Source organism: Salvia splendens, chromosome 20 (assembly GCF_004379255.2).
Source record: "Salvia splendens isolate huo1 chromosome 20, SspV2, whole genome shotgun sequence".
NCBI classification, from domain to species: domain Eukaryota; kingdom Viridiplantae; phylum Streptophyta; class Magnoliopsida; order Lamiales; family Lamiaceae; genus Salvia; species Salvia splendens.
In genome coordinates this window covers 17,456,945-17,517,892 of record NC_056051.1, presented here as the reverse complement: position 1 = coordinate 17,517,892, position 60,948 = coordinate 17,456,945, and the positions used below count along the sequence as shown (strand labels likewise).

Below are 60,948 nucleotides of genomic sequence, written 5' to 3'. Positions count from 1 at the left end.
TGTCAAGCAGTCATTAACTCAGGCAGGATAGTGGACCCATGCAAGGTCGCCACGATCTCCACGACATCCACTACCTAATAAATGCTGCATACCACGATCTTGGTTAAAAATATAAATAGAACCTAGGTCAGATAGATAGGGGATCTTCTGTTAACTTCTAAAAAGCTCTCTAGAGATAAAACACCATATAGCGAATAGCAAGTTTGTAATTGTAAGCTGTAGAAAACAGATCAAGCAATACAATCTTGCTCTCCCTTCTTCCCGTGGACGTAGATTTACCTCAGTAAATCGAACCACGTAAATTCTCTGTGTCGTGATCTGCATTTTCATTCTCTACCAGCATTTTACAAAAATCAGAAATTCGCGGATTCATCAGGCGGCGAGGCAGGTTGGTGGGCGTGGCGGCGGCGAGGCAGGTTGCCGCCGATTGAGAGGGGGAAAAGAGGGTGAGGCGGAGAGGGGGCAGGGAGGGAGAGAGATGCTGGTGGTTTTGTATCATGTAGGGTTTGTAGGGATTATTATTTTATATAGGAGTAGATATTACTTAGGTTTAATTTGACTATTTATAGAATTTTAATATTGTAAAATTTTAAAATAATTTTTTATAATTAAGTAATTATATTTATATATTAATTTCCTTTTATTTATATAAAAGTTGGAATTATGCTAGAGAGGTTAATTTGTCTTCTATTTTGATTAAAACTAAATTTTATTCATTATTGCAATCTTTTTCCTCCGAATTACTTTACAAGCTAAACGACAACACAAATATGTAATCTTTTCAATTTTCATCCTACGTTTACTCGATTAAAATATTTAAAATATTTTAATTAGTCTTCAATTTAATATTTTAATTAGGCTCCAATTAATTAAATATACTACTAAGTTTATATAATAAATTATGGAATTTGATGAAATTGTAAATATTTTAAATGAATCTAAACTTATAGAGTTCATATATATTCTTAAGAATAAAGTACTGAACTGTGACTATTTGGTAATCAAAAATTTCTATCTTCGCTTCTCAAATAAGTTTTAAACTTCTATGATCTAATTTATTCATATGTCTAAATTACTTTCACTTATTATTTAGTTTGATTAAATGTTTTTAAAAATTGTTGATTAGTACTATAATTTATTGACATGAATTTATTGTAAGTTTTATTATGCTTAAAAAATTTAAAACAATAATACTTATAAAATAATAAATTATACGATACATTAAAAGATTGATAAAAGCATGATAAAAAATTACATAACTAAAATGTTTGTATTAAATATGATACTACTAACCAAGTTTAGGTATCAAAACTAATAGTACTAGGAATCATTTTTTTTATAAAGAATGTGTAATGATATTTTTAAAATGTTTACCATTTGTATTTGTTATAATTGAGTGGATTTTGATTTATTTTTACATAATGTTTTTTATGACTTTGAGTTATATTTCCTTTTTTATGCTTTTCAACTATTATGTTTATGAAAATGATCATGTATGGAATTTAATTTTGATGAAAGTCTATTATGTTTATGAAAATGATCATGTATGGAATTTAATTTTGATGAAAGTGAATTTAGAAGGAACATCTTTTTTAATACACCAACTATCCCAAATAAGTAAATTTGGTTTGTAACATTTCATAATATCTTTTAATGTCCATCAACTATAAGTTAATATCAATTCAACTACTTTTTGGCTATTTCCAATATATTCATGACCAAAGTACCCTTAAGGCAATTAAGGGCAATTCAATCTATTTATTCATCCACTTTTTTCTTTCTTATAATTTATTTGGGATTAAGTTTAATAGATCTTATACTATTATTACTAATAGTATAATAGTATTATACTATTATTACTAATAGTATAAGATCTATTAAGTTTAATAGATCACTTCATCAGTTACATTTATGTAAATATGTCTAAAGTACATTTCTATTTTTTTATATCTTTACATTGCTTCTTTGAATTCTTATTTTCTATATATTTACTATATTTTGAATTCATTATGTGAAACTCTTATGTCCCGTGCATAGCTCGGGTGTAAATACTAGTTTTCTTTTAATATTTGAACTTCGTATATTTATTTTATGTTATTTATTTCATTACTTTTGTTAATTCAAACCAACTCGTACAACCAGTGGCCTAGATAAGTTAGATATTTTATTACAATACTTTGGTTACAGCCATTCAGAGATGCGATACCCGTATTAGTTATGCTATAGTAGTGTGTGTTGTACACTTGCTATTATTTTGTTCTTAAAGAAATTTATTTTTTGCTGTATGTTGTCTTTAATTTACACCAACAACTAAAACTGAAATATATAACTACAAAATCTGAACTCTGGCAAAGTAAATGTATATAAATAATTCATTTGAGAAAAACGCAATAATTGTAGAAGCTTACAATAAAACCAAACACAACCTTTATAGTAATAAATTGTTGGAGTATATAAATAAATATTCTACTCTCGATATGACTAACTCTAGGTGAAGTTATTTTGTATACTTGTATTTATATTCCAGTAACTATTAGAACTATATTCAAGTAAAAAGTATAAATTTTTTATGCACGTCCAAATTTTACATTTAATTAATTGGATCATTCTATGTGCAAATAAATATAGTACAATCTAGTTAGTTTATTTGTGTAGACTATAACTTTCTACAGTTGATTTCGTGTCGATAATCTCTGAGAGGCATTCATCATATTTTATCTACTAATATATCATAGTAGTTGAAAAGTTCAAATGTAGTTATGATAAAATTGTAAAGCTTGACAATACAAATTGTTTAAAATTATTGGTTCACAAATGTTTATACTCCCCCTTCCCTTCTCAAGTGGTTGACTGTTTTCGATACATATTTGGGAAAAATAATAATAAATAGTTAAATTGGAGAGAAAATAAAGTAAGTAAGAGAATAATGTATACACGACTCTCTTCTATATTATTCTCTCTTACTTTACTTTCTCCACTTTAACTATCTATTATCATTTTTGCAAAATAAAAAATCAATAATTACATGATCCGGGATGGAGGGAGTAATATTTTAGAAATAATTTAATGCTGATGAGTGACCTTGCATTGCAGTGCCACTATTTTAAAAAATTGTATGGGGAGGGCATGCATACAAACACACACACAAGGTGTTCAACTGTTGATTGATCCATTGACTAGAGTTTAGAGCCATGGGTCACTAATATTTATGATATTTTGGACATAAAATACAAATGTTGATTATTGACAAAGCATTGCAGTGCCTCCCATTTAAAGAATCATAAAATTGTTTATTGATGAATTGGGAGGATTACATACGTACATAGAGGGACGAAGGCAGCATTTTATTATTGGGGTCCTAAATTACTGTTAATAACTGTGATGTATTTTCGATGTCGTGTTCGCCAAAAACTGTTGCGACCTAAGCCGTAGGAATTGCGAGAAAGATAACAAGTGAAAATTAATTATTTTTTTCATCTATCAATAACTACTAAATCTTACTCCTATAATATTGTTTCACTATTTTTTCTTATTATTTTTCATCATAGACAAATAGATTTTTTAAAAAATAAAAATGCAAATATTGCAGAAATAGTATAACAAAAGGAACTGATAATATTATTTTACTATTTGTACTAATTATTTTTCACCATATGCAATAGACGGATTTAAAAAAGTAAAAATGAACATATAGTAGGAATATATAAGTTATACTCCTTCCGTCCCATTTTAGGAGTCTCATTTGAGTCAGATACGTGTTTTAAGAAAGTGTTTGAGTGCATAATAAGGGCATCCACAATGGCTTTCGCCCAGCCATAGCTCAACCATAAACTCCTTCTGCCACATCATCAGCACTAAAAATCCTCCTACTATATCATCAGGACAAACAAATAGCTCAGCAATAGCCTAGCCACATCACTCCTAATTATATAAAACAAATAATTGACAATCACACAAAATATGGAATTAAATTTACGATACAGATACGGAAAAATTCAATAATATTATTTAAATTAAAAAAAGTACATTAAAAAAATTACATTATTTAAAAAAAAAAACTGACCTCCGCCTCACTCCTCACCCCCGTCGCCTCTGCCAGAACCCCCCGTGCCCCCCCGGTCTTCAAATCGTCACGCATGCTCACGAGCAATGCGCGAAGAATTTGAGATCCTCTGTCGACTGGCCAAGGGGGATGCCGACTGGACCTCCTGCGACCCCCCGACTCCCTCCACCTCCCATTGCGCCCGCCTTTGACCAACCGGGCGAGTTCGGCTAGCGAATGATGGAGGGAACGGGAGCTCCTGCCACTGGGAACCGCCGCTGCTGCCGCTGTAATCACCGGTATAGTTCAGTCGTTGCTTCTTCGGCCGGCCAGCGTCGACACCTGCCCGGAACTTCTCGGAGTCGTTCAACACTTCATAGAAGTTCCAGTAGGTGAACTCCTTATACAAACCGGGCTGGGGGGAATGCTTTCTCCGCTATCCTCCTGCAGTCATCCTCTGTTTGGCCACTGCTCTGCATACGGAGGGCGTTGGCGTAAAAGCCCGCAAATCGGGAGACCGCAACCCTGATTCGGTCCCACCCCTTCCGGCACTCCTCCCCGTTGCGCGGCCTCCCCTCCGGGCAAAATGCCTTGTAGGTTGCTGCTATTTTGGCCCACATGTTGACGATCCTCTGATTGTTCGAAGTGAGGGGATCATCGCAAATACTCACCCACTCCTGGGACAGCGCGACGTTCTCCGCATCCGTCCACTTCCTCCGTACCGAGCATTCGTCCTCAACCGGCTGCAACGACTCGCCGACCCTCTTGCCCTTCTTCTTTGGGGGCCCCGACCCCGCCCTACTCCCCCCATTTGAACGGGAGTTTCCGGAACACCGAGAAGATCAAACCCCAACTCCTCAAAGGAGAAAGTTTCATATTGCGTGAACTGCGCCTCCGCTGGGGTCGATGTGTGCAAAGAAGTAGTCGAAAAATCAAAACTGGGGCGATAGACGTTTCCCCCCCCTCCCGGCGTCCCCTGCGTCGCCGGTACCCCCCACGGCGTCTCCTGCGTAATCGGTCCGCCTCCCGGCATCATCTGCATCCCGGGTGCCCACCCCGGCATACCCCCCCGGCATACTCCCTCCCGCCATACTCCCCCCGACTGCCTTCCCGGGCATCATCTGCTGCCATGGTTATATGTTGTAGTACACGGGCATCGGACCCCATCCACCTCCCATGGGTACCGGGGGAGTTTGAGACCCCCTCGTTATTGGAGTACCTTCGTTGTTGTTCTCCATTTTACGTTGTTGATCTTGTACAGAAGTTAAGATAGAGAGAGTACTCGTTAAAACAAGTGGTGCGAATGAAAATGACGTGCAAAGCGCGTATATATAGGGTTTCAAAAATAAGAAAAATATCGCTAGCCGATTGATCGCCGGTCCGGAGCCTGCAATGGCGGCGAGCGAACCGGCGAGTGCTGGATATCGGCTAGCTGGTCCACTCGCCGCCGTTGTGGATGCTCTAAGTAAACCTTGTAGTGGACATTGTGACCCACTTTTAGTTGAGCGTGTAATAAATATATGTTGTAGTGGATGTTGGGATCCACTTTTAACACTTTTTTACTTACTTTGTAAGCATTTTCTATTAGTTTATCTCAACTGGGACTTCTAAAGTGGGACGCCCGAAATTGATCAACCGGGATTCCTAAAGCGGGACGGAGGGAGTAACAAAAAAAACTTGATTGCAGCTAGGTTCGAACACTGGCCTTCTATACAAAACACGAAGAGAATTAAAATGTATGTAAAAGATACAAAAGCAAGTAAAAGAAGATAATAAGATTAACGATATTAGGTATGCTCTAAATAAAACAAGTAAATCCAAACCCACCAAATAAATTAATTTCCTCCTAGTAGCCTGCAGCACCAAAGCCTCAATTCCTTCAATATACCATGAAATATTTTGGATTTAATATCTCCTCTTTTAGGGAGAACTACTCGAGTTTTCCCCTTTCCCTTTTTCATTGGTGATTTTTGCTCGAGTTGCTAATTAATTTACTAGTGTTTGAGCATCTAAACAAACAATAAATGTTGGGCTTAATTTTCTAGATGAAGATTTAGTAACCTATTTATAAGGGTTGGGCCAAGGTGTGTGATTGACTTTTCAGCTTACAACTATTCCTAGTCAAATAGTTTCACACACAATTTATAACTCTTATTGTCTGTTTTGGTCGAATGGAGTTGTCACAATTTGTCAAAGGCATGAATTGGGAATGAGTAGAGGTGGACTTTTGTGTGAATAAATTAATAGTTAAACACGATGTATAAATATAGCATTGTCAATTAGTAGTACAAGCCAATAACACAAAAGATTAAACATACTAATTTGATAGTGAATTAAATACATGAATATAGACATATAGTAATTCAAATTCATGTCTAGTGTAGGAGTGCTCAAGCTTAAGTCATGATACTAGCTAATATGGAAAAGATAATAAATTAGGGCTGTTTTATTTGGTGAAAAATTGTCATGTTTGAAATAGTTGATAATTTTTTCGAATCAAAATGATTTTTCCTCATTTTCTTTCTATTTGTGAATGGTCCCATGGATGTGACAGTATTAAAGAATTGTTGTCATTTTTAATGTGATAAATTTTCTCTCTTTTCTATGGAGTATGATAAACTTATAACAAAAAAGAACGTCGCCTTACGATTATTTTCAATAAGGTTGACTTTATCTATGTATGTGTATTAATTGGTAGGGTCAATTTGCTTTTTCTAATAGTGTTCTTCATTTGGATTAATACGATATAAACATGGGGTTGGATCCCCTGCTGTGGAGGGGATGCTGCCCCTCACATTCCATTTTTTTATTTAAATTTTTTTTATTATATTTTATTAATATAAAATTAGAATGTGAGGGGCAGCATCCCTGACGTGATTCCTCCACAGCAAGGGATCCAACCCCTATAAACATGCACCTTTTGCATTTGCATTAATAGGATAGTCAATACTACCTCTCCTCCATCCAGGGGCGGAGGGAGGGTGGGGTCAGGGGGCCCATGGTCCCCCCACTAATTCTTAAAAAACTTAGGGGTATTTTAGTAATTTTACAATAATTATAATTTATAATAAATATACTATTAGAGATATGTTTCAGCAAAATATATATGAATCGTGCCTCTTCATTTAGCGTATTCATTCTGCCGTTCCAATCCAAGTCTGAATTTAGCGTATTCATTCTATCGTTCCAAGTCTGAAATCTGGTAAACTAGAACTAGGTATATTCAAAACTCAAATATAATTCAATTAATTTTTCTACATAGGTTGTTTTTTTGTTTGGCTGCAATAATAATTCAAAGGGGGAGAAAGAAGATAACTTATGTAATTCAATGGCTACGGTGGTTCTGTAGTTGGAATTTTATAACTCCAATTCTTTATTTGATGTGTGTGTTAATAGTTTTGCATACAGAAAATATCAAATATTTTGAACTTAATCAGTGTTGACTATTTTTGTAGGTATATGGATCGTTATTTCAAGAAACTTTCTTCCGTTGATTCTTCATCAGTTGAACCTTCACTTCTTCAACCTCAAGAATTATCGAATGAAGATAAAAGTAAGGTTGATTTAGAGAATCTTCCAAGTGATCCAGGAGAACGACCTGATATAATGAGTTATCCACCAAATTTAATAGAACAAGTTCGCAGAGCTTACTTACTTAAAGGTCCGTGTCAACCACGTAATCATGATTTTCGTTCTACAGTAGATGGAAATCGAAAACGTAAATTTGTCTCACATTGGTTTGATGAATATTTGATATTTCTAAGTTTTGTAGCAAATATGAACTGGATGTGCTTGACATGGAAGATGAGTTTGTAGCTCGAAAAAAAGGAAGACGTAGAGCTGAGAAAATGAAGAATCTCCACTATTATTGAGTTGAGCTCTTTTGTTCTGTTATTGACTTGCAAGCTCAAGAGTTGAATCAACGTTTTGATGAAGTCAACACAGACTTAGTTTTATGCATGTCATGTTTTGATCCTAGAGATTTATTTTCTGCATTTGATTTGGAGAAGCTGCTTCGTCTTGCACGGTATTATCCTTCTGAATTTTCTGAAGTTGCTTTGTCCGAGCTTAAAAGTCAACTTGAGAACTTTATTTTCGATGTGCGCATAGATGAAAAGTTTTCACAAATATCAGGAATCAATGGTCTTGCTCAAAAGATGGTTTCTACAAGGAAACATGAAGTTTTTCCAATGGTTTATTCATTAGTTAAGTTGTCATTGATCTTACCAGTTGCCACTGCATCAGTAGAAAGAGCCTTTTCAGCAATGAAGATCATCAAGACTTCTCTACGTAATAGCATGGGAGACCAACTATTGAATGATTGCTTAGTTCCTTACATCGAAAAGGATGTGTTTGTTAAAGTTACCAATGAAACTATTATACAGCAGTTTCAGAAGATGAAGAATAGAAGACAAATGTTATGATGTGATTGCATTTGACTTTTACATTTTGAACCTTATAATTTAATTTATGTAATTTTTTTTGAAGTTTAATTTTGGACCCCCATTATGAAATCTCTGGCTCCGCCACTGCCTCCATCCAACAAAAAATTGTCTTAGTTATAATGATATAAATTTAATACAAAATTAATAAATAAGAGATAAAAAAATGATTAAAGTGATGTTACATCCAATGCATTATTAAAAAAAATACTATAAATAAAATTAGACTAATGTGCTCCAAAATAGAAAATTAATAAATTTTCACTGATATGGATAATATTAAAACTTCGTAATAAATTTACGAAAATAAGGTAGAGCTACTTAGTATAAAACTATTTACAATTATAAACATCAGTGAGACGCACATATCTTTTGCTAGTTATATTAAAAAAACACATGCCATAATTATAAAAACAAAAACTGTATTTAGGATTTCTTTTACTGACTCACTATAAACTCGTGACCTCAAACAAATCGATCACAATGATACACTTAAGAATATTAATATAGCCTAAAATTGTTGTCCTAGTTTAAAGGGTTAAACTTAAAAATTTCCAGTCTAATAAAATTTTAACCTGATAAGCTACAACCCCATAAACTGACTAGAAATGTTAAAGATTGGCACGATGGGTTGATCATAGATGCAACTATTGCCTATTATTCCGTGTTGTTTTAAAAACTGACGCAACACTTTAATGATATATAATTTTAATTTGCCTATTATTTCGTGTTGTTTAAAAAACTGATGCAACACTTTAATGATATAAATTTTAATAAAAACAAACACCTGTATACTAAAAGCATATTGATACGGTATTATTATTATTATTATTATTATTATTATTATTATTATTATTATTAGTATTATTATTACTATTATTATTATTATTATTATTATTATTATTATTATTATTATTATTATTATTATATCTCTATTATTTAGTCTACTAATGATTTACCATATCTTCTATTTGGATTAATACTGATTTACCATATCTTTATATTTTCTTGTTCCTTAAGTTCTCTTTAGCATTATAAATAGGACCTATTGTTATTCTATTCAATTGATGAAATCAAAATTATTTGTCTTTTATTTTTATTTAGTTTTTCGTCTAAAATTTCTGAATGTCGACAGAACACAGTTTCTCTGCGACTTTCTTTATCTTTTTCACTTGATAAGGATTTTTGCAGTTGATACAATCGGCAATTCTAGACGGAAAACTAAATAAAAATAAAATTAAAAAAAATAACTATGATTTTGATTGAAGATAGGAGAATAAAAATCGATCCTATAGCGCCTAGCGCACCGCCTAGCCTAGCGTCGGCGCTAGGCGGTCTATTGCAACCGCCAGCAATTTTCGCGAAAAAAAACCCGCCTAGTGCTCGGCGGTTCCGTGGCGCTAGGCGCTATTGCAGCGTCCGGATCGCCTAGCGGGAATATTTAATTTTATTTTTCCGAAACACTATATATACGCGACTTGCACGTCATTTTCATTCGCACCACTTGTATTAACGAGTACTCTCTCTATCTAAATTTCTGTACAAGATCAACAACGGTAAATGGATCTCAACAACGAGCCTACTTTCGAGAGTAGCGGGTCTCAAACTCCCCCGATCCCCGTGGGAGGTGGATGGAGTTAGATGCCCCATACTACAACATGTACCCGTGGCAGGAGATGATGCCCGGGATGCCAGCGGGGGGGAGTCCGCTGGGGGCGTTTCCGGCGATGTCGGGGTGGGCACCCAGTGTCCAGATGATGCCGGGGTGGGCACCCGGGATGCAGATGATGCCCGGGGGGGTACCGGCGATGCAAGGGACGCCGGCGACACAGGGGACGCCGGGGGACGTCTATCGCCCCAGTTTTGATTTTTTGACTGGTTCGTCGCACACATCGACGCCAACGGAGGTGCAGCCTCCGCCCTAGTTTGACACTTTCTCCTTCGATGACTTGGGGTTAGATCTTTTCGATGCTCCCGTTCAACTGGGGGGCGCAGGGCGGGGTTGGGGCGCCCCAAAGAAGAAAGGCAAGGGGAAAAGGGTCGGCGAGTCCTCGCAGCCGGGTGAGGACGACAGCTCGGTACGGAGGAGGTGGACGGACGCGGAGAACGTCGCGCTGTCCAAGGCGTGGGTGAGCGTTTGCGACGATCCTCTCGTTTCGAACAACCAGAGGATCGTCAACTTGTGGGGCAAGATTGCAGCAGCCTACCAGAGGTTTTGCCCAAAGGGGAGGCCACGCACCGGGTAGGATTGCCGGAAGGGGTGGGACCGAATCAGGGCTGCGGTCTTCCGATTTTCAGGCTTGTACACCAACGCCCTCCGCATGATGAGCAGTGACCAAACGGAGGACGACTGCAGGAGGATAGCGGAGAAAGTCTTTCCCCTGAAGGGGGTGTACAAGGACTTCACCTACTGGAACTGCTATTTTGTGCTGAACGACTCCGAGAAGTTCCGAGTAGGTGACGACTCTGGCTGGCCTAAGAAGCAACGGCTGAACTATTCCGGTGATTTCAGCGGCAGTAGCGGTGGTTCCCACGACCTCCCTGAGACGGCCCAGGAGGTCCCGACCCCTCGTTCGTTTGCTCGCCGTACTCGCCCGGTTGGGCACAGGCGGGCTCAACGGGAGGCGAGGGGGGTCGCCGAGGGTTCACAGGAGGTCCAGTCGGCATCCCCCCTTGGTCAATCCACAGCGGATCTCAAATTCTTCGCGCGTCAACAAACTCGCGCTCAGATGGTCAAGACGATGGCCGAATGGCGGACGGCGGTGGACCCCGTGGAGAAGAGTTTGCTCCAGACATTGCTCATGAGCATGCAGGCCTATTTGGATGCGGCCACGAGGGAGACCGACGGGAGTCGAGGAGGCGGGAGCGGATCCCAAATTCAACTATCACACACCATTTATTACACACTACAACAACTTTCTTAAAACCCGTGCCCAGGAGAATTGGGACTCCTATTGCTGGACGGAGGGTGTAGATATTGCTTGTCAGGGATATTTTCGTCATTTTAATATATTTTAAACTAATCAGACTTGGAATATGCGATTTGTTTTGTGAATTAGACGACGATCTCTGTCTCTCCAACCGACCCATCTTTCTTTCCCACTCCTCCATTACTCAATTTTTTCGCGTTTTACTCTTACAATACAAGCAGGGCATTTTGTTTTGGTTGGAGAAGAAGCGATTACGATCTCCGCTCCATAGAAAACCAATAGAAATTGAATTTCTCAGATTTCATTTGGAATTGGAATTAAAATTGGAATTGCAATTGAATTTCTCTCTGCCCCACTCCTCCTCACGCAGATTGTCCTTCTTCACAAATCTGCTCATATACTCTATCCATTGCTTCTGCAGAATTAAATCTAAACCTGCAATGAATCACAGATTAATTGCAGATTAAATCTCAATTAGTCATTACCCACATTTACACGCTCATTTATGCAATCCGCAACAGCCATGAGTGAGGCAGCGCTGCTTGCGCGGTGGCTTGACCGAGGCGAGAGCAGCTGCAGGAAGCTCCCAGCGAGGTCCCGGAGCAGCAAAACTGCTCGGTTGACCGGGGAAGGTAATAGCGCTGAACGACGGCGTCACGGCGGCGGTTAGGGGCTGGTCTCGATGCAGCACAGGAGCAGCGGCGCTGTCCGAGGACAGATAAGTCGCCCAAGGTGTGTAATCGACGACGGCGCCGCAAAATAGATGGCTAGGAGGCCGCTGATATGTCAGCAACAGGGCGCCGGCAATTGGAAGCTGACGGGGTTGAATACACAAGATAAAGGGGAGAGTTTGAGCTCTCTGATGTTGAATTTCATGATAGAGAGAAAATAAATGTTGAAGGGGTTACGTACGGACGGAGGTCGCGAAAAAAAGGCTATCTCAACGAGTTAAGATTTGAGCGAGAAACGCAAGTTAAGGATTTTAAACGAACGAGGTGGACATTTCTATCCTACATTTTTGCGTGGGCGTTCTGTTTAAATATGGCTTATGTTTCAAGCACGTTTTGTGTGAAAATATATGTTATGTCTTGCCATGTTTTGTTTTATGGAATGCCTATCTGAAATGGCTTTAGCCATGTATAGTTAATCGAATTCGGGTTCCAGTAGAGCCGCAAACTCTACTCGGACTAGTGTACTCAACATGTAGATCGGGCGCCATCCTTCGAGTTGGCCGGTCTAGTGACTTTGAATGTGGCCACATTCTCTGTCATGTATAGTTTAGATATGGTGAATGATGAAGAGGAAGTTAGGCTGTGCCGTCCACAAATTAAGTAGAAGAGAGAAACAAATGCTTACCGGATGTAGGGCAGACCCAATGGGTTAAGTACATAGTTTGGTAGTGGTGGATCCATGATTTTTGATTCGGGAGTACGATAAAATATAAGAACAATGCATAACTTCAAAATCCGAGTGATCTATTCTCTTCTCTTTATAAAATCTTTGTTTTTAATTTTGCTTAAGAAACTTTATCGTATAGCATAATTATTATTGAAAAAATTATTTTACTTTTTAAAGAATATGTTATTTTTATTAAAAGATAGAATATGTTATTTTTATTAAAAGTTATCTTTTAATTTATTCAAGAAAAATTTCAAATACTTTTATAAACAAAAAAAAGACATGCATCCTAACATTTTTTATAGAATTTATTTCTTATATTTATATTAAAAATAGATTTTATATATTTATATACTATGATTTGAAATTTATATGAAGAAAAAACACAAATTTAAGGACACAAAGCCATATAGAGCTACGTGAACTAAAAAATGTAACTAATAGTAAAAATAAAAATAAAAACATGTCAAAATAGATCTATAAAAGTGTGTAAAAATAATGCTACAAATGAGTGAAAAGAAAATGTACAAAGAGAAAAATAAAAAATAAAAATGGGTGCATCCAAAATGGTGGCAGAAGGGAATCGAACCCTCATTTCGTGCCCTACAATTGAAGGATCCAACCACTGGACCAACTATAATAAATGTCATATGCATTAGTTCAATACAGTATTAGCACAAACCCCCTTGTTCCTTAATAGATCCGCGAGTATAGTTTGGCCCTTGACAAACTCCACTCTGGTGGATGGTGAAACCTACATGTAGTTCCAAATTTACAATCCCCAGTCTTTAGATAGTACAGACATTCTGGCCAGCCGGGTCTATTGGGAAATGCTTCTATCATTGTACTTCCCCTTGAGGGGCCAGCAGAAGATGTAGCAGGCCAAGGAGAAAACTCTGTTAGCCCATGAACCGGGGTTGCACCAATTGTTGGCTGAGTACTTGGTGACGCAGCAGGACTAACAGGCACCACCTGTACATACACTTCAAGAGTGAGTTATTGGTGCAAAATATGCTACTTAACGAATAGTCCTACATGAATGCTACTAGATCAAAATGTATAAACTCTAAAGTTTATAAATTTATCAGAGTTCAATAGTAAGTACAACAAACATGAAGTTCCTACTAGATCCAAGTTATGTTCTTGTACTAGTCTCCTCAAGAAAATTGAAAAACGGGAGGTATATTCATAACTGATTCATATGATCTCAACTTAGACACATTGGTGGTCATCAAACCTATGACAAAAATCTGTCACAAATTGTACATCACACTAGATCACTCCAGGGAACCGATACAGTCATTTTTTCCCCTTTCCTTTCACAAATTGTACATGATATGCACATTCTATCCTTATCTTCAGACAAGCCTAGCCTTATTGTTTTTCTTTGCAACAAGCAGCACAACACCATCATCTTATGCAAATCGCACACACTTTCTAAAAAACCTATAATAAGAGAACTTTTAGTGACGAGACAATCACCATTTACCCTATAATGCAGAAGATCTGGACTAGTTCGTTCATTGACAAGAACTTGGATAAAATCAATACAATACTATAAAGAACAAATCAATGCAAAAAAACCCTTTATTCTCATATAATTGGAAAACATTTATGCACATACAAGTAGATTGGAGAATCTTTTTTACTATCAACCCAAACACTATCTGAATTAATTTGGTTATATAGTTATACCAAATAAGATTTAAAATATTTCAATCTAAAAAAAAAACAAAATATTCGGATAATTCTGAAGATGGTAAAACTCTAACCTCATGACTGGCACAAACAACTTGTAGAACATCATTTCCACAACTCTCTTGATCCTCTTTTATCTTATTGGCTGATTCCACAAGAGAAGCAGCACAATATTCAACTCTAATGAGTTCAAGTGTTGACATTTCTCCTATAACTTCTGGAATCTCTCTTAGAGACCCGCAAAAACGAAGCACCAAGCATTTGAGTGTTGGGAATGGGTTGCCCTGAGTTATCCAGTGCTCGAGATGTGATCCATCAATTAGCAAATATTTCAGCAGAGGAAAATAGTCATCATTTGTTTCCCATGTATCACCATAGCAAGCATTATGTCGTAGTTTGAGGATTTCCAGATTTGGCAACAAACCCACAATGGCCATATCTTTCCAAGGAAATCCCCCACCTATTAAGGTTAACTTTTTCAATGTACGAGGAAAACTAGGATTTTCCCTTCTCCACAAGAAACCTCCATACCCAATCACTTCCAACTTTTCAAGTCGACGCAATTCCCGGAGATGATGAAGGTCAAATGATTGAGTGGTTGTATAAGTAAGTCCCAATATCTTGACATTTGGAATTAATTGTAGGACCTCTTCATTCCATACAAGATCTGCTACAAGCAAAAGAGTTTGGAGATTTTCTAGAAGAAGGTTTAATCCTTGAAATGGATTAGGTAGCAGATGAGGAGAATGGAAGAAAAGATGCCTTAATTGTGGCAACATCCAAATTTCCAACGGCAAAGAGTGATGCACACCAGGATCACGCTTTTCCCGTAGCCTTCCAGATGCTAGATGAATGATTAGCGTTTGAAGATTCACGAGTTTAGACACAGCTGATGGAATGCTAAAAGATCCCATTAAAGCAAGATATCTTAAATGATACAGCTCAAATACTTGGGAAGGAAGTGCTTTTAGGTCTACACCTAAAGCATCCAATACTCTTAGAAATTTGAAATTTCTCAACTCGGCTAGCCAACTAGGAAATTTGTTGATTTGGAAGCATAAAATGGTACGGAAAGTTGGACCATAAATGTCGCCTGCATCAAAACAACTAAAACTGATGCGTCTCTCATTCATCAATCCTTGTGGAAGATCACGTTCATCCATAACATGAAGAAAGTCCTCATCACGAGCTTTCTTAATACACATGTCTCGTACCATATCATGGAGGCTGGAACTCTTGATTTTTCCATCACTCTTTCTACCGGACACCATTACAAGATTTCTCTTTACAAGTTCCTCCAAATACTCCTCAGCCTCATCTTCCAAGCTTTTACTGCATCCATTTTGATGATTCAGAAAACCCTCTGCTATCCACAACCTAACGAGTCTTGAAGTGCGAATATTCACATCTTGTAGGAAACTTCCAACATACAAAAAACAAGACCTTAGATGATGCGGCAAGTAGGTGTAGCTCAAAGATAGTATCTCCTCTAGTTCCCGGCCAACAATAGGATTAACATTTTCAGCAATTTCCTCCCAAGAAGCTTGAATCTTATCGACTGGAGACAAGACGCCTGCAAGGAGGACAACAGCAAGAGGTAGTCCTGCACACCTCCGTGCAATCTCTTTCCCAACATTCACCAATTGAGGTGGACAAATGCTGTCTGGGGACACCTTTTGCTTGAGCAAATCCCAACTTTGAGAATCATTCATGAACGACATCGTATGAACAGGGCCTGCAGTTTCAGGATAACATGCCACTTCCAAATGTCTTGTGGTTAACATGATTCTACTTCCATTATTGTCATCCGGAAAGATACACCTTATATCATCCAAAACACGCGTATCCCAAACATCATCCATTACAACAAGATACTTCCTTTTCTTCAAATATTGAAACACTTTCAATGTAATTTTACATTCATCAATCTCATCTCCAGACATTTGTTTTTCTGACAATTTAATTGAATCTGAAAGAACTTTCCAAAACCTATGTGGACTGTAATCTTGCGATACCACCACCCAAGCACAAACATCAAAATTACTCTTGATATATTGATCATCGTAAACAGCTCTAGCAAGTGTAGTCTTACCGATCCCACCCATTCCCACAATGGGGATGACTTGAAGACCGCATTGCTCTCCACAAAGGCGCTTTTGTATTGCTGAGATATCTTGGTGTAAACCAATGACCGCATCGTTGCCCATAGCTGCTAGAGTTGAAGATGAAGCGGGCTTATAAACAGGTCGCTTTTCCGTGACTTCTCCTGCGAGTAAACCTATTTCTTCGGTTACATTTCTGAGCTGATCATCCAATTTGACGCGTGAAGGTTGCATCACAACGTGACGCGATTGGATTCGCTGCCACAAGAATGTTTCGAGAATATCTTCAATTTTGTAAGCTACATCCCTAATCCTTGTTTCCCAACGGTTGACTTTATGTGGAAACTGTTGAAAGAAGTGTATCAGGGAATTGACATAGATGTGGATAGATCCAACTATTTCTTTTGCTTCGGTAGAAAAGAGAGATTCATTATTGGGATGTGTGGATCGAGCAAGGGAAAGGAGAGCTGCATAAGCTGCCATACTCTGCAAATGGAAGATTTGATTTTGGTTTAGTGATGGAGGAAAAAAGAAGACTGATTGGAATTTTAAGTCGAGTGAGAGAGAATGATTGATAGGAAAAGAAGAAAACTATTGGAAAAAAGAAGACAGATTAGATTTGAGTGAAGGAGAATGATTGATTTTTGAAATCATTTTTCAATTAAAAAATTTTAAACAGCCAATAACTATTTTTAAGTATTATTTTTCATTTAATTTTTTTTTCTTTCTAAAATCTACTACCTCAGTGACCTTAATAAATGTACGACTACTAATAATAAATAAATACTACTACTTTTGCTATATTTAATGTATATTGTTTTTTTTTGTTATTATTATTTCTATATATACATAATAATAGTATTATAAGTAGTTTTTTAATGTTTTACCAATAAATAAATTGTTTCTGTCTATTAAAATAATATTATAAACCCTCCATTTTATAATAGTGGTGCATTTTGTCATTTTAGGCACGAGATATTTCACTTATCATCTATATATATTCATTTAAGGAGATTTTAACTACCATTCATTTGAGTTTGTGGTTGAACAATCGGTCGGGACTTTACAAGCAAACATAAAAAACTTAACTTTGATCGACAAGCCACTTCTCATGAACAACGCTACCAGAGTTGGCATATGACGCGACATGGAATTCCAGTGTGGTTAACATGATTCAACTTCCATTACCATTTTCTGGGAATACTTTCTTTAAACCATCCCAAATATCTCTGCCCCATACGCCATCAATTACAAACAGTTAAAGTCTGCTTCAACTTTTCATATATTTTTGTTGCCATTTCCGACTAGGGGTGGGTCGGTACGGTATACCGTACCGACCATGCCATACCGCATACCGTACCGGAAAGTACGGTATGACAAAATTCAATACCGATACCATACCGAATTTTCGGTATACCGAAATTCCGGTATACCAGAAATTCGGTATGATATTTTTTGATACCGTTACCATACCGTTATTACGGTATACCATACCGTCTTTCGGTATACCGTTTTTGACGGTATACCGTAATAACGGTATGGTAACTGTAACGGTATACCGAAAAAAACATATTGTGTCCAAAATATTTAAAATAACAATTCAAGTGTTCAACTATTTAAAAAAACCCAAAACAATAAAACTCTATTACAATCAAATCTTGTTCATTGCATTCAAATTAATAAAACTTCAACATTCAAATCTAAAACAATTTATTGCAACGTAAACTTGCTCATACAGTTATAACTCAACGGTTAATTCATATTTTCACATATTTAAAATGCTTTTTAATTTTAAGTCTGATATTTAAATGTCAAGACAATTTATTAAAATGTCAACACAGATATGTGTTGAAATTTTAATGTGATCGTATTGACATTTTTAAGAAAAGGTATCATTTAAACGCACTCTTGTGGCTATGTGGGGTTAATGTGATTGAAAAAGTATAATCCAAAGTAAGAAGATGTCGAATATTCTTTTGTTTATCATTTCACAACTTTTATTTCGCATAATGAAATAAATATGAAGAAATTAAAATGTTCCGTGCATCGCACGGGCTTGACACTAGTTAGTAATTTAAATTGGACATTTATTTCTCTTTAAGAATTAAGAATGACTGATCAGTATTCTATTTATTCATCCTTCAATTTAAGTAGTATATAAAATAAGATAACATACAATGAATTAAACACTAATTAAACGATTTGATTCATTTTCAGCTTCACATATTTTTAATTGACATTTTATGAAGTGGGACGAAGAATTAAACAAAATTTTTAATTACTTTGTATATTTGGAATATGACATTACACAAAGAATCATATACTAAATGGTGTGAGTTAATACAAATTCTTTCAAATGTGCTCTGTTTTAACATATTCCCGATATCGTATTTCCAATCTTCTTTCGGTGTTATGTGCTATTGTGTTTATTATATTTAATAGGATGAGTTGATAAAAAAATAATTCAGGTTAATTTCGAATTTGTTTGAATAAATTATCATTTGAATGTTTAATTTTATTGTATTAATTGATGTATTAATTTTTTTAAATATAATATATATATATAAATGTAATATATATATTACAACATATTTAATATTAATATATATATATATAATAATCTATCGGTATACCGAAACTTCGGTATATACCGAATCCACGGTATATACCGAATCCACGGTATACGGTATACCACGGTATACCGTAGCTTAGGTATATACCGAAGTTTCGGTATACCGTGGTATACCGCGGTATAGAAAAAATGATACCGTTACCGTACCGAAACATTGCGGTACGGTATCATACCGTACCGGAAACTGCGGTATACCGAAAATTCGGTATTTTCGGTATTTTTCCGGTACGGTAAGTCCGGTATTACGGTATTTTGGTATAATTTCCCACCCCTATTTCCGACGCATCAATCTTGAGTGGTTTACTTTATTCTTTCTTTTTTACTTCACTCTTTTTCCTCTACTACTTTATTTTATCTCTATTTAATAAACTAAAAACAATTTTCTCAACTTGATAAGATAGCATAAGATAAAGATAAGAATGGCAAGGCATCATCCATGATATGACCTAAAGATACGATAAGATGAAGAATAGAATGCCTAAGCACCAACATGATATAGACATAAAGATTGTTATACTATAATTGCAACACTCTTGGAAATATCCTTCCCTAAATTATATCCATATTTGGAAGCTTAAATTACACAGTATGGCAACTTATGCAGCTCTCCTTTCTCTTGCTCGATCCCAATAATGATTCTCTCTTTTCTTCAGAAATAGTTGGATCTATCCACGACTATGTCCATTTCCTCATACTCTTCTTTCAACAGTTTCCACATAAAGTCAGCAGTTGGGAAACAAGGATTAGGGATGTAGCTTACAAAATTGAAGACATTCTCCAAACATTCATGTGGCAGCGAATCCAATCACATCGCGCCAAATTGGATTAACAACTCAAAAATATAACCGAAGAAATCGGTTTAATCGCAGGAGAAGTCATGGAAGGGCGACCTCCTTAGAAAAACAGATGTCTGGAGATGAGATGGATGAATGTGAAACTGAATTGAAAGTATTTCAGTATTTGAAGAAAAAGAGGTATCTTGTTGTAATCGACGATGTTTGGGACGTACAAAGTTGGGATGACATAAGGTGTATCTTTCCGGATGACAATAATGGAAGCAGAATCATGTTAACCACAAGACAATCGGATGTGGCATGTTATTCTAAAACTGCTAGCGATGTTCATGAGATGTCGTTCATGAATGATTCTCAAAGTTGGGATTTGCTCAAGCAAAAGGTGTTTCCTGAATTGGTGAATGTTGGGAAAGAGATTGCACGGAGGTGTGCAGGATTACCTCTTGCTGTTGTCCTCCTTGCAGGCGTCTTGTCTCCAGTCGATAAGATTCAAGCTTCTTGGGAGGAAATTGCTGAAAATGTTAATCCTATTGTTGGCCGGGAACTAGAGGAGATACTATCTTTGAGCTACACTTACTTGTCTCAACATTTAAGGTCTTGTTTTTTGTATGTTGGAGGTTTCCTACAAGATGTGAATATTCGCACTTCAAGACTCGTTAGGTTGGAGGAACTTGTAAAGAGAAATCTTGTGATGGTGTCCGGTAGAAAGAGTGATGGAAAAATCAAGAGTTGCAACCTCCATGATATGGTACGAGACATGTGTATTAAGAAAGCCTGTGATGAGGACTTTCTTCATGTTATGGATGGACGTGATCTTCCACAAGGATTGATGAATGAGAGACGCATCAGTTTCAGTCGTTTTGATGCAGACGACATTTATGGTCCCTCATCTTGCCTTCCCAACGCTTGGATTTTTCTGGAAATTCATGGAGGAAGAAGAAGAGAGCAAGGTGATTTTTTCTTGGGCATCAACAGTAAAGATAGATTTGTTTTCTATTGTATGAAATTATGTAGTTGGAGAAAGGGAAGGGATATAATTTTGATCACTGAGTATTTTCAATTTAGTTACATCCACCGCATGTTTAACGATCGGGTTTTTTTAATCTTGTTACTACAAAAAAATAAATAATTGCCACTACTCAATCATATTAGTAATGTCATTTCTTTTTTTAATAAAAAGTAACATATTTTTTCACTTTTTTTATCTCTTCTATTTTATTATCTTTTTATTTAATATATTACACACTTTTATTCTTAATTTCCATATTCAAAAGAAAAACATTCACTATTGTAGAACAAAGAGGGTACAATTTGCGAACAACTATTATTTCCATTTTTATTAATTTTTTTCTTCTTTATCATATATACACCCGGACTCCACACACTTACTACAATTTCTATAAATACTCCCTGAACATGGTTTCCACGTGATCAAATATGATTACTCCCTCCGTTTAATCATAGTTGAGGCAAAACTTTTCAGCACAGAGTTTAAGAAATGGATGTTGAATGTGTTAAATAAATAGATAAAAAAGTAAGAAAGTGAATGAAGTAGAGAAAGTAAAGTAAGAAAGAGGAAAAAGTTACTACAATATAGGAAAATGACTCAACTATGAGGAAACTTCTCAAAATAAAAAATGACTCAACTATGGAAAAACGGATGGAGTATAATTTATAAGTAACTGTCAAGGTGTCAACCCTATTTCCCCTTTAAATTAATCTTGTATGTGTGCATAATAGTAATTCACAACATAATTATCAAAGAAGAAGTCAATCCTATTTAACCTTAAAAGTTAAATTATGTTTTCATTCCATTCATAAATCAATACTACTACTATATGCCAATGCCAATTAACCATAGCTGAAACAAATCAAAAGTGCTACGTACTTATTAGCAAAATCTCTTATTTTAAACCCTAGTTTTTCACCCCCAATTCAAATTTCACTTCGAACTCAATTCAACTCCACAATCAACAAGATCAACACCGTAATTCACACACAAAACAGACAACTCATGTAATCAACTAATAACACCAATTGGAGAATGTAATACGGATAATTTGATAGATTCAGATGATCAAATAAGAACCACCATGACTTGCAAGTTGCACCACTTGTGATGATAATGCATTTTTTGCTGAGCCCAGAAAGCAGATCCATGATGGAGCCGGAGTTGCAATTGTGGAGGATCCCACCGGATAATTAAGGAGCAACTCTGTTCATGTTAGATAGCACATATTGATCAACAATCTTCTGTTACACAACTCAAGAACGTCTCAATGAACTTGCAACAAAGTGGTGCACCCTGAGAAATGTGGCACACAATGTTCAGAAACACGAGGTATGAATCTCCATCACATTTTACATATACCACCATACAAATGAATCACAGTCCACAAATTAAGTTGTAGAGAGAAATGAATGCTTACTGGACGTAGTGGCAGACCCACTGCGCTAAGTACATACTCTGGTCCTTGACAAACTCCACACTGGTGGATGGTGAAACCTACACGTAGTTCCAAATTTACAATCCCCAGTCCTTAGACAGTACAGACATTCTGGCTGGCCGGGTCTATCGGGAAATGCTTCTACCGTTGTACTTCCCCTCGAGGAGCCCGCAGAAGATGTAGCAGGCCAAGGAGAAAACTCTGTTAGTCCATGAACCGGTGGTTGCACCAATTGTTGGCTGAGTACTTGGTGACGCAGCCGGACTAACAGGCACCACCTGTACATGTACTTCGAGAATGATAATGGTATACAGTCGAACCAAAATCAAAAGTTGTCGACCAACATAATTCAATTAGTTCTAGCCAATGTTGACATGAAGAGATTTAAATGCCCTTAGGGTGCGTTCGGTACCATGGAATTGAGGGCTTCGAATTGGAATTGGAATTGGAGCCTCTAATTCCAAATCCGTTGTTCGGTATCACAAAAATATTTGGATTTGGAATTGAATTGCAATTCCAAATTTTCCAATTCCACAATTTGAATTCCATATCAAAAGTAGAAAATTGTAATTCCAAAATCCAAATAGTCATAAAATTTCACTGTATATCCACAAAACACACTTCACATACTAACACATTTCACACACTACACACTACACATATTTCACACACTACACACTACACATATTTCACACACTTCACACATTTCACACACCACATCCTTCACACACTTCACATATTTCACACTCTACAAAAACTACTCACATTTTACACATTTCAAGCATCCTATTTTTTATTTTGTTTTTAAACTTTTAGATATCTTTTTTTATTCAAACCGAATCAAAAAACTAAAATTTTTTAAAAGTTAAAACTGAATCATACCGAAAAACTGAAAAATGAACTAAATTTGTAATTTTAGTTTGTGTGAAGTGTGTGTGTAGTGTGTATTTCGTATAAAATTTGTAAGTGTGTGTAATGTGTGTACAATGTGTATATTGATTATTTTGCGTGCAATGTATGTATTGTGTGTGTAATGTGTGTGTAGTGTGTGAAGTGCGTGTAGTGTGTGAAGTGTGTATAGTGTGTGAAATGTGTGAAATGTGTGAAGTGTGTCTAGTGTGTGTAGTGTGTAAAGTGTGTGTAGTGTGCACCGTGTGTATATTTACCAAACAATCAATTTAATATCATGTCAATTCTTCATTTTACCAAACATAGGATTTGGAATTGAATTATAATCCTTCCAATTCAATTCCATAGAATTTCAATTCCAATTCAATTCTAATTCCGTGTATCTAACTAACCCTTAACAAATAGTTCTACTTGAATGCTATACACCCATGACTGGTACTAATAGTCCTCATTCTTACCCGGTGTACCGCTCAATAATTTTGTACGAATTTCTGAAACTTGGCTACAATTTGTACAGATAAAGTTGGTGGCCACCTTTTAATTTCCACTTATATGATGCATGTCTCAAACTTTGCAACTAATGAGTTTAGCTTAAAAGAAGGAACACCAAATATTACAGTGCCGAAAACACCTACCTGATAGGGAGGCAAGCCAGAAACAGGAACAAATCCAGGAGGAAGGATTATAGGAACATAAGAGCCTTGAAGCGTAGCAGGCCAAACTGGCAAGTTTCCTTGATGAGAAGATTGAATAGGAGACTGTCCAGTTGGATACATAGCTGCTGAAGCTGTCATTGGTATACGGCTAGCAGGATGTGGATGATGAAATTACAGGTGATACCAAACTTGCACTGCCCTGTCTTTACATCATATGCACATTCTATTCTTCTCTACCAAAATAAGACTATGAAACAGTAAAAAGATAATAATTTAGGAAATGCAGGACTGAAAATGATAACGAAGAGGCAGACCGATCGTAGAGTATATCCATACAAATTCAGTGCCACAGGGGCTGTAGACTCAACTCCTTTCTTGGGGATGATAATCCTTCCATACACCATGAAGGATATTACTCAATTCTGTATGCATAGAGTCCTACAAATCCATTGTGAATCTTTGAATTAAACAAAAACCAAAATTTCCACAGATATAATATGAAAAAATGATAGGATATTACAATGGTTTAAAGTGTATTGATAAGGCCTATTTCATGCATCGGTTTAGGGGTAAAATGTATGCTACTTGATCAGTTTATCGCGCAAAGCGAGTGTTAATTGTGCAGGAATGCCGCTTGACCAAGGGCAACAAGGCAAGCTGATCAAGCTGGTACAAAACGTGAAAAAGGTCAAAAATCGGGGGAGTTGATCAAAGGAGTAATTAGCAGTTAAGCGGGGACCACTGCGTTCTAGAAGAAGGACACGTGAGGCTAATGAGCTGGATGGTGATCATCATTCTATTATCAAGGACGACGTTCTAGAAGGGGACACGTGCTGATACGCAAGACGCAAGGACGAAGCTGAATCATCATTCTGTTATTGAGGAGCGACGTCATTCTAGAAGGAAGGCACATATCAAATGATGAGACGCTCGAATATCCTCTGCTGAGATCGTTATCCAGCTGAAGGTCGTTGCGGCGAGCTTATAAATAGAGGATGTGCCACCATAATTAAAAGTTTCCGAATCGCCTTTTTTATCTTCTTCTTTCGACATCTACCTTAGTTTTCATTTTCCTTTAGTTTAGCTTTTCAGTCCTAAAGATAGCTTAGAAATGGTTATTTAGAGAGAGCGACCGAAGGGAGGGCGACAGAGTGATCAATATTTGTTCGACGTTGTCTAAAATTTTCGACCGAGAGCTTCTCAGCTTTACTCGCTTTCTATCTTCCGAAATTGTCAGCTTAGTTCAATTCCGTGTTGTTCCGTAGTTAAAGTTTTGATCTTTTTTGTATTCTGCATGTTTGGATATAAAAATCGAAGTTGTTTTGTTTTCGTCATCTTGTTTATTGTTCCAGTTCAGTCTCGCTTTTTAGTCTTTGATTCAGTGTTTAATCACGATGAATGGCAAAGTGTTTGTGTTTTTCTTGTAGCATGCCTAGGTAGTTAAGTTCTTATTTCCGCCTGTCGCTTACTTGATCCATTAATTGTGAGAGCATGATGAGTAGCTTGATCAAGTAGTTAGTTTACATTCTGCCTAGCATAAATCCAGTAGCGTAAAAACTCCCAACTTAAAGCGTGGCAGCAGCCGAACCCTGTTTACTACTCACACACTCGATACACCAGTTTCTCTGTGGGATCGACCCCGTACAGCGTACTTACCCCCTTACTGTTAAAGTAGTGCGAGTTTGGAAGTTATAAATTATACTGGTGGCGAGCGAGAGCGAGAACGCCTTGATCAAGTGGCAACGACATTTGCTAACTTATCCACTCGATCCGTTATTTTCCATATAACTTGATCCATTCGTTTCGGTGTTATTTTATGGATGTGTGTATTGTATAGGTGTAAATAGTTTTATTTCTTTCTTTTCTAATTTGTTTTTCTTTCGGTTCATGAGAAGGTACCACCGCGGCGGACACTAGAATCATCATCTTATATACAGAGACACTAACGCTCATTGGCGAGTCTAGGAAGCCGGTGTTGTTACCACTCGATACAGAGCCGCACTAGCAGTAGCAGCAGCCGCTGCTCAACTGACCAGCGAAGAAGGAGAACAGAACGCGCCACCAAAGCCACCACCATTTGAGCAAGCAAAAGCAGAGATGGCCCTCGTCGACAACGACTCAGGAATCAGCTCCCTACATGCCCACGACGAGAAGGAGCCCACCCATGCCATCGATATCACTGCAGGAATACGCTTTTCTTGAGGAATGTTGCACATACTGTGATATTCAGCCCGTGCCGGCTGGATCCACATCCGAAGATTACAAGCTAAAAGCTATTCCCTTCGTTTTGAAAGGCGACGCAGGAGTCTGGCTGTCGAGGTTGCCAGAAGGATCGATCAGGACATGGGCCGAGTTCCGCATGATATTCTTAGACCGCTTCTTCCCAGCGTCGAAGACGAGTGCCCTGAAACGAGAGATTACGGAAGTCAGGCAGGAGTATGATGAACCCCTGGGACAGTACTGGGACAGATTTCAGGGGCTGCTTCAAGCGTGCCCCAACCACAAGATGGGAGATCGGGAGGTCTATTCAACCTTCTATGGCGGACTTAAGGTGGACAGCAAGAACGATCTCAACCTAGCAGCCCAAGGGGATTTCTCAAAGACCCCGTTCAGTCAGGCGAAAAGCATTTTGGAGAGGCTAATCGAAGCCAAGCGATCGTATGAGACCTCCCGTGGCCAGTACAGAAGAGGTATCGTGCACGCAGCGGAAATAAGAAGTGATGAGAAGCTGGAGGCTCGATTCGAGCAGATGGAGAAGAAGCTGCTGGAGGCAGTAGAAAAATCCAGAGCGCCTCCACCGCCTTCACTCAAGGAGAAGCCATATGTGCCGCCACCACCAGAGGAGCACCATTACTATTATTGTGAGTTTCCCCCTAAAGCGGAGCCGCAACCGCAGGTGAATGTCGTCGGCCATTGGAACGCGAGTGGCAACTGGATCCAGGGGAAGCAGAGGGATGCTCCCTGGAGAGATCATCCCAACTTCAGGTGGAGCGATCAGAACCAAAGCCAACCGCCCCAACCATCGACGCAGCAGATACAATCCTCTGAAGGGCAGCCCAATTGGCTTGTTCGGAACCAAGACAAATCAAACAACGGAGGAAACAGGATGCAGGGTGGTCAGGGAAACTGGTCAGGTGGACCTCAAGGGAACTGGTCCAGTGGAGGACAGCCCAACTGGTCGAGTAGACAAAATGAAGGAAACTGGGGGTACAGACATCAAGGCCCCCAGTCAAGCAACCAGGGAAGGCAACCCAACAACCAGGTGGTTAGCTACGTTCCACCACATCAAAGAGGGAGCCAACAACACAACCAGCCACAGTACCAGCCAGACCATTATGGGGCGTCCGACTACGCTCAGCCGAACCACGGTGGGGGGCCATCAAATCAAAGATACAACCGGCACCATCCTAATGATGCGATGCGAGAAATTCAGGAGGCTCAGAAGGAGCAAAGGGCGGCGCTGGACATGCTTACAAAGCAGTTATCTCAAGTTGCCATGTCGCTGGGAGAGCTGAGGGGAAACGAGGGAAAAATTCCTGCCACGGTGCAGCAGCCTGGGCGTGAGAACATTAGTGAAGTCTCCCTGAGGTCAGGGAAGGTGTACCAGAGCCCCAGCCCACCTGCAGTGTCCCCAATGTCCATACCTGGACCAAGCCACCAAGAAGAAGGAGAGTCCAGTGGAGCGGATCAAATGAAAGGGAAAGAGAAAGGCAAAGCGAAAGTGGGCAGTGAGACCACAGGAGAGGGGCAAGGAAAAGAAGCCGAGAAGGTCAAGCCATATCCATACCGCGGAATGGTGACAAGGAAAAGAGACGCCACAATCGACGTGGCAAGTATGTTCAAAGATGTGGAACTCAAGGTGCCACTCTTGACAGCACTGAAGATGCCCCCGATCAGTAAATTCTTAAAGGACTACCTGGCGGGTAAAGTCAATGAAGAAGGGAGACTAATTACAGAGGAGAACGTCTCTGCCGTGATCCAGAGGAGTGACCTCCCATAAAAAAAGACTGACCCAGGAATGTTCACGCTCCCGATTTCGATTGGGGATATTCAAGTGGAGCACGCCATGTGCGATTTGGGGGCGTCTATCAATGTTCTGCCATACTCCATTTATAAGAAACTGGGAGCGGCCAAGCTCGTTGATACTGATATAATGATACAGCTGGCCGACACATCATGTATTCACCCCGAGGGAATTCTAGAAGATGTAATCGTGAAGGTGAGTAACTTTTTGTACCCAGCCGACTTCTTCGTCATCAAGATGACAGAGCCAGCAGCAAGGGAGTCAAGTGGAGTCTTACTGGGAAGACCATTCCTGTCGATGGCCAGCACTATTATCGACGTCCGTAATGGGACGATAAGCTTGGATTTCAATGGAGAATAGTTCAAGTTCAACATCGACGAAGTGATGAAGCGGCCAGCAGACAGTGAAAATGTGTACTCAGTAGATGTGACTGAGCCATTAGTGCAGGAATATTTGGAGGAGGAATTCCTAGAAAGGCAGTTCACCGACTCCGCTACAGATGAAGAGGTCGAGAGAGAAGTCGCAGAATGGTACGAAAACATGAAGGTCAGTGAATTGGATGATCAAGCCATCGCGAAGCGATGATGGACTTTTGCGAGCGCCCGCGACCAGCTGGGTCAAGCGGGATCATTCAAGTATCTAGCCTAGAAAAGCTGCCTGATCAAGGCAAGTCACTGAGAGGAGAAGCAGAAGAAAATCCACTGTCTACTGATGTGCCGAAACCCGCGAAGGAGTTGAAGCCCCTTCCAGCACATTTAAAGTACGCCTACATGGGGGAAGACGAAACAATACCAGTTATCATCAACAGCCAGCTGACCCAGGGGCAGGAAGATAAATTGCTGGAAGTGTTGAGACGGAATCAGAAGGCTATAGGGTGGAAACTGACAGATTTGGTGGGCATCAACCCTGATTTATGCATGCACCACATCAGACTGGAGGAAGGAGCCAAACCGCACCGAGACCAGCAGCGCAAACTCAAGCCCAACATGAGGGAGGAGGTACTCAAGGAAATTGTCAAGCTGGTTTCGATAGGAATCATCTACTCCATTCCTGATAGTAACTGGGTCAGCCCAGTGCATATGGTGCCCAAGAAAGGATGGATCCAGGTCGTAAAAAACGAGAAGAATGAGCTGATCCCGACACGTCCAGTCATTGGGTGGCGGATGTGTATTGACTATAGGAAACTGAATGCGGCCACGAAGGACCACTTCTCGTTGTCCTTCATTGATCAGATGCTTGAGAAGTTAGCTGGGAAGCAGTATTTCAGTTTCCTCGATGGGTACAGTGGCTACTTCCAGATCGCGGTGAATCCGGAAGACCAAGAGAAGACCACTTTCACCTGCTATTTCGGCACCTACGCTTACAGAAGGATGTCATTCGGCCTCTGCAATGCCCTGGGCACTTTCCAAAGATGCATGATGAGCATCTTCTCTGATCTGTTGGATGATTACATAGAGATCTTCATGGACGATTTCACCGTCTATGGGGACACATTCGATCAAGGGCTGCATAGCCTGAACAGAGTGTTGGAAAGGTGCCGGCAGAAGGACTTGGTTCTGAATTTTGAAAAATGTCATTTCATGGCGACTGAAGGAATAGTCCTAGGCCAGGTGGTGTAGAGCAGAGGGATAGAGGTAGATCAAGCGAAGGTGGCAGTCATAGCGAAACTCCCATACCCGACGAATCAGAAGGAGATCAGGGCTTTCTTGGGCCACGCGGGGTTTTATAGAAGATTTATCAAAGATTTTGCAAAGATAGCCCAGCCCTTGACAAGGCTGCTCCAGAATGAGGTGGAGTTCGAATTCTCCGATGATTGCAAAGCCGCCTTCCAGCTATTGAAGGACAGACTGAGCAGCTCTCCAATCATACGCGCTCCCGACTGGAGTCACCCCTTCGAGGTGATGTGAGATGCAAGCGACTATGCAGTAGGGGCGGTCTTGGGTCAGAAGATCGACGGAAAGAGTTATGTTATCTTCTACACGTCAAAAACCCTCAATCAAGGGTAGAAGAACTATGATACGACCGAGAAGGAGATGCTGTCGGTAGTCTACGCTTTCGAGAAGTTCAGACCCTACCTACTGGGGGCAAAGGTGATAGTCTATACCGGCCATGCGGCCATCAAGTACTTACTGGCAAAGAAGGAGTCTAAGCCGCGTCTGATCAGATGGGTCCTCCTATTACAAGAATTCGACTGGGAAGCTGTCGACAAGAAGGGAAGTGCGAACAGAGTGGCGGATCATTTGAGCCGAAGTCTGCAAGAAGATAATGGGGAGGCCATCTCTGACGCTTTCCCTGGGGAGCATTTATATCTGATCAAGTCAGCGTCCAGCCTTTAGTGGATCAACCGAGCAGAGAGGATTGATCAAGCCGACCGAGGAAGAAAGAGACAACACAAGCAACAAGAGCCAAGGTTTGCAGACATGGCCAACTATTTGGTGACAGGCGAGCTGCCTGGAAATGATGAAGCCACAAGGGCACAGAAGCAAAGCTTAAGAGCGACGCCCGATACTTCTATTGGGATGATCCATATTTGTGGAAGATGGGGGCGGATCAAGTCATCCGACTCTGTATACCAGATTGGGAGCAAGAGGACGTGTTGGTCCACTGCCACACACTAGCCTGTGGTGGTCACTTCGGGCCAAAGAAGACAACGAGGAAGGTACTTGATAGGGGATTTTACTGGCCCTCCATCCATAGAGACGCTTACGAGTTCTGCAAGAGGTGCCCAAGATCCCAGCTTACTGGAGGAATCTCTGCAAGAGATGAGATGCCACAGGTCTCCATTATAGTATGCGAGATATTCGATGTATGGGGAATGGACTTCATGGGGCCCTTCCCATCTTCAGAAGGAAATCTCTACATTCTAGTGGCAGTGGACTATGTGTCCAAATGGATAGAAGAGAAGGCGACGAGGACGTGTGAGTCCAGGGAGGTGGCCAAGTTTTTAAAATCAAACATCTTTACCCGGTACGGGGTACCGCGAGCCATTATCTCTGATCAAGGGGTCAACAGGACCATCGAGGCCTTAATGAAAAAATATGGCGTCCTCCACCACCTATCCACACCTTATCACCCGCAGTCTAATGACCAAGCCGAAGTATCGAACAAAGAGATCAAGGTGATCTTAGAAAAGACGGTCAACCCTACGAGGAAAGACTGGAGCCGTTGTCTGGAGGACGCTCTTTGGGCTTACAGGACTGCTATCAAAACGCCTATCGGAATGTCCCCCTACCGGCTGGTATTTGGGAAGATGTGTCATCTGTCTGTGAGAGGAGAATGCAGCTGCAAGAGCTTGAAGAGCTCCGCCTTGATGCCTACGATTCTGCCATGTGGTATAAAGAGAAGACAAAGATGTGGCACGACAAGAATGTTCGCAAGAAAGAGCTCAAGGTTGGCCAAAAAGTGCTACTCTTCCAGTCAAGACTCAAGCTGATGCCCGGAAAGTTGCGGTCAAGGTGGATCAGGCCTTACACCATCATCGCCATCAGAGCTAATAGAGCAATCGAACTCCAAGGAAACGATTCTTATTCGCCTTCCTTTATGGTGCATGTATATAGGGAGAAGCCATATAGAGAAGGAATGGAGGCGTGTGTGGTGGACGACATTCCACTACTCATGCCTAACTCTCGCCAGTAAAGCAGGTAAAAGGAGTGACTGGGTACTCTTAGGTAGTCTGCTTGATCAAGCAACAAATTTCTAAACCCAAAAATTGATCAAGTGACGTCCTAGTCAGTCAAGTCCTTGGTAGTTAGTGTAAATATTTTCCATGTGTTAATTTTTAATTCTTAGGAAATTAAAAGTTGGAAAGTGAGGAAGCAATTGATCAAGTGGTACTATTTGAGTTTTCATTAGGAATTAATTGTCCACTTGATCAGCTGAAATTTGAATTTAATTGGTGGGTTACAGTGGTTGAATTGATCAGGGCAGGTTGATGACAGGACGAGTGTACTCATTGAAAAGGTATCAGAGAGCGCTAACTGCTGCATTGGAAAAGTCGTACTGGAGAGAAGAAGCGTATCGGGGAAGCAAAGCCAGCTGTCGCTCTGAAAAAGTGCGTCTGTACTCGAAGCATCGCAGGGATCTCAACAGTCGGGATCTCCCTATAAAAGGCAGCCTTCTGATCCGTATTTCACTTTTATCCAACCGCCTACAGCTTCATACTTGCTCTCGTCCATACCGCTCAAGATTCAAAACCCTTTCCCAAGTTATCATCTTCTCCATAGAAACCACCCACATCCATCATCGAAAAAAATGAAAATCACTCAATTCAGCACTTCCTCCTCATCCTCAAGTTCTGGCACCAGCAGTGGCGACCGAAGACCTTCGTCCCCCCAAAACACAACCTCCGGTCCTTCCAAACCAACCACCGCAGTCCCTCCACCACAACCTAGCATCGCCACTCCACTTCCTGAAGTGGACCCGGCCACCATGAGATGCCTAGAGAATATTCTCCGTGGCATACCCACCGAGACAGATCCGGCGGCGGCTTACGCCACCCTAAAAGCCCAGCTCGGAATTTTCCAGTCTAGGGACTCCGTTCCGACACCCGTACCCCAAAATCCTCCATCCTCTCCCCCCAAAACACAACCTCCCACCCTCTCCAAAAATGACCCCCATCATCCCGCTGGTACAATACAGTGGGGACGACTCAGACGAGGAAGAAGGGGGAGGCTTGTGAGCAGCCCATCGCCGAACACCCGAGGCCAGAGGAAGGCACATTTCGTCACCAGAAAGTGGTTGGAGTTCTACTTCTGCCCCAACCGATAGAAGTCGTCGAAATCGACGATGATGATATGAAAGATTTTCCACCACCTCCCAGCGACATTCTACTTCAGCAGAGGGAGGCTGACTGGAATATTCTCCACACTGTGGAGGACGAACCCGAGATGGAGAAGCAGCCACTACGCTGCTGGACGCGCCGAACGACAATGGACCAGCTGTTGGAGGAGGCAGAGGCCTTGAGGTCCAATAGACCAAGGGTTCCGGAGGAGCCAGAGCAAAGACCCAGCGTAGTGCGGCAGCTGGTGGATGAGGACGAGCCAGTGAACCAAGGGGCCAGTGAGGCCGTTGATGAAAGTGAGGCTGTTGAGGACAGGCGCCTGAGAGCAGAGAGAAAGATGAAGGGGAAGGAGAGTGTTCTTCCTCCTCCTAAGATAAGCAGCCCTGCCAGCCAGGGAATAGTGATAAGAGACGCCTACCAACCTGCCTCCCCTCAAGAAAGAGATGAGGGCAGTGATACCGAGGGTAGGGTGCTCCGATGGACACGAACGTCCCGCAGGCAACAAGGAAGGCCTGCAACACCCCCTACCGCCGACTACTCCAAACCGATCGTGGCATTGACCGCAGACCTCCTCCAGCAGATGCTGGAATTTGACAACCCTAAGTGGCAGGAGGAGGTCTACCAGAGGGTGACCAACCAGAAGCGGCTGAAGGCCGGAAAGAAACTCCACCAACCATCCCTTGAGAAGATCCAGGTTGAGGAGAAGTTTGCCGAGTATACTACCGGCATTGGTTTTGAGTGGTTGTTGGAGGTTGATGAGACCCCCATGCCGGAGGTCCTGGCCAAGGAGTTCTTCACGTCATTTCGGTTTACCGGCAGTACAGACTTGGAGGCCAGGAGTGTCTCCTTCAGGGTATTTGGCCGCGGGCAGAAGATGAGCTTGAATGAGTTCTCCGTGAGGATGGGACTCTACACTGAGCCCAAGTCGCCAACGGGGAGTGGTTCGGGCGTGACATCGGCCTTACTCAAAGGAAGCCTGATTTAGATTAGCAGGCCGTCTGGCAAGCCTTATGCAATGGACGTGCCCCAGTTTTCAAAGCCTCTGAATCCAGAGGACATCACATTGTTGATCCAGCCCTCCGCCTAGCCCAGGTCTACCTCGGCTGCAACCTCCTTGGTCAAGCCAATACGATGGCGATCATAACCTTGGCCGAGCTCTACTTTATGTGGAGCATGAGGGAGCAGAGGAAGGTCCATCTTGGCTTCTGGCTGGCCTACTCGATTAATCAAATTTCCACTCGCCCTGCCCGCCACCTGAATGTCTGCCACCTTCTTGGAGCCTACCTAAAGCGCAATTGGACCCTGGAGTTTCAGGAGAATGTAGAGCGCCCCAGCCGTTGCCCTAAACCGGAGTTATTTGACCTGGATTTCTTTGTGAGAATACAGGTACTAGAGAGGACGCACGGTGGGAAACTCCGCTTCTACACTACAGCTCAGAAGGAGCAGCAAAAAGGCAGGAAGGAGGAGAGGAGGAGGACTGCTGATCGCCCGGCGAGCCCTGATAGGCAACAGGGCCAAGGCTGGACTTGGTGCCCACTCCGGGAACTGAGCAAGAGGAGGCTGCTCAAGCTGAAGATGGATGGAAGCTCCGCGTGGAGCAAATGTTGCAGCAGCTGGTGGAGAATTCCCACGCTCAACTGGTCATGCTGACCAGGTTGCTGGAGGCAACCCGAAATCAGCAACCACCACCTCCCTCTACAAGCTCCCCTCCAGTCCGGCGCACCTCTTCCAGACATCCTTCTACATCCCCCGGTCAACCCTCTCGGAAGCATTAGTATATCCCCCCCGACTCAGCTCATTTCAAAACAATTTCTATTTTTAATTTGATGTTGGTATGTAATAACTTATGTTTTGTTCCATTTCACACTTAGACCTTTGTCGGGTCTAAGTGTGAGAAGTTTATGCATGTTTTGCTCGTTTTGACTGCCTATATGTTTTGGGTTATTGTTTTTCTGTTGGCATACTTTGATTGTTGGCACTATCTCCCACTTAGCCCAATGTCTGGTCTAAGTGTGAGAAGTTGTTCTTGGTTTGTCTGTACCATTTCCTAACCCTTTTTCCACTGCATCAAGTCCCTCGAGGACGAGTTCATATGCAGTGGGAGGGGGAGTGTTAGCCTCATTGAAATCATTCATGTCGATTTATAAAATGCAAAAATATCAATTAGTAATAATTAAGGCAGTATGCGTGCAATTGGATAAATGAAAGACTTGATTGCTTTGGGAAGAGTAAAAAAAATGACTCAGTATGTTTACATGTAGAAACTTGATTGCTAAACTTGATCAGTTTGAACGACGCAAGTATGATAGAAATGCTCAATTTTGAAAACCTTCTGAGAAGCCTCTCTATATGTGAGTTATAAGACAAAGTAGAACACTTTCTACTATTTTTACAAAGAAAAAATTACGAGAGACTGTTTTTTTAATATTTAGATGAAAATTGCACAAGTAGTAAGGACTAAAGGCATTAGGACTTAACCATTTGAGTTGTTTCTTCTTTCGTTTCACTAACCCGCCTCATCAAATAAGGCACCCCCAAGTTAACCACGTTGAGCCCATATACACTCTTACCCGTTCTTTTAAAACCAAAACCCACATCTTTATACTTTTTTTTTACAAACACGTGAGGAAAATGGGTCAAGAGATGAATCATTTCAAAAGAAAGGGGGATAACGATAGAAAGTCGAACTAAAAGGGTAGCCGGGTTGATCAGGTTAGTCAATCAGGTTGATCAAGTCAAAAATCAAGTCACAAAAAAAAGAAGGGCAGGAAAAAGTTATAACCTGACCAAGTGAGTCGAAAGTTAGGGAATAAGCCAAAATTAAAGGCTAAAGGTCGCAATTTGACCCAGTAAGATATTCAGTGGCAAAATAAATAGTTCTGCCTGATCCAGCAAGTTTGTTCAGACCTTTGGTCTCTTGACTCATGTGTTTTTCTTTTTTTTCTTCTTTTTATAGTTTATATTTTTAACCTAGAACCCCTAGGACCCTACCCTAATACATCACTCCCTTTAAGCCTCATTACAACCAAAACAAAGACCTTAAGGAACTATCTTGTGCAGTCCGATTCGAGGTATTAAATATGTGGCAATACTGAGTGAACAGTCCTAACATCTCTGGTGAGAAATGAGTGACTGAGCGAATCCAACAGTTGGTTTTTAATTGAGCAATCTTGACAAACTGACACCTTGATCAAGTGTACGCAAAAGGGAAGAAACATAAGCTGCTAGTAAATGGATTGACCTCGACCTCGGGTATGATTGTTGGAAGTTTATTCGGTCTAATGCATCTATGTGAATATGTGTTTTTGGTTTTGAGTCTTGTCTTCTTTTCGTTTTCTTTTACTTTCTTGGAGTGAGTAAACCATGCCTGAAATTTGCCTTATCTTTTGCTTTTCTTTTTCTTTATACTTGGGGATAAGTATGTTTTAAGTGTGAGCAGTTTGATAAGGACTATTTCATGCATCGGTTCAGGGGTAAAATGTATGCTACTTGATCAGTTTATCGCGCAAACCGAGTGTTAATTGTGCAGGAATGCCGCTTGACCAAGGCAACAAGGCAAGCTGATCAAGCTAGTACAAAACGTGAAAAAGGTCAAAAATCGGGGGAGCTGATCAAAGGAGTAATCAAGCAGTTAGGCGGGGACCACTGCGTTCTAGAAGAAGGACACATGAGGCTAATGAGCTGGATGGTGATCATCATTCTGTTATCATGGACGACGTTCTAGAAGGGGACACGTGTTGATAAGCAAGTCGCAAGGACGAAACTGAATCATCATTCTGTTATTGAGGAGCGGCGTCATTCTAGAAGGAAGGCACGTATCAAATGATGAGACGCTCGAATATCCTCTGCCGAGATCGTTATCCAGCTGGAGGTTGTTGCGGCGAGCTTATAAATAGAGGATGTGCCACCATAATTAAAAGTTTCCGAATCGCCTTTTTTATCTTCTTCTTTCGACTTCTAGCTTAGTTTTCATTTTCCTTTAGTTTAGCTTTCCAGTCCTAAAGATAGCTTAGAAATGGTTAGTTAGAGAGAGAGCGACCGAAGGGAGCGCGACAGAGTAATCAATATCTGTTCGGCGTTGTCTAAAATTTCCGACTGAGAGCTTCTCGGCTTTACTCGCTTTCTATCTTCCGAAATTGTCAGCTTAGTTCAATTCCGTGTTGTTCCGTAGTTAAAGTTTTGATCTTTTTTGTATTCGGCATGTTCACAGCACTGTTCTGAGTTTTGGATATAAAAATCGGAGTTATTTCGTTTTCGTCATCTTGTTTACTATTCCAGTTCAGTCTCGCTTTTTAGTCTGATTCAATGTTTAATCATGATGAATGGCAAAGTGTTTGTGTTTTTCTTGTAGCATGCCTAGGTAGTTAAGTTCTTATTTCCGCTTCTCGCTTACTTGATCCATTAATTGTGAGAGCATGATGAGTAGCTTGATCAAGTAGTTAGTTTACATTCTGCCTAGCATAAATCCAGTAGCGTAAAAACTCCCAACTTAAAGAGTGGCAGCAGCCGAACTGTTCACTACTCACACACTCGATACACCGGTTTTACTCGCTTTCTATCTTCCGAAATTGTCAGCTTAGTTCAATTCCGTGTTGTTCCGTAGTTAAAGTTTTGATCTTTTTTGTATTCGGCATGTTCACAGCACTGTTCTGAGTTTTGGATATAAAAATCGGAGTTATTTCGTTTTCGTCATCTTGTTTACTATTCCAGTTCAGTCTCGCTTTTTAGTCTGATTCAATGTTTAATCATGATGAATGGCAAAGTGTTTGTGTTTTTCTTGTAGCATGCCTAGGTAGTTAAGTTCTTATTTCCGCTTCTCGCTTACTTGATCCATTAATTGTGAGAGCATGATGAGTAGCTTGATCAAGTAGTTAGTTTACATTCTGCCTAGCATAAATCCAGTAGCGTAAAAACTCCCAACTTAAAGAGTGGCAGCAGCCGAACTGTTCACTACTCACACACTCGATACACCGGTTTCTCTGTGGGATCGACCCCGTACTTGCCGCTTTACTGTTAAAGTAGTGCGAGTTTGTAAGTTATAAATTATATTGGTGGCGAGCGAGAGCGAGAACGCCTTGATCAAGTGGCAACGACATTTGCTAACTGATCCACTCGATCGGTTATTTTCCATATAACTTGATCCATTCGTTTCGCGCATCTCAACTCGAATCCAACCATGTATAAACATACATCACAGAGATTAAATAATTGAAAGTCTGACATGTGATAAAAATATGAATGCTTAATGACAACCTTCTCTTATTTAAAATTCTGATAGAGTTTGCCATTGTCAAAATGATAACCAATTAATCACTTAATCAAAAGTACAACAAACATGAGTTCCTACTAGATCCAAAGTGATATGTTCAGTTGTTTACGGAATGAAAATACTAAACATGACTTCGATATCCATAGTTGATTGCATATGATCTCAACTCAGACATTGGTGTCATCAAACCTATGACAAAAAGTTGTCACAAATTTTCCATCACCACGAGATCACTCCGGGGAACGGAATATAACTTGACAGCACGTTGTGATGGCCATTGAAGGAATTCACTACGACTGGGATCATCTAGAAATTTAGTACAAAATGAAAGTATGCATTCAAAACATAAATTTCTACGGTTGCTCAAATTAACATGGAATTTCTAGAAATTGAAAATCCTAAACATGCTTACTACTCCCTCCGTTTCACATTAGTAGAGTCATTTCATTTTTTACATTCGTTTTAGATAAACTATAATAAATAGTTAAAGTGAAAAATGACTAAAGTAACAACAGAATAATTTAGATAAGAGTTTTCTCTACATTATTCTTTCTCTTACTTTACTCTTCATTCACTTTAACTATTCATTATCGTTTTTCTAAAACGAGTGCAAAAATGAAAGGACTCTACTACAGTGGAACGAGAGAAGTACGAGATTTCAAGGAACTACTACTAAATATTCTGAAAATTCTGAAGATGGTAAAACTCTAACCTCATGACCGGCACAAACAACTTGAAGAACATCGTTTCCACACCTCTCTTGATCCTTTTTTATTTTCTTGGCTGATTTCACAAGAGAATGAGAACAATATTCAACTTCAATGAGTTCAAGTGTTGTAATTTCTCCTATAACTTCTGGAATCTCTCTTAGAGACCCGCAAAAACGAAGCACCAAGCATTTAAGTGTTGGGAATGGGTTGCCCTGAGTTATCCAGTGCTTGAAATGTGATCCATCAATTAGCAAATATTTCAGCCGAGGAAATTGGTCGTCATTTGTTTTCCATGTACTACCGTAGCAAGCATTGCTTATTAGTTTGAGGATTTCCAGATTTGGCAACAAACCCACAATGGCCATATCTTTCCAAGGAAATCCCCCGCCTACTAAGGTCAACTTTTTCAATGTACTAGGAAAACTAGGATTTTCCCTTGCCCATAAGAAACTTCCATACCCAATCACTTCCAATTTTTCAAGTTGATGCAATTCCCCAAGACGATGAAGGTCAAATGATTGAGTTTGAGTGGCTATACCTGTATAAGTAAGTCCCAATCTCTTGACATTTGGAATCAATTGTAGGATCTTTTCATTCCATACAAGATCTGCTACAAGCAAAAGAGTTTGGAGATTTTCTAGAGGAAAGTTTAATCCTTGAAATGGAGGAGGCAGCTTACAAGGAGAATGGAAGAAAAGATGCCTTAATTGTGGCAGCATCCAAATTTCCAACGGCAAAGAGTGACGCACACCACGATCAATCTTTCCCCGTAGCCTTCCAGATGCTAGATGAATGATTAGCGTTTGAAGATTCACGAGTTTAGACACAGCTGATGGAATGCTAAAAGATCCCATTAGAGCAAGATATCTTAAATGATACAGCTCAAATACTTGGGAAGGAAGTTCTTTTAGGTCTACACCTAAAGCATCCAATACTCTTAGCAATTTGTAACTTCCCAACTCGGCAAGCCAACTGGAAAATTTCTGGACTTGGAAGCATAAAATGGTACGGAAAGTTGGACCCAAAATATCGTCTGCATCAAAACGACTGAAACTGATGCGTCTCTCACTCATCAATCCTTGTGGAAGATCACGTCCATCCATAACATGAAGAAAGTCCTCATCACGGGCTTTCTTAATGCACATGTCTCGTACCATATCATGGAGGCTGCAACTCTTGATTTTACCATCTCTATTTCTACCGGTCACCATTACAAGATTTCTCTTTACAAGATCCTCCAAATACTCCTCAGCCTCATCTTCCAAGCATTTACTGCATTCATTTTGATGTTTCAGAAAACCTTCTGCTATCCACAATCTAACGAGTCTTGAAGTGCGTATATTCACATCTTGTAGGAAACCTCCAACATACAAAAAACAAGACCTTAAATGATGAGGCAAGTAGGTGTAGCTCAAAGATAGTATCTCCTCTAGTTCCCGGCCAACAATAGGATTAACATTTTCAGCAATTTCCTCCCAACAAGCTTGAATCTTATCGACTGGAGACAAGACACCAGCAAGGAGGACAACAGCAAGAGGTAGTCCTGCACACCTCCGTGCAATCTCTTTCCCAACATTCACCAATTGAGGTGGACAAAGGCTGTCTTGGAACACCTTTTGCTTGAGCAAATCCCAACTTTGAGAATCATTCATGAACGACATCTCATAAACATCGCCTGCAGTTTCAGGATAACATGCCACATCCAATTGTCTTGTGGTTAGCATGATTCTACTTCCATTATTGTCATCCGGAAAGATACACCTTATATCATCCCAAACACGCGTATCCCAAACATCATCAATTACAACAAGATACCTCCTTTTCTTCAAATATTGAAACACTTTCAATGTAATTTCACATTCATCAATCTCATCTCCAGACATTTGTTTTTCTGACAATTTGAATGAATCTAAAAGAACTTTCCTGAATCTATGTGGACTGTAATCTTGGGATACCACCACCCAAGCACAAACATCAAAATAACTCGTGATTAATTGCTCATCATAAACAGCTCTAGCAAGTGTAGTCTTACCGATCCCACCCATTCCCACAATGGGGATGATTTGAAGACCGCATTGCTCTCCACAAAGGCGCATTTGTATTGCTAAGATATCTTGGTGTAAACCAATGACCGCATCGTTGCCCATAGCTGCTGGTCTTGACGATGAAGCGGGCTTATGAGTAGGTCGCTCTTCCATGACTTCTCCTGCGATTAAACCGATTTCCTCGGTTGCATGTTTTAGCTGATCATCTAATTTGACGCGTGGAGGTTTCATCACAACATGACGCGATTGGATTCGCTGCCACATAAAGGTTTCGAGAATATCCTCAATTTTGTAAGCTACATCCCTAATCCTTGTTTCCCAACGGTTGCCTTTATGTGGAAACTGTTGAAAGTAGAGTATCAGGAAATTGACATAGTTGTGGATAGATCCAACTATTTCTTTCGCTTCGGTAGAAAAGAGAGATTCATTACTGGGATGTGTGGATCGAGCAAGGGAAAGGAGAGCTGCATAAGCTGCCATACTCTGCAAATGGAAGATTTTATTTTGGTTTAGTGATGGAGGAAAGAAGAAGACTGATTGGAATTTTAAGTCGAGTGAGAGAGAATGATTGATAGGAAAAGAAGAAGACTGATTAGAATTTTTTTTTTTTTAAATTAACTTCATATATTTATATCTTATATATGAAGGAGGAAGTTGAAATTAACTCCCATAACAATATTTATATCTTATATATGAAGGAGGAAATTACAAATCAAGGAAGTTGAAATTAACTCCTATAACAATATTTATATCTTATATATGAAGGAGGAAATTACAAATCAACTCCTATAACAAGGAGGAAAGACAAATTACGCCATCCAGGGTTCGAACTCGAGACCTCCAGGATGGACGCGGTATCCAGCACCCTTTACCGCTAGGTCAAGGGGCTTGGATAAGAAGACTGATTAGATTTGAGTGAAGGAGAATGATTGATTCTTGAAATCATTTTTCAATTAAAAAATTTTAAACAGCCAATAAGACCATCCGCAATAGAGCCCAGCCGACCGCCCAGCCGAGCGCCGGCGATGGGCGGTTCGCTGGGCGGTCTATTGCAGCCGCCCAGCGGACGAATGGAGAGAGAAATCGCGCAGCGCTGGGCGGTGGCGTGGCGATGGGCGGTTCGCTAGGCGATCCGCTCGACGCTATTGCAGCGCCCGGATCGCCCAGCGCACCGCCTAGCGCGAATTTTTAATTTTTTTTTATTTTCGAAACACTATATATACGCGCTTTGCTCGTCATTTTCATTCGCACCACTTGTTTTAACGAGTACTCTCTCTATCTTAATTTCTGTTCAAAATCAACAACGCAAAATGAGTAACGCTGGTGGTAGTAGTGGTGGTAGCGGAGGGGATGCTGAGGAGTACGAACGTCGAATGGCCAAGGCGTTGGACGCCTATACGACCAACGCGATAAACCAATGGATGGAAAGGGCATTGCAGCCGGCGATACCTCGACCTCCCCCAGTGGTCCACCGCCGCAGTGTGATTGATCGGGATCACGTAGCTGCACATCAGCGCCTATACGAAGACTACTTCGCACAAGAGCCTCGGTTCAACGCCAACCTTTTCAGGCGTCGTTTTAGGATGACCAGGGACCTGTTTATGCGTATTGTCAACGCTTTGGAGTCTCGATATCTATATTTCCGCTTCAGACACGATGCGTCTGGCAGACCCGGCCACACACCTATTCAAAAGTGCACTGCGGCAATCCGGCAGTTGGCCTACGGAGGCGCGGTAGACATGTGGGACGAGTATCTCCACATCGGTGAGACGACTGCCCTGCAATGTCTGAAGAATTTCTGTCTGGGAGTGATAGAAGTATTCGGTGATCAGTATCTGCGAAAGCCTACCCCCGAAGACTGCCAAGATCTGTTGCGGATGCACGGGAGTCAGCATGGCGGGTACGTTAGGCAGCATAGATTGTATGCATTGGGAGTGGAAGAACTGTCCCGCAGCCTGGAAGGGGTTCTACACGTCCGGCTACAAGGGAAAGAATCCCACGATGATCCTGGAGGCCGTAGCTGATTACCGGCTTTGGATTTGGCACGCGTATTTTGGGATAGCTGGTTCGAACAACGACCTCAACGTCCTCAACTCGTCGCCACTTTTCAACGAGCAGTGTCAGGGCGTCGGTCCTGCCATCAGTTTTGTCGCCAACGGCAACCAATATGATATGGGCTACTACTTGGCGGATGGGATATACCCTAGGTGGCCCGTCTTTGTGAAGACGATCCGATGCCCAGGAGATGAGAAGAAGGCCTACTTTGCGGCACGGCAGGAGTCGGCGCGCAAGGACGTGGAGCGCGCATTTGGTGTGCTCCAGTCTCGATGGGCGGCAATTAAGGGTCCAACGCGTTTGTGGAATGTCCAATGCATTGCTGATATCATGTACGCCTGTATTATCATGCACAACATGATTGTCGAAGATGAAGGTGGCGAACTGATCAATTGGGTCAACGACGATAATGAAGCCGGTCCAAGCCACGGCGTGGCCGCCCCCAACGTACGGAGTGGGGTACCTCACGATGAAGCCGGCCTCTTACAAGCACATGCCGACATGCGCCAAACGGCGGCTCATATTCGACTCCAAAAGGATTTAATTGAAGAGTTATGGGCGCGGAGGATAGACCGCCGTTAGTTTTTTTTAATTATGTAATTTTTTTTAATTAATGTACTTTTTAAATTTTATTAATATTAGTGAATTTTCTCGTTTTTGTGTCGTAAATTTAATTCCGTATATTGTGTGATTTTTAATTATTTCATTTTGTATATATTTGTTAATAGTGATGTGGATAGTATGTGGCTAGGCTATGGCTGGGCTATTGCTGGGCTATTTGCTTGTTTTGATGATGTGACAGGAGGATTTTTAGTGCTGATGATGTGGCAGTGGCTAGGCTATAGCTGGGCTATTGCTGGGCTATTCCTATTGTGGATGGCCTAACTATTTTTAAGTAGTACTGTATATTATTTTTCATTTAATTTTTTTTCTTTCTAACATCTACTACCTCAGTGACCTTTATAAATGTACGACTACTAATAATAAATAATTACTACTACTATTACTATAACTACTACTTTTGATATTACTATATTTAATGTATATTGTTTTTTTTTATTTTTGTTATTATTATTTCTATATATACATAATAATAGTATTATATGTAGTTTTTTAATGTTTTACCAATAAATAAATTGATTCCGTCTATTAAAATAATATTATAAACCCTCCATTCTATAATAGTGGTGCATTTTGTCATTTTAGGCACGAGATATTTCACTTATCATCTGTATATATTCATTTAAGGAGATTTTTAAACTACCATTCATTTGAGTTTGTGGTTGAACAATCGGTCGGGACTTTACAAGCAAACATAAAAAACTTAACTTTGATCAACAAGCCATATCTCACGAACAACGCTACCAGAGTTGGCATATGACGCGACATGGAATTCCAGTGTGGTTAACATGATTCGACTTCCATTACCATTTTCTGGGAATACTTTCTTTAAACCATCCCAAATATCTCTGCCATCAATTACAAACAGATAAAGTCTGCTTCAACTTTTCATATATTTTTGTTGCCATTTCCGACTCATCAATCTTCTTACCACACTCCAACAACTTCATTGATAGTTGAATGAACAAACACATGCGTGAAGCATATACTCCACAGATAACCGTTAACTGCTCTCAACAACCCGCACCCAAGCTGTTCACACCCAACGGTCATAACCAAATTAGGCGATCTCTTCACGTTTTGCATGGGATCTCCTCAACCTGCATGGTAACACCCCGACTTTTTATATCTCTTATACTCATTCTCAAAAGGAGGTCGAATTGCAAGCCGGAAAATTTTCTTTGTTTCTTATGCTCAATTAAGGAAGTAGGAGTATTTTTTTTTACCGATTTAGCAAGAGGAATAGATACTTCCTTGCCTCTGTCTCAGAAAGTTTGTCCCATTTTTTCATTTCCGTCCATTCCACAAAATTTGTCTCATTCACTTTTTACCATTTTTGGTAATATTCCACTAACTCATTTCCACTCACATTTTATCATAAAATTAATTTATAAAAGTAGGACTCACATTCTACTAACTTTTTCAATACACTTTTCATTACATTTCTTAAAATATGTGTCCAGTTAAAGTGTGACAAAATTTATGAGACGAAGGGAGTAATATTTTGGGCCTAAAGAATTAAATTACATTTACATCTTTGTGAGCCCAATCCTCTGATGCTTCTTTGAGCCCAATTGTTCCAAGCAGATTTATTTCCTCCACTCCTCGTATCTCCATTACCTGCAATGTAATTGCACATTTTAATCCTACATTATCGCAAATAAAGTCAGAATTAAATTTGATATTGAATGCCAATAATCACACTCGATTATATTCATCCATACGCATGATTCTTATCTCCCACATTCTGCCACTGCCGACGAGCCCCGAGTGCGACATTGAGGCGATTGACCAGTGACGACGACATCTCTAACCGTGACGAAGGAGACAACGTTGTTGGATCTGGAGGACCGGCGAGGGGTTAGCAGTGGCACTTGCCATGAACTGTCCTAAGTTACTTGAGCCATATTCTATTTTGAATTGTGTCAAGTTACTTAATCCATTTCTTTTTATAAACTAATGTCACTACTAGAAAATTAGCCTAAGACTACACTAAATTTGTGGCACTTTTTTAAAACTGCCACTACAGATAGTCACTTAGTACTCCAACCTTTAACCATACTTATATCCTAAACTAATATTGCATCTCCAAATAAATGCCATGAAGAGATTCATGTAGTGGCACTTGTGCCAAGTGTCATACTGTATAATAGGTATAATGTATTTTGATAAAAAAATATAAGAAATGAATAAAAGAAAAAAACAAGAAAAAGGAAATTAAAAAAAGGAAGAAAGGAGAAGTAACTCCCTCTAGAACTTACGGGAAAAAAATCACTCCATCTCTCCATCTCTTCCCCTCTTTCTCTCTTCTTCTTCAAGGTAAATCCCCAATTGAAACTTAACAACCATTGCACTCTCATTCTCGGCGTTAGTTCGAAAATGGCCCGTCGCCGTCTCTCGATTCTGCGATTCAGCGCCGTCGCCCTCTCTCTTCTCTCTCGAATCTGTCGCCGCCCCTCCGCCAAATTTCCGCTCTCGGCGAGCATCACTGATTATACACAAAAGTTTTGATTATACCCAAATCTCTGCGCTCAATTCTCTCCCTCTCGGTTTTACAGGTGGTGCTTCTGTTCGATTAGGGCAATTTGCGATTCATTTCCTTTTCTTTTTTCTCGTTTAATTGTTTAATCGCATTGTGATTTTCGCCTGTTGTATTCGTTTTGAGCTGACCTGATTCCGTTTTGAATTGCCCGCACAGAGTGATTTCTATCCTTTGGATTTCTGTTTGAAGAAGAGGAGTTAAGAGCTGGCGTAGGGCGTTTGGGATTGAAGCTGTACGGTGAGCTCACGGCTGAATTCCTTGTAAGTTTTCGGCCTCACACCGTTTTTCTTTGTGGTGTTTGTTTCTGGCGAATTCTGATTGATTTTTGTGATGGAATTGACCATGCAAAATGTGAGATCGTTGAATTGGGTGATTTTCAATCAGTGGCGTCAGTGGTGTTATTCATTAAGGGGTTACAACTTACAATTTAGGGATCTGTTGGAGTATGAAGGATTTTTAGGGGTTCGAGTAAGCTTTGGTATAATGTTAATCTTTGTGTAGATATTCTCTCCTGATTGCTTTTATTCATTGTTATTTTTCAAAACTTTTGTGTATAATCAAATACTAGGTACTTTCAAGATCATGAGTTTGGGTTGATTATTTGCACAATTCCTAGATTACTTATAATTAAATAAAGTTAGTTAAAACTGATGATGATAATCCTGAAATAGGGTATAACAGAGGCACAGTAGGAGGTCGTGTGGCAGGGAACGAAAGGTCATTTCTACCATCAGCCCCATTTCAAATGAGTCAAATGGACATGGAATACGAAATACATAATCTGGAACAGATTGCATACGATGTTGTTTTACGAGCTTTCAAGGCACAATCTGATGCACTCACATGGGTATATTCTGCTACATGTTTATCAATTATAAGTTATGTTTTTACTATGTTTGGGAAGACTGTCTCATCTGATTGGATTTGGTTGTTTCTTGATATATTTGTTTCTCAGGAGAAAGAGGGTCTTATAACAGAATTGAGGAAGGAACTCAGGGTGTCAGATGATGAGCATCGAGAACTACTTAGTCAGGTCAATGGTGATGACCTCATTCGCAGGATCAGAGAGTGGAGGGAGGCAGGTGGTAACCGAAATATAGCCCCCAGTGCCCAGCATATAAACAACCAGTTACCAAGTCCTACAATTTCAGCTTCTCGTAATATGTTGGGCACTTTTGGAATAGATTAGCACTTTATAATTTTTAGTACTAGTATTGTTTGTGTAGTTTAAGTCAAAGATGACCAACACTTAATATTGTTTAGTTTGTGTGTTCAAACACGTTACATTTTTGTGTAAAATCATTTGATGGTTTGAATATTATTCAAATAGTTGTCATTTTATTTGAGTGAGTAGTTTATTAAATTTGAAGGATTAAAATGAATTTATAAATATTTGAAAGATAAAAATATAAATTACAGAAATATGTAGGTGAAAAAGGTAAATTAAATAAAATGAGGGAAAATTGTAATAATAAATATTTATTGGGGTATATTGTATATTTTTCCAAAAGTTAATGTAGTTTAAGAAAATATATCGTGGCATTTTCTAGTGACATTACACGTCATGTTTCATGGCACTTTTTGATTGCCATAATACAAGACCTATCCTTACACGTTACCTATAACTACAGCTACCGATAATGCACTTGCATGAAGTGCCATTACAGGCAAAGTGCCACAACAATAGTTTTCTAGTGACAATTTTAGGTGTCATTAAAGGCTCATTTTCTAGTAGTGTGTTATTTACTTTATTTTTTTTACTTCACTCATTTTTTCCTCTGCTACTTTATTATCTCTATTTAATAAACTAAAAACAATTTTCTTAACTTTCACGTGAAGATGATAAGATAGCATAAGATAAAGATAAGAATGCCTAGGCATCATCCATGATATGACCTAAAGATACGATAAGATGAAGAAAAGAATGCCTAAGCATCAACATGATATATCCTTCACTAAATAACAACCATATTTAGGAAATGCAGGACTGAAAATGATAACGAAGAGGCAGACAGATCGCAGAGGATATCCATACAAATTCAGTGCCACAGGGGGCTGTAGACTCAACTCCTTTCTTGGGCATGATAATTGTTACGGACTCAATGTATATGTGGCCTACGTAGATATTGGTTTAATATTAAAAATTAAGTTCAAACATATCAGTTGGATTCTAATATAAAAGACGATACCGTGATGGATCGGTTTCGATTAAAGAATTAGAATCGGGTGTATTGATAACCCTCTTCTCTTGCCTTGCATAGATGATATAAATATGTGTATATTAATGTGTGTAGAATATTAAAAGCTGTAGGATAAATCTGATGTGTATATATGAAAAGGTGCGAGCGAACGGACACAATCTTTAACGAAAGGGTGTGTTGCTTATATATATATGCCATCAGATTCTACAGGTTGGGTGGCTGAAAATCTGCAGAATACACACATATTAAAACATACAGAAAAGTCATAAATATATCAGATTCTTCTCCATCGAAAGAATCCGAAAAGCAAAGGCCAAAGAGACGATAATATCAACCGCGTCTTTAGGGGAAACATCAACTCGTGGAATTCCACCCTACATCAAATAAAAACTATGGATGGAGGTTGGTAAATCATCTCTTTGATGTGGTATATGTTATGGTTGAATTAATACGAATCTAGGATATGATCCCGGTATAGAGATCGATAAGGATGGCTAACAGTTGGTATCAGAGCCAACCTAGATTTGTTTAATTCACCATATTGAATGTTCAAAATTGAAATATGAATGTATACGTTTCATTTTGGTGTTGTTTGGTTCCATTGCGCATTGGGTGATTGTTTCATGGAATGTTGAAACATGAAAATCGGAGGGAGAATACAGAATACAGAGAAAACGCCCGACCGGGCGATCATATGCCCGGCCCGGGCGTTGTCAAAGAGTGCGTCGGTTGATGAATGCCCGACCGGGCGTTTAAACGGTATACAAACGCCCGACCGGGCAAACTTTCTGGAATCGTCAATGTCGACGCCCGACCGGGCGTTTAGACGGTATACAAACGCCCGACCGGGCGAACTCTCTGGAATGGTCGATGCAAATGCCCGACCGAGCGTTTAGATGGAATAAAAATGCCCGACCGGGCGAACTCTCTGGACTCACCAATGCAAACGCCCGATCGGGCGTTTATGAGATATAAAATCGCTCGACCGGGCGAATTCTCTGGAATTTCGAGAATGTTTTATTTTAATCCTTTTAATATGCATATTAATGTTATATGACTTGTTAATCACCAAAGTGGTCTTGTTATATGACATTATGATTATAGAAAAGGATGAAAAGTTATTTATTGATCATGATTAAAGGATGTTGTAAATGACATGAAAGTTGATTGATCAATAACTTTATTAACTATATACTTGGAGATCACCCAAAGGTGGATCATTGTGTATAAGTTGATAAAAATGAAAAGGATTAATCTTGTCTACAGTGTCATATGTAGTATGTATACCCAAAGGCAACATGCTTATTTGATATGTGTATGATTTGATTGATCATTAAAGTATATTCTAGCATCAAATGAAAGTATGTGTGTTTAAGTATTGCCCAAAGGTTGCTTGGATGCATGCTGTTTAAAGTTTATTACAGTTATCTGATTCTGTGTTAAAGTCTCAAAGCACTAATAGAAAGCATGTATAAATGTTGTAGCCTTATAAAATATGTATGCACCTGCAAACTCTGTCCTTAAGTTCAACGGGCAGAACTATAGTGAATGGTCAAAACAGATCCGGTTTTCACTGAGTGTTATGGTGCTTGACCATGCCATACTTACGGAAGATGAACCCTTAGCCATTATAGAAGAGAGCTTCGAAACGGAACAGTCTCGATATGAAACTTGGGAGGGCTCTAATAAGCTAAGTTTGAATCTTATGAGGATGACGATGGCGGAAAGTTTAAGCCATCTATGCCTATGACACAGAATGCAAGGGAATTCATAGAAAAGATAAAGGAGTGTTCACAATCAGAATTGGCTGACAAGTCAATTGTAGGAAGCTAGATGACTGAGCTCACTACAAGAAAGTTTGACTGGTCCCAACCAATACATGATCATGTAACACACATGTCAAACTTGACATCAAGACTCATGACCTTGGGAATGTAGGTTCATGAACAGTTCTTGGTTCAATTAATCATGTACTATCTTCCACTTGAATTTGGTCAGTTCCAGGTGAATTATAACACCATTAAATAAAATGGGACTTTAAGGGATTAAAGGTCATGTTAGTTCAAGAGGAAGAGAGATTAAGGATGATGAATTACCAATTGTGAATCTGATAGGTCGTGAAGGAGCCGGCACCAGTAAGGGTAAACCAAGTAAGGAAAAACGTAAGGATTCTTCTTTTCTGAAAGGCCTCGAAAAGAAAATCCAGAAGGAAATGAAGTGTTTCTTCTGTGAAAAAAACGGGACACTTCAAGAAGGATTGTCCGAAAAGAAAGGCATGGTTTGATAAGAAAAGTAAACATAACAGTCTCGTTTGCTTTGAATCGAATCTTATTGAAGTGCCTAATAATACTTGGTGGTTAGATTATGGTGTTACTACTCATGTGTCTCATATTCAACAAGGATTCAGTACGATCCAACCTATAAAAGGAAGTGAACAATACTTGTTCATGAAAAACAAGATCAAGGCACAAATTAAAGGCATCGGGACCTAAAAGATTGATCTTAGACACTGGATGTCATATAGATCGTAAGGATTGTCCCTATGTACCGGAATGTGCTAGAAAATCTTGTTTCTGTTAGTAGGTTGGATAAGTATAGGATTTAAAGTTAAGATTGTAAATAGTGTATTCTCATTGTACCGAAATGATTACTTCTATGGAAGTGGTACTTTGTTTGATTCACTCTACAGTTTCAATCTTGATGCAAAGCTTTCTGAATCCTTGTTTAATATTGAAAGTAGAGGTATAAAACGTAGTATGTCAAGTGAATGTTCGGCTTACTTTTGGCATCAAAGACTAGGTCACATATCCAAAGAAAGGATAATGAGGTTGGCAAAGAATGGAATTCTTCCTCAATTGGATTTTAGTGATCAAGATATGTGTATAGATTGCATAAAGGGGAAGCAAACTAAACACATAGTAAAGAAATCAGCCACAAGGAGTTCTCAACTTCTTGAGTTAATTCATACTGATATATATGTGGACCTTTTGATGCACCTTCGTGGGATGGTAGAAATTATTTTATTACCTTTATTGACGATTTCTCACGGTATGGTTATATATATATATATATATATATATATATATTGCGTGAAAAGGCTGAATCAGTAAATGTCTTGAAGATATTTATAGATGAAGTGGAAAGGCAACTAGATAGAAAGGTGAAGGTTGTGAGATCAGATAGAGGTGGTGAATTCTACGGAAAATTTAATGAGTCTGGACAATGTCCGGGCCCATTTGCAAAGTACCTCAAAAGTAAGGGCATTTGTGCACAGTATACAATGCCAGGTACTCCGCAACAGAATGGTGTAGCGGAAAGGCGGAATCGTACTCTTTTGGATATGGTTAGATGCATGTTAAGTGGATGTAACCTACCCCTTTCATTATAGATTTATGCATTAAAGACTGCAACGTATATGCTTAATCGAATTCCTAGTAAGGCAGTTCCAAAGACACCTTTTGAACTTTGGACAGGCAGGAAACCGAGTTTAAGGCATCTATGTATTTGGGGTTGCCCCGCAGAAGTTAAGTTGTATAATCCACATGAAAAGAAGCTGGATTTAAAGACGGTCAGTGGATTCTTCATTGGCTATCCAGATAAATCGAAGGGATATACATTCTATTGTCCTAACCATAGTACGAGAATAGTTGAGACGGGAAATGCTAGGTTCATTGAAAACAATGAAACTAGTGGGAGTGATGAACCTCAGAAAGTGGACCTTAATGAAGTTCAAGAAAAGGTTGTTCATCCACCTTTTGTTGCACCTAAGATTGTTGTTCTTATTGAGCAACATGATGTGCATAACCCACCTGTTGAGATTGAAGATGAACCAGTCATAATTCAAGAACGGAATAATGAACCAATAGAGCCGTTAAGGCGATCAGTAAGGGAACGTCGATCGGCCATATCGGATGACTATGTGGTATATTCCGTTGAAAGTGAATGTGACTTGAGCATTGATAAAGATCCTATCTCATTCCGACAAGCCATGGAAAGTGACAATTCTGAAAATTGGTTAAATGCAGCAAAGAATGAGATGAAATCTATGAGTGATAACAATATTTGGGACTTAGTAGAATTGCCTACAGGTTTTAAAGCCATTGGTTGTAAATGGATCTTTAAAATAAAACGTGATTCAAAAGATAACATTGAAAGGTACAAGGCTCGCCTTGTAGCCAAAGGTTTAACTCAAAAGGATGACATTGACTAAAGAAACCTTCTCTCCAGTTTCAAAGAAGGATTCTTTAAGAACTGTGTTGGCTTTGGTGGCTCATTATGATTTAGAGCTTCACCAAATGGATGTAAAGACGACCTTCCTAAATGGAGTACTTGAAGAGGAGGTATACATGAAACAACCCGAAGGATTTATGATAGAAGAACAAGAAGAGTTAGTATGTAAGTTGAGAAAGTCAATATATGGACTCAAACAAGCTTCTAGACAATGGTATATAAAGTTCAATGATATCATTGTGTCATATGATTTTGTAGAAACCATCGTTGATCGATGCATCTATATTAAAATCAGTGGGAACAAGTTTATCATATTAGTCCTATATGTTGATGACATTTTGCTAGCCGCAAATGACATGGGTTTATTACATGATGTAAAGAAATATCTCTCTTTGAACATAAAAGATATGGGTGAGACATCTTATGTGATCGGAATAGAGATATTCCGGGATAGATCACAAGGATTGTTAAGTTTGTCTCAGAAAGGATATATCAATAAGGTCTTAGAGAGATACAGAATGGAAAAATGCTCCGTAGGGATAGCTCCAATTTAGAAGGGAGAAAAGTTCAGTAAAATAAAATGTCCGAAAAATGAATTGGAGCGTAAAGAAATGGAAAAGATTCCTTATGCATCGGTGGTTGGGAGTTTGAACTATGTTCAAACATGTACGCGACCAGATATCACCTTCACGGTTGGTATATTGGGCCGATATCAAAGTAATCCCGGAATGGACTACTGGAAGGCTGCAACGAAAGTCCTCAGGTACTTGCAAGGCACCTAGAGCACATGTTTATGTAAAGATGATCTGATGACTTAAATGTCATTGGATATTCAGATTCAGATTATGCCTGATGCGTCAATGGTAGAAATTGATGATTGACTATTTGTTCCTTTAATTAGTGGGAGCAATATCATGGAAAATGGAAAATAGTTTGTCATTGCTATTTCCATTATGAAAGTTGAATTTTGGTTCGCTTTGAGGCCAAAGTTCATGAAAAGTAATTGCGAAACATAAATCTTGAGACTTGAGATTGTTAACATTATTGCCAAGTCACTAAGATTTTGTTGTGATGATTTCGCAGAAATCTTCTTCATAAAAGAAAGATAGGTACATAAAAGGTGATACACACATGCAGTGTGAGTACTTATTTGTAAAGGAAGAAGTACAGAAACATAAAGTATCTTTTGAGCAGAATAGAACAATATAATAAGAACGTTTACGTTAAAGGAAAGATTACCCAAGTGGCCATAAAAAGTATATGGGTATTATAGAGAAAGTCTTGCTATATGAATTATATTGTGCTCATAAGAAGTAAGACACTTGGAATTCAATAAAAGTCTGTTTCTGTGCATTGATATGTTATCATTAAAGTTGTATACAGTATGGTTCTTGGATAACATATGTTGTATTGAGAATTAAGGTTCATCTCAATAAAAGGTTTATTCATATAAAGTTAGAATTGATTTGTGATACATGGAAGGAATCATGTCGACTAAATGATTGTGTGACCGCCATGATTCAATCAAGTCTAACTTTATAGGTATTTAAAGGATATATAAACTTCATTTGTAAAGTGCGCAGAAAGGTTATTGAACCATTGAAAGATACAAAGGTCAAGTGGGAGAATGTAGGAATATTTATTCCTATATGTGACCTATGTAGATATTGGTTTAATATTAAAAATCAAGTTCAAACATATCAGTTGGATTCTAATATAAAAGACGATACCGTGATGGATCGGTTTCGATTAAAGAATTAGAATCGGGTGTATTGATAACCCTCTTCTCTTGCCTTGCATAGATGATATAAATATGTGTATATTAATGTGTGTAGAATATTAAAAGCTGTAGGATAAATCTGATGTGTATATATGAAAAGGTGCGAGCGAACGGACACAATCTTTAACGAAAGGGTGTGTTGCTTATATATATATGCCATCAGATTCTACAGATTGGGTGGCTGAAAATCTGCAGAATACACACATATTAAAACATACAGAAAAGTCATAAATATATCAGATTCTTCTCCATCGAAAGAATCCGAAAAGCAAAGGCCAAAGAGACGATAATATCAACTGCAGCTTTAGGGGAAACATCAACTCGTGGAATTCCACCCTACATCAAATAAAAGCTATGGATGGAGGTTGGTAAATCATCTCTTTGATGTGGTATATGTTATGGTTGAATTAATACGAATCTAGGATATGATCCCGGTATAGAGATCGATAAGGATGGCTAACACTCAATTCCCACATCGGTTGTGAGAACAACTGATGTGGGGTATACAGACTAAATGGGCTCTCTCTCCTAACAGTCTAGTCTTTTGGGATGAGTTCTCACGTTTGGTCTGTATCAATTGGTGCTTTCATTGAGAGCCCAAACGGCTCGGAGTGGTGGTCGGGCAACGAACTCGCCGTGACCAACGAGTGCGTTTGGGACCGCTCGGAGTGGTGACCCACGGAGTGGTGGCCGGGCAAAGACATCGCCGTGACCAACGAGAACTCGGAGTGGTGGCCCACGGAGTGGTGGCCTGGCAAAGAACCAGCCGTGACCAACGTGGTCGTGACCAACGAGAACGTTGACCCTTAAAGGAGGGTCGAATGTTACGGACTCAATTCCCACATCGCTTGTGAGAACAACTGATATGGGGTATATAGACTAAATGGGCTCTCTCTCCTAACAGACTAGTCTTTTGGGATGAGTTCTCCCATTTGGTCTGTATCAATAATCCTTCCATACACCATGCAGGAAATGACTCAATTCTGTATGCATATAGTCCTACAAATCCATTGTGAATCTTTGAATTAAACAAAAACCAAAATTTCCACAGATATAATATGAAAAAATGATAGAATATTACAATGGTTTTAAGTGTATAAACATACATCACAGAGATTAAATAATTGAAAGTCTGACATGCGATAAAAATATGAATGCTTAATGACAACCTTCTCTTATTTAAAATTCTGATAGAGTTTGCCATTGTCAAATGATAACCAATTAATCACTTAATCAATAGTAAGTACAACAAACACGAGCTCCTACTAGATCCAAAGTGATATGTTCAGTTGTTTACGGAATGAAAATACTAAACATGAGTTCGATATCAATAGCTGATTGCATATGATCTCAATTCAGACATTGGTGTCATCAAACCTATGACAAAAAGCTGTCACAAATTTTCCATCACCACGAGATCACTCTGGGGAACGGAATATAACTTGACAGCACGTTGTGATGGCCATTTGTAATAGCCGAGACTTAGATTTCTCGGGAATTATGAAATAAAATACTAGAACTTTTATTGACGAATGAAAGAGTATTTTTATTTCTTGAATAAGGGTACAAGTACAACTTCAGAAATTTCAAAGCCACCAAATTTCAAGTGTTTGGAATTAAATACACACCAATAAACTTTTACATGTTAAGAAAAAGAGAGAATTTCAAATAGAAACCCTATCTCTTTACAAATGAAACTACTAGCTTCGGGCCCTTCTTCTAGCATGGTTTCGGCCCAGTTTCCGATGGCCCGTTGGGCTGAACAGACGAGACAGCAACCGAGAAGAGTCAGCCTCTTGTCCCTGCCAGAAAACAACAAGATAAACAAGAGGTTACATAAGACACTAAAGCTTTTAGTTGGCAAAGTAAGCAAGGATAAGGAACAAACCTACTTTGAGCTTTGAAGACCAAAACTTACCGAAAAAAAAAAAAGAAAGGTAAGAGGTTGCTTTATCCCTGCACTCCACGGCTCACACCAGCCAAACGAGCAGCCACCAAGCACGGCAGTTCGCCACCAAGCACGGCAGTTCGGCACCGAGTTCGGCAGTTCGCCACCAAGCACGGCAGTTCGGCACCGAGTTCGGCAGTTCGCCACCAAGCACGGCAGTTCGGCACCGAGCTCGGCAGTTCGGCACCAAGCTCGGCAACTCCGTGATCTGGAGAGAAAGATCAAAACATGAAGAAGAGCTCGGCTGTTATGACAACTCGTTTCAACAGCCGTTAGATCTCCTCAATCGTTTACAGAGACAACAAGAGAAGTGTATTAAGAAAGGGAAGGGGAAACAATACCTTGCAGAAATGTGAGTGAGTGTTGGACCGAAAGAAGCAAACTCCAGCCAGCAGGCTCCCCTCCAGCTAATACTCTGCAAAGCTGCAGATAACAGCCCTTGCTTTCCCTACCCAAACCGGTTATAGTCCGGAAATCAGCCCCCACAGTGCCACCTCTAGTGTGCACCTGCAAAAGAAGACAAAATTCATGAATGAATCAGAGTACAAGGCAGCACAAAACACCAAAATCAGTTAAAGAATGCTGCAAGGTCAGCCAAGTACCTCAGTCATTGTGCAGCTTTCAGTTACAAGCTGTGCATAAATATGCCAATCTCCTCCTCAGTTCCATTCCCCACCACACAACAAACTAGTTACTAAACGGAGCAGCAAGCGGAGGAGCAAGAGAGGTCAAGACCAAGGAAGGGAGTAGCTTAGCAAGTTCAGCGGAGTTACAAGGGAAAGGTAACACCCATCAGCTTAAATCTCAAGTTTAATGGCATCATTCGAGCATGATAGAAACAAAACATGGAAACGATTTATGATAACATGAGAATCTGAGAAATCAGTAAACCTCCCTTGCACATACCCCAGCCTCATTAGGATGCATGTCTAGGGTAGTGTAGCACTTTTGAGACTGGAGGAAAGGAACCATGGAATGGTGTCTTCCACACAGAATCAGTCACATAGAAGCACAACCACATTGCTTTTCAAACGCGAACTAGGACTAGACTATGACAAGAGAAAGAAGATAACTAGTAGGAACTTAGCTTCGGCGAGGCGACTGCCTGATTTAACGGCGCACTGCTACGAGGGTCTCCGCAGCGGCAGAACCGCCGTCTGCGTGTCACCCCTAAGCCGAGGGGTCCAGCGTCGCCGAAGGGAGGAAGATGGAGGCGACGGCAGCGTGGACCGAGGGATGCCGCTGAAGGACGGAGAATACGACGTCTTCCCTCCACGGGTGACCCCTCCGCGAACAAAACGTCGTCAAGATTGCCCGTACAAGGTTATGCCTCAAAGGGGGAAGAGATGGTGGGTAGTGGGTCGCCGGTTAGACAGCGACGAGTCCTCCACCTCCCCAGGTTTCCGAATTTTAGACCCCTTCTTGCCGAGTAGGAGACAGAGGGTGGGAGCGGTCGTGCGATGCGGAGAGGAACGGAATAGAAATGGGCTGACTCCGGTTCCTCACACGCCGGCGAGGAGCGCTGAAGGTGGCGGGGTGCGAAATCGCCGAGAGGAAGGAGAGAAAGGGGGCTAGGGTTCCTCATTTTCAATTTGGGGATTTTTGAGAAATGAGAGAGAGATAGTGACGATGGTTGGTGAAGGGGGTATTTGGGCCTTTTCCACTATTCATCACTTGGGCCTGGAATTAATTAAGCTGGGCCAGATTAAATGAGAAGAAGAAAAGAATTGGGCCAATTAGTTAAGCTGGACCGAAAATGCTTAATGAAATAATACCTTGGCCCAGATTAAGTAAACTCCTTGCTGGACTTAAGAAATTAGTTCTCGGTTTAATACTTTTAGTGAAGAGCCTCTTTTCAAGTATAATGGAAATTATTTCCTAAGCCACGGAAGAAAAGAACTTATAAGCCGTGAGTGAAATAAAGGCCAGTGAATAATTAAGGCGGACTATAATAGTCACAGAAAGTATTTCTTAAATACTTAAGATAATCCGAGAATTCTAATACCGAACGGGTCAGCCGGTTACAGAACAAATTAAATCACCGATTTAAAGATTTAAGACTTCTAATTTTAGAAGGCAGAAATTAAAATAATAAGCACACGCTTAGGCATGCATTCATGCAAGATTTTTGAGGTCTAATTTAAATATATTAATTTTGTAAAGGAACGTCGTCGTTCGACGCATAATCTCAGAACAGGGGAAAGCACCTATTTTGCAAGAGTTAAGCAATTGAGGTGTGGGCTTCTTTCCTTTTTATTTACAGAACTCTATGAGAATAAGTGTGAACTTTTGAATGAATTGTCATGCCATGTTTTATTTTGTGATTGCCATTCATGGTTAAAACGAATTCGGGTCCCAGTAGGTCAGTAAATCCTACTCGGACTAGTGTACACATAGGGACCGTGAGCTAGCGCAAGGTTGGCCGGTTCGTGGGTCGTGAGCTAGCGCCAGGTTGGCCGACCCAGTGATCGTGGAATGTGGCCACATTCCCGATTCACACAGCTTGACATGGTATATCATCAGAAAGTTAAAAGACTGCAGTCTATTTCAGAAAGAAATAACAGATTTTAGTGACCGGGACTTGTTTTCAGAAAAACCCCGCGTTCACTCAGCTTGGCAGACAATTAAAAGAAAAACAGTTTTCGGCATAAGCCACTGAGTATATCAAGTACTCAGCCCTGCATATTGTTTTCCTAAATGTGCAGGTTGATCGATCGAGGCAGAGGAGGTGTTGGGACTGAAGATGAAATAAAAGAAGGGTAGCTAGTGTAGTATGTCTCCATACATGTTATACTTGTCTTGGAACTCTTCCGCTGCATAGACCTAGCTTTGTCTCAGTAAAGACAATGTTCCCCTTTTCACTCTGATGTAATAATTTGCTATTTTGATGACTCTTAGACAGTATTTCCTTAATTTCAGTAATTATGATGATGTGTTGAGACAGTTTAGAATTTTTAGTCGCGAAATAGCTGCGCTTTCTTTGACTAGGAAGTTGTGGTCGTGACAGAGTGGTATCAGAGCACTTTTCTTTCGCTCTGACCCAAGAACCTTCTTTCTAAGCCTCAGTCCAGAACAGTAGCACTAGGCTAGAAAGTGAACAGAATGATCAGTACAAGATCCCAACACCTCAGCTCGACACGATCAACTGCACCAGGAACAGGGGTCGACGCCCGCTCGCCCAGAAAAGAGAATTCTGAAGAAAGAAAATATTTTTCCATTTTGAGAAAGAAAATGAAATTTTCTAAGTTTTTCCAGAAAAAGAAAATAATTTTCACAGCCCTCATGGGAACGAAAATGTTTATTTGAAATGCTTGCAAGATGCAACGTGATAGCTGATACTTTGCATGAGATATGCTTACTGTATCTGTGTTTTATGAGCTTGACATGAATGTATAGATGTCATGGGGACTATGTATGTGAACCTAGAGTGCTTTAGAGAAGTACCTTAGGTGAGACATGCAGAATCAAGTATTAGCAGAATGAGAACTTGTTACCGCCTTCCACGGCGACGAGACCAACTGAACTCATCAGTTAGGGAGAACCCCTAATTCCACAGAATTTCAAAAAAAAAAAAATAAAAAAAAAAAAAAAAAAATCAGTCAACAACGAACCAGAAAGTATCGTTGCAATATCAATAGACAGCAAAGAAAGGAAGTCCATTCCTTTGAGCATACAGATAGTACATATATAGATATATGTGTATACCAGCCGGTTATGAGACATAGCCACAGACAAATCTAGTACGACCTCTTCGAGAGACAACGACTCAGTTCATACCATCTTTTACAGCTTTTCGCATACTTGTATATGCATACTTTCAGTTACGAGTCGTTTTGAGGGCTTTTCTTCTTTTATGTAGAGATGGCACGACAGCGTTTTACCCACCGACGCCCACTCCGGACAGGTGCTGATCCAGATGCGGTGGTACGTTACTACAGGACGTACCGGCGTTGCCACGGGGACACTCTCGCCGAATTCGTCGCCCATTATGGTAAGCTATGGGAGGAGGCGAATTGGCATGGGGTGAAACCCTACGAGGGCATCATGAGACTGGTGGAGTTGTTCCCACCGGAGTGGCAGGGGTGGATGGCAACCACAGCCCAGTTGTACACTTCTTCGCGGCCTCCGACCTATGAGCCGATAGGAGACATGCCGGGCTTCTTGAGTGCAGTCTCGGCAGGGTGTTTCCACTTTGGGAACGGGCCCCCGCCAGACATGCAGGCCCCGGGGAGTGAGCGGTTCCGTAGCCTGCCACCTTTGGCCCTGATGCGGGCGGCAGACGGGGTATTTGAGGAGGGACAGTCGTCCCGAGTTCCCGGCCGTCGCAGGAGTAGGGCAGAGATAGGAGATGTGTCGGAGTCCGGCGACGAGTTTGAGCCGATGGAGAGTGGCACAGGAGGTGGAGAGAGCAACGAGGATCCCGAGGAGGATCCGGAAGAGGAGAATCCAGAGGAAGAGGATCCCGAGGAGGATATGGTGGGGGATGATGATGACGACGAGGAGCCACAGACTGGCGGCCTCACGGACCTGATGACAGATACCAGACCACCACAGCCTCTTGAGCCTCCACTAGAGATTCCTCCGCCCCCTGTGGAGCCTTATTCTGAGGAGCCGCAGCTGCCGCTCCATCCGGTAGACCAGGCTTTCTACGGGAGCCTATATCTATACGCGAAGTACGTGGATCCCAACTTTG

General features: G+C 40.2%; 4 protein-coding genes and 1 long non-coding RNA gene across 7 annotated transcripts; 2 read left to right on the top strand and 3 right to left on the bottom strand.

The window, feature by feature from the left end:
* Positions 1–13,276: 13,276 nt before the first annotated feature.
* LOC121782927 (putative late blight resistance protein homolog R1A-10) lies at positions 13,277–17,212 on the bottom strand. The gene is made up of 2 exons (XM_042180936.1): positions 14,585–17,212; positions 13,277–13,784 (listed from the first exon to the last, which is right to left on the bottom strand). The coding sequence occupies exons 1-2, from the start codon at positions 17,093–17,095 to the stop codon at positions 13,506–13,508; spliced, it is 2,790 nt and encodes a 929-aa protein (XP_042036870.1). The 5' UTR covers positions 17,096–17,212; the 3' UTR covers positions 13,277–13,505.
* A 2,657-nt stretch (positions 17,213–19,869) lies between these two features.
* On the top strand, positions 19,870–22,240 carry LOC121781577 (putative late blight resistance protein homolog R1B-14). The gene is made up of 2 exons (XM_042179299.1): positions 19,870–21,088; positions 22,186–22,240. The coding sequence occupies exons 1-2, from the start codon at positions 20,151–20,153 to the stop codon at positions 22,238–22,240; spliced, it is 993 nt and encodes a 330-aa protein (XP_042035233.1). The 5' UTR covers positions 19,870–20,150.
* An 87-nt stretch (positions 22,241–22,327) lies between these two features.
* On the bottom strand, positions 22,328–24,474 carry LOC121782932. Its single transcript, XR_006046484.1, has 3 exons — positions 24,030–24,474; positions 22,468–22,763; positions 22,328–22,343 (listed from the first exon to the last, which is right to left on the bottom strand). It is a non-coding gene; the product is annotated as an uncharacterized LOC121782932 (long non-coding RNA).
* A 13,655-nt stretch (positions 24,475–38,129) lies between these two features.
* Positions 38,130–41,456, bottom strand: LOC121782928 (putative late blight resistance protein homolog R1A-10). Of its 2 annotated transcripts, none has more exons than XM_042180937.1 (2): positions 38,836–41,456; positions 38,130–38,429 (listed from the first exon to the last, which is right to left on the bottom strand). In XM_042180937.1, the coding sequence occupies exons 1-2, from the start codon at positions 41,356–41,358 to the stop codon at positions 38,343–38,345; spliced, it is 2,610 nt and encodes an 869-aa protein (XP_042036871.1). In that variant the 5' UTR covers positions 41,359–41,456; the 3' UTR covers positions 38,130–38,342. The 2 variants fall into 2 exon arrangements, with proteins under 2 accessions (XP_042036871.1, XP_042036872.1); XM_042180938.1 differs by having other exon boundaries at positions 38,130–38,419.
* A 4,331-nt stretch (positions 41,457–45,787) lies between these two features.
* On the top strand, positions 45,788–47,437 carry LOC121782931 (protein EMSY-LIKE 3-like). 2 transcript variants are annotated; one of them, XR_006046483.1, is made up of 3 exons: positions 45,788–46,112; positions 46,253–46,356; positions 46,768–46,906. XR_006046483.1 is itself a non-coding variant. In XM_042180939.1 (3 exons), exons 1-3 carry the CDS (start codon positions 46,427–46,429, stop codon positions 47,283–47,285), a joined length of 558 nt encoding a protein of 185 aa, XP_042036873.1. In that variant the 5' UTR covers positions 46,363–46,426; the 3' UTR covers positions 47,286–47,437. The 2 variants fall into 2 exon arrangements, 1 of the variants encoding a protein (XP_042036873.1); XM_042180939.1 differs by lacking the exons at positions 45,788–46,112; positions 46,253–46,356 and adding exons at positions 46,363–46,574; positions 47,052–47,437 and having other exon boundaries at positions 46,768–46,943.
* Positions 47,438–60,948: the final 13,511 nt, after the last annotated feature.

Bases quoted from the DNA above. Each gene is read 5' to 3' on its own strand.
- LOC121782928 (XM_042180937.1), bottom strand. From the start codon at position 41,358: ATGGCAGCTTATGCAGCTCTCCTTTCCCTTGCTCGATCCACACATCCC. The intron at 38,430-38,835 runs GTTAGAGTTTTA...CTAAATTTCTAG, and splicing joins TTGTTTGTGCCGGTCATGAG to ATGATCCCAGTCGTAGTGAA.
- LOC121781577 (XM_042179299.1), top strand. From the start codon at position 20,151: ATGTCTGGAGATGAGATGGATGAATGTGAAACTGAATTGAAAGTATTT. The intron at 21,089-22,185 runs GTATTTTCAATT...TGCTGAGCCCAG, and splicing joins GATATAATTTTGATCACTGA to AAAGCAGATCCATGATGGAG.
- LOC121782927 (XM_042180936.1), bottom strand. From the start codon at position 17,095: ATGGCAGCTTATGCAGCTCTCCTTTCCCTTGCTCGATCCACACATCCC. The intron at 13,785-14,584 runs GTTAGAGTTTTA...GTGTATGTACAG, and splicing joins TTGTTTGTGCCAGTCATGAG to GTGGTGCCTGTTAGTCCTGC.
- LOC121782931 (XM_042180939.1), top strand. From the start codon at position 46,427: ATGGAATTGACCATGCAAAATGTGAGATCGTTGAATTGGGTGATTTTC. The intron at 46,575-46,767 runs GTATAATGTTAA...ATCCTGAAATAG, and splicing joins AGGGGTTCGAGTAAGCTTTG to GGTATAACAGAGGCACAGTA. The intron at 46,944-47,051 runs GTATATTCTGCT...TTTGTTTCTCAG, and splicing joins AATCTGATGCACTCACATGG to GAGAAAGAGGGTCTTATAAC.